Here is a 72,089-nt window from a genome sequence, read left to right as displayed (position 1 = left end):
GTATGCAGTCCAATGAGTGCTGAGGCATGAAGTGGATATCGTTATGTTCTTACTTCACAGATGATTTTAGTAGATGCTGAGTGTATTTACTTGATAAAACACAAGTCTGAATTATTGAAAGGTTCAAGTAATTTCAGAGTGAAGTTGAAGATCGTCGTGACAAGAGGATAAAATGTCTGTGATATGATCATAGAGATGAGTATCTGAGTTACGAGTTTGGCACACAATTAAGACATTGTGGAAAGTGTTTCACAATTAATACCGCCTGGAACACCACAGAGTGATGGTGTGTCCGAACATCATAATTGCACCCTATTGGATATGGTGCATACCATGATGTCTCTTATCGAATTACCACTATCATTTATGGGTTAGGCATTAGAGACAACCGCATTCACTTTAAAAGGGGCACCACGCAATTCCGTTGAGACGACACCGTTTAGAGAAACCTAAGTTGTCGTTTCTTAAAAGTTTGGGGCTGCGATGCTTATGTGAAAAAGTTTCAGGCTGATAAGCTCGAACCCAAAGCGGATAAATGCGTCTTCATAGAAAACCCAAAACAGTTGGGTATACCTCCTATTTCAGATCTGGAAGCAAAAGTAATTGTTTCTAGAAACGAGTCCTTTCTCGAGGAAAAGTTTCTCTCGAAAGAATTGAGTGGGAGGATGGTGGAGACTTGATAAGTTTATTGAACCGTCACTTCAACTAGTGTGTAGCAGGGCACAGGAAGTTGTTCCTGTGGCACCTACACCAATTGAAGTGGAAGCTTATGATAGTGATCATGAAACTTCGGATCAAGTCACTACCAAACCTCGTAGGACGACGAGGATGCGTGCTACTTCATAGTGGTACGTGATCCTGTCTGAGATATCATGTTGTTGGACAATACTGAACCTACGAGCTATGGAGAAGCGATGGTGGGCCCATATTCCGACAAATGGTTAGAAGCCATGAAATCCGAGATAAATGGATCTTTGAGAAGAAGACGGACGTGGACGGTAATGTTACCGTCTATGAAGCTCGACTTGTGGCAAAGAGTATTTCCACAAGTTCAAGGAGTTGACTACGATGAGATTTTCTCATCCGTAGCGATGCTTAAATCCGTCGGAATCATGTTAGCATTAGCTGCATTTGTGAAATCTGGCAGATGGATGTCAAAACAAGTTTCCTTACCAGTTTTCGTAAGGAAAGGTTGTATGTGATACAATCAGAAAGGTTTTGTCGATCCTAAGGATGCTAAAAGGTATGCTAGCTCCAGCGATCCTTCCATGGACTAGAGCAAGCATCTCGGAGTCAGAATATACGCTTTGATGGAGTGATCAAAGTTTTTGGGTTTATACAAAGTTTGTTAGAAACTTGTATTTACAATAAAGTGAGTAGGAGCGCTACAACATTTCTGATAAGTATATGTGAATGACATATTGTTGATCCGAAATGATGTAATATTTCTGGAAAGCATAAAGGGTTGTTTGAAAGGAGTTTTTCAAAGGAAAACCTGGATAAAAGCTGCTTACATATTGGGCATCAAGATCTATAGAGATAGATCAAGACGCCCGATGATACTTTCAAAGAACGCACACCTTGACATGATTTTGAAAGAGTTCAAAATAGATCAGCAAAGAAGGAGTTCTTGGCTATGTTACAAGGTGTGAGTATTGAGTAAGACTCAAGACCTGACCACAGCAGAAGAGAGAGAAAGGACGAAGGTCGTCCCCTGTGCTTTAGACGTAGGCTCTACAGTATGCTATGCTGTGTACCGCACATGAAGTATGCCTTGCCATGAGTTGGTCAAGGGGTACAATAGTGATCCGGGAATGGATCACATGACAGCGGTCGAACTTATCCTTAGTACCAAGTGGACTAAGGAATTTTATCGATTATGGAGGTGAAAGGGAGTTCGTCGTAAAGGGTTACGTCGATGCGAACTTTGGCACTAATCCAGATGACTCTGAGTAGTAAACCGGATTCCTATAGTAGAGCAATTATTTGAAATGGCTCCAAATAGCGCGTGGTAGCATCCACAAGATGACATAGATATTCGTAAAGCACACACGGATCTGAAAGGTTCAGACCCGTTGACTAATAACCTCTCTCACAAGCATAACATGATCAAACCAGAACTCATTGAGTGTTAATCACATAGTGATGTGAACTAGATTGTTGACTCTAGTAAACTCTTTGGATGTTGGTCACATGGTGATGTGACCTGTCAGTGTTAATCACATGGTGATGTGAACTAGATTATTGACTCTAGTGCAAGTGGGAGACTGTTGGAAATATGCCCTAGAGGCAATAATAAATAAGTTATTATTATATTTCCTTGTTCATGATAATCGTTTATTATCCATGCTAGAATTGTATTGATAGGAAACTCAGATACATGTGTCGATACATAGACAACACCATGTCCCTAGTAAGCCTCTAGTTGACTAGCTCGTTGATCAATAGATGGTTACGGTTTCCTGACCATGGACATTGGATGTCGTTGATAACGGGATCACATCATTAGGAGAATGATGTGATGGACAAGACCCAATCCTAAGCCTAGCATAAGATCGTGTAGTTCGTTTGCTCAGAGCTTTTCTAATGTCAAGTATCATTTCCTTAGACCATGAGATTGTGCAACTCCCGGATACCGTAGGAATGCTTTGGGTGTACCAAACGTCACAACGTAACTGGGTGACTATAAAGGTGCACTACAGGTATCTCCGAAAGTGTCTGTTGGGTTGGCACGAATCGAGACTGGGATTTGTCACTCCGTGTAAACGGAGAGGTATCTCTGGGCCCACTCGATAGGACATCATCATAATGTGCACAATGTGACCAAGGAGTTGATCACGGGATGATGTGAGTTACGAAACGAGTAAAGAGACTTGCCGGTAACGAGATTGAACAAGGTATAGGGATACCGACGATCGAATCTCGGGCAAGTAACATACCGATAGACAAAGGGAATTGCATACGGGATTGATTGACTCCCCGACATCGTGGTTCATCCGATGAGATCATCGTGGAACATGTGGGAGCCAACATGGGTATCCAGATCCCGTTGTTGGTTATTGACCGGAGAACGTCTCGGTCATGTCTACATGGTTCCTGAACCCGTAGGGTCTACACACTTAAGGTTCGATGACGCTAGGGTTATAGGGAATAGATATACGTGGTTATCGAATGTTGTTCAGAGTCCCGGATGAGATCCCGGACGTCACGAGGAGTTCCGGAATGGTCCGGAGGTAAAGATTTATATATGGGAAGTCCTGTTTTGGTTACCGGAAAAGTTTCGGGTGATATCGGTAATGTACCGGGACCACCGGGAGGGTCCTGGGGGTCCACCAAGTGGGGCCACCAGCCCCAGAAGGCTGCGTGGGCCAAGTGTGGGAGGGGACCAGCCCCAGGTGGGCTGGTGCGCCCCCCCACCAAGGCCCAAGGCGCATGGGAGAGTGGGAGGGGCAAACCCTAGGTCCAGATGGGCCTTAAGGCCCACCCTAGTGGCGCCCCCCCTCTTCTCCCCTTGGCCACCCCCTTAGATGGGATCTAGGGCTGGCCGCCACCCCTTGGGGTGGGAACCCTAGAGGGGGCGCAGCCCCCTCCCCCCCTATATATAGTTGAGGTTTGGGGCTGCCCATAGACACGAGAACGTCTCTCTTTCGGCGCAGCCCTACCCCTCTCCCTCCTCCTCCTCTCCCGCGGTGCTTGGCGAAGCCCTGCGGGATTGCCACGCTCCTCCATCACCACCACGCCGTTGTGCTGCTGCTGGATGGAGTCTTCCCCAACCTCACCCTCTCTCCTTGCTGGATCAAGGCGTGGGAGACGTCACCGGGCTGCACGTGTGTTGAACGCGGAGGCACCGTTCTTCGGTGCTTAGATCGGAATCAACCGCGATCTGAATCGCTACGAGTATGACTCCTTCATCCGCGTTCTTGCAACGCTTCCGCATCGCGATCTACAAGGGTATGTAGATGCACTCCCCTTCCCCTCGTTGCTAGATTACTCCATAGACTTATCTTGGTGATGCGTAGAAAATTTTGAATTTTTGCTACGTTCCCCAACACTAACCTTTCAGAACATGAAGAATAAAGATTATTGAAGTTATAAAGAAGCACCAAGCTACTATTGGATATACTCTTGATGATCTTAAGGGCATTAGTCCCACTCTCTGTCAGCACAAAATTAATATGGAACCCGATGCTAAACCCGTTGTTGATCATCAACGATGTTTGAATCTTAAGATGAAAGAAGTGGTAAGAACTGAAATACTAAAGCCTCTAGAAGCTGGTATAATCTATCTCATAGCTGATAGTATATGGGTGAGTCCCGTTCATTGTATCCCTAAGAAAGGAGCTATTACCGTTGTTCCCAATGATAAAAATGAACTTATTCCACAAAGAATTGTTACTGGCTATAGAATGGTAATTGATTTTAGAAAATTAAGTACAGCTACTAGAAAAGATAATTACCCTTTGCCTTTTATTGATCAGATGCTAGAAATATTATCAAAGCACACACACTTTTGTTTTCTTGATGGATATTCTGGTCTCAAATACCTGTTTCACAACCTGATCAAGAGAAAACCACTTTTACTTGCCCTTTTGGAACTTATGCTTATAGACGTATGCCTTTTGGTTTAGCAATGCACCTGCTACCTTTCAAAGATGTATGACTGGTATATTCTCTGATTTTTGTGAAAAGATTGTTGAGGTTTTCATGGATGATTTTTCTGTATATGGATCTTCTTTTGATGATTGCTTAAGCAACCTTGATCGAGTTTTGCAGAGATGTAAGCAAACTAATATTGTCTTGAATTGGGAGAAGTGCCACTTTATGGTTAACTAGTAGACTGCCCATGCGTTGCCATGGGCTTTTTAAAATTATATCGCTTGCATGTTAGAGAAATAAGGATAGAGAGTCGTTAAGTTCATCATAGTGTTCATTTGGTTATACTGGAGAAATAAGATAACATCCCCTCAGGCAAATTTATTTTTATTGATAAATGAATTCCCTCCTGCCTATGTGGTTGACTTGGAAGGCAAAGGAGAATTTCATAGCACTAGTAATTATGTACGTGCAATGCACGTATTAGGTAGGATATTAGTGGCACGTTATATTAGGTAAGGTGTATTTGTGGCACATTGATATTTGGTAAGATATTAATTGCTTTCTTCGTGGGAATGGTAAGATATTAATTACATGGAAGATTTCGAGATAGCGTTGAGTCTAAACATGTTTATAACCAATGGCAGTGGTGGGTAATTAGAGCGTTAAACGTGTTTGGTGCTCAACATTGAAGCAATTTGAACCGCTAGATCACATGATTTGACGGTTGAGATGATTTGGATCTGCCCCTTTGGGTCTTTTTATATTGGTATAGATGTATATGGTACCTTGCTAGAACAAAAAAAATAACTAATATATTTGCCTCAAAATCAGAATGGATGATAGAATTACATGACCAGTTTGTCCATGTCGAAGATACAACTTTTGTAAGGAACTGTGTCAATGAATTCCCACAGAAAATATAGCGTGCGATTACGAGGATTGGAATAGCACACCAAATCATATTTATGAATGTGTAGGACTGCAGAAGTGTTATTTCTTTGGAAAAAATGGACAGACCAAATGAGCACGGACCAACGCAGGTTTGACCGCTTCTATTGTACACGTGCTTTTATACAAAATCTGTTGGAAACAAAAAGGAACAAAATATGTTTGAGTAGGCAATAGTGTGTTTTAGAAGATGATGACTTCCTAATATTGAAGCACATAACTGAACTCTACTGAACAGTGGCAGATGAATCATAGGTATAGGAGAAGAGTGAAAAAAATAGGTATTATTTCAGTTACTCACAGTCTACATGTAGAACATTGAGAAGCTCCTCTTGAATCAAGCTTACAATAGTGAGCATTGAACAATCATTCTCTCTTGTTGCTAGCCGGTGTTGAGAACACCTGTGCAACAATTAGTATTGCAATGTTCTCCTTGATATGTTCATGAAGATTGCCAGCAATGAGAATCTCATCCAGTATTTACGCCTGAAAATCTCACCATAGGTACTCATGGGAATTAATCTGTACTAAAAAGAATGATATAGCTCTCGCAAGAAATTTCATATAACTTTAGTGCTGGTTCTTCAAAGTCAAAATTCAGCATTGGTCCTCCGAAGTCAAAATTTCAGCATATATATGAACATTAAATTGGCCTCGCATCCTAAAGAAGTTAGAAAAAACTGTACAGCTACAATGCAGTTTGCGCGCCTACTGATAACCCACAAGTATAGGGGATCGCAACAGTTTTTGAGGGTAGAGTATTCAACCCAAATTTATTGATTCGACACAAGGGGAGCCAAAGAATATTTTCAAGTATTAGCAGCTGAGTTGTCAATTCAACCACACCTGAAAGACTTAATATCTGCAGTGAAATATTTAGTAGCAAAGTAGTATGGAAGTAGCGGTAACGATGGCAAGAGTAACAATAGCAGTTTTTAAGATCATCAAGAGTATATCCAATAGCAGCTCGGTGCTTCCTTAGAACTTTCAATAATCTTTCTTCTTCATGTTCCGAAAGTTAGCACCAATAATAACAGGATATATCTTATTATCATCAAGATAAGCATATTTCAAAGTGATTGGCAATTGTTTTAATTAAAAGACTGGATCACTTTTAGGTGGAGGAAGACCTCCTAGAGTTTCAAGGGGCAAATTGTGTTTAAGCAAAGGACGTTGTTCAGATAAAATCTTATCTATTTCATTTATTTCATGCATATGCAAATCACTTTCATGGTCTAGCAAATATTGTTCTAATGGATCAGTAGGAGGTACAGCAATAGAAGCGAGAATAATAATTTCATCCTTATTAGGCAATTCTTTTTTATGAGGTTTTCTACTAAACTTGAAAAAATTAAACTCATGAGACTCATCACCAAAGCTGACACCAACAATTTGTTTCTCACAATCTATTTTAGCATTAACGGTGTTCAGGAAAGGTCTACCAAAGATAATGGGACAAAAGTCATCTTGTGGGGAACCAAGAACAAGAAAATCAGTAGGGTGTTTTATTTTCCCACACAAGACTTCAACATCTCTAACAATCCCAAGTGGTGTGATGGTGTCTCTATTAGCAAGTTCAATAGTAACATCTATGTCTTCTATTTCAGCAGGTGCTATGGCATTCAAAATTTCTTGATATAAGGTAAAAGGAATAGCACTCACGCTAGCACCTATGTCACATAAACCTTGATAACAGTGATCTCCTATTTTAACTGAGACAATAGGCATGCCAACAACGGGTCTATGTTTGTCCTTTTTATCGGGTTTGGTAATTCTAGTAGCTTCATCACATAAGTAAATAACATGCCCTTCTATATTTTCTTCTATGAGATCCTTAACCATAGAAACACTAGGTTCTACCTTGATTTGTTCAGCTGGATTAGGTGTTCTAATATAACTTTTGTTGACCACAGTTGAAACTTTAGCATGTTCCTTCATCCTAACAGGGAAAGGTGGTTTCTCAATAGAAGCAATAGGAACAACTGGATCAACATTATAAATAATAGTTTCATCTTTAGCTATTACCGGTTCTTTAATTTATTCTTTGATTGGTGGGTGATATTTAAACCACTTCTCCTTAGGGAGATCAACATGAGTAGCAAAAGATCACAAAACGAGGCTACTATCTCAGAGTGAAGTCCATATTTAGTGCTAAACTTTTGAAAAGCATCGGTATTCATAAAAGATTTAACACAATCATACTTAAGCTTGATACCTGACTCTTTACCTTTTCGAGTTCCCAGTCTTCAGAGTTGCGTTTAATTCTTCCTAAAAGATCCCATCGGAATTCAATAGTCTTCTTCATAAAGGAACCAACACAAGAAGTATCGAGCATGGATCGATCATTATGATAAAGCCGAGCATAAAATTCTGAATAATAATTTCTCTTGAGAGCTCATAATTGGGGCATGAATATAACATTGACTTAAGCCTCCCCCAAGCTAGAGTGATACTTTCTCCTTCATGAGGCCAAAAATTATGTATATAATTCCGATCACGATGAACTAGATGCATAGGATAATTTTTTGGGTGAAAATCCAATTTCAATCGATTCCAGTTCCAAGATCCAATATCATCGCATAGACTATACCATGCCAATGCTTTCCCTTCAAAGATAAAGGGAAAACCTTCTTCTTAACTTCATCTCCGGGTAAACCTGCAAGCTAAAATAATCCACAAATTTCTTCCACATATATCAAGTGCATATCAGGATGTTCGGTTCCATCTCCTACATAAGGATTAGCTAGCAGTTGTTCTATCATACCCGAAGGAATTTCATATTCAATATTCAGTAGGTGCAGTAGGTTGAGGGGTAACTAATTGTGGTCCCGGTCGAGGCGAAGATACCCCGTACAAACCCCTCAAAGGATTGTTCTCCATAGTAACAAGTGACAATAAATTTCACCACGTAGTAATAATTTTTCCTTACCAATTTCCACTTACCAAGAGCACTTCACTCCCCGGAAATGGCCCCAGAAAAGAGCCTTGATGACCCACAAGTATATGGGATCAATTGTAGCCTTTTCGATAAGTAAGAGTGTCAAACCCAACGAGGAGTAGAAGGAAATGACTAGTGGTTTTCAGCAAGGTGATGTCTGCAAGTTCAGAAATTGTAAGTAACAGAGTAGTTTGATAGCAAGATAATTTGTAACGAACAAGTAACGGTAATAGTAACAAAAGTGCAGAAGGTAGCCCAATCCTTTTGAGGCAAAGGACAGGCCAAAACGGTCTCTTATAATAAGCAAAGCGTTCTTGAGGGCACACGGGAATTTCATCTAGTCGCTTTCATCATGCTGGTTTGATTCATGTCCGCTACTTTGATAATTTGATATGTGGGTGGATCGGTGCTTAGGTGTTGTTCTTACTTGAACAAACCTCCTACTTATGATTAACCCCCTCGCAAGCATCCGCAACTACGAGAAAAGTATTAAGAATAAATTCTAACTATAGCATTAAACTTTTGGATCCAATTGGTCCCTTACGAAATAGTGCATAAACTAGGGTCTAAGCTTCTATCTCTCTCGCAACCCATCATCTAATTACTAGCCCACAATGCATTCCCTTAGGCCCAAATATGGTGAAGTGTCATGTAGTCGACGTTCACATGACACCACTAAGGGAATCACAACATACATACTATCAAAACATCGAACACATATCAAGTTCACATGATTACTTGCAACAAGATTTCTCCCGTGACCTCAAGAACAAAAGTAACTTCTCACAAATGATAATCATGCTCAAGATCAAAGGGGTATTAAATAGAATATTGGATCTGAACATATAATCTTCCACCTAATAAACCATATAGTAATCAACTACAAGATGTAATCAACACTACTAGTCACCCACAAGCACCAATCTATAGTTCTGGTACAAAGATTGAACACAAGAGATGAACTAAGGTTTGAGATGAGATGGTGTTGTTGAAGATGTTGATGGATATTGCCCTCCCCAAGATGGGTGAGTTGTTGGTGATGATGATGACGACCATTTCCCCCCTCTGGGAGGGAAGTTCCCCCGGAGGAATCACTCCTCCGGAGGTCAAAAGTGCTCCTGCCCAAGTTCCGCCTCGAGACGGCGGTGCTCCATCCCGAAAGTCCTCCCCTTATTATTTCTAGGTCAAAATGACTTATATACCAGAAGATGGGCATCAGAGGTGGGTTGGGCCAAGCTCAACCAACCAGGGCGCGCCTGGGGGGCCAGGCATGCCATGGTGTCTTGTGCTCACCAGGTGGCCCCCCTCCGGTAGTTATTTGCTCCAGTATTTCTTATTTATTCCATAAAAATTCCTCGTGAAGTTTCAGCTCATTTGAAGTTTTCTAGAATAGGTAGCCTGACGTAGCTTTTTCAGGTCTAGATTTCCAGCTGCCGGAATTCTCCCTCTTTGTGTGAACCTTGCATATTATGAGAGAAAAGGCATTAGAATTACTCCAAAAAGGCATTATTATGTATAAAAACTTTATAAATAACAGTAGGTAAACATGATGCAAAATGGACGTATTAGGAATCACCGCGTGAAACTGATCGGAATTACCGAAATGTGGTTCAGCCTATGCCATTGCACTTTGGTCTCACCGAGATGATCTAGTCGGTCCGCCGAGATCCCCAACATTCATATCTTTTGCATAGGTCGGTCTCACCGAGAATTCCAGTCAGTGCCACCGAGTTTGATCAAAAGTGTGTAACGGTTGGATTTCATGTTTAGGCTATTTGTACCCTCTCCAGCCCCTCTTACCCAGTAAGAGACCCATCAGAATAAACCACAACTTTCACCATTCATTTTCTGAGAGAGAACCACCTGCTCATGTGTTGAGATCAAGAGATTTCATTCCTACCATTTGAACCTTGATTTCTATCCTCTTCAAGTTGCTTTCCACTCCAATCCTTCTCCTACCCCAAGCCAAATCTGTGACAGAGAGGGAGAGGGAGAGAGAGAGAGTATTGAGGAGACTATCATTTGAAGCACAAGAGCAAGGATTTCATCACCAACACAACATCTATTACCTTTTGAAGAGTGATGTCTCCTAGATTGGTCAGGTGTCACTTGGGAACCTCCAAGATCATGTGGAGTTGAACCAAGGAGTTTGTAAGGGCAATGAGATCGTCTACTTCGTGAAGATCTACCCGAGTGAGGCTAGTCCTTCATGGACATAAGCCCTGGTGGAATAGAAAAGGTTGCTTCTTCGTGGACCCTTCTTGTGTGGAGCCCTCTGTGGACTCGTGCAACCGTTACTCTTCATGAGTTGAAGTCTCCATCAACGTGGACATACGATAGCACCACCTATCGAAAACACGCCAAAAATCCCCGCGTCTCCATTGCGTTTGCTCATTCCAATTTCTATCTCTTTTACATTCTTGCACTTGCATGCTTTACTCTTTCCGCTGCCTATACTCTTGCTATGCTTGTGTAAAATGTATTGTGTGCCCTTTAATATGTGCTAAACTCAACCTTAACTTGAAGAATCTTAAAATCTACTACATTTACTTATTAAGGGTCTAATCACCCCCTCTAGAACCCTCGTCTCGATCCTATAATTTGCTAATCTGTCAATAGCCAAATTGAGAAACTAAACACACGAAGTAGAGTCCAATAAAAGGGAATAGCATAACCGTGTCGATAGCAGATATGAAGATGCACAAATTAAATGGGATTTACCTTGCCCATGTACATCTTGAGGTACTGGCCAAAGCGGCCGTCGGGCGACCCGATGGTGGGGTGTCGTTGGGCTCGGACGCGCCCTTATCCCCCCTCCTCGCTGTCGGGGTGGTCGTTGGTGACGTGCCTGACCCAGGCGTGGAACTCCTCCTCCAGTCCTCGCTGAGGTGCGGCAATAAACATGAGCACATCAAATGAGCAGAGTGCTAGGCTGGTCAAACGGAGGGAGGCAGACAGAGTAGTCTAGACAAAAACCCCAAGGATGGAGCACGAACGCCGACAAATCTCTCCGGCGCAGGTACAGGAGCGGAGGAGTCGGTGTAGTCCAGCATGGGACAACCAACGACGACGACAAATAGGCGCACAGAGAAGCTGCACTAATGGGAGCGCTCATACGGACCGCCCGCTCAACAGCAAGCGCAGCAGCAGCAACAGTCCTAGGTCCAGCAACGACATGGATCGATCATTATGATAAAGCCGAGCATAACAATTCTGAATAATAATTTCTCTTGAGAGCTCATGGTTGGGGCATGAATATAATATTGACTTAAGCCTCCCCCAAGCTAGAGTGATAATTTCTCCTTCATGAGGCCAAAAATTATATATATATAATTCCGATCACGATGAACTAGATGCATATGATAACTTTTCTGGTGAAAATCCAATTTCAATCGATTCCAGTTCCCAGATCCAATATCATCGCATAGCCTATACCATGCCAATGCTTTTCCCTTCAAAGATAAAGGGAAAACCTTCTTCTTAACTTCATCTCTGGGTAAACCTGCAAGCTTAAATAATCCACAAATTTCTTCCACATATATCAAGTGCATATCAGGATGTTCGGTTCCATCTCCGACATAAGGATTAGCTCGCAGTTGTTCTATCATACCCGAAGGAATTTCATATTCAATATTTTCAGTAGGTGCAGTAGGTTGAGGGGTAACTAATTGTGGTTCCGGTCGAGGTGAAGATACCCCGTACAAACCCATCAAAGGATTGTTCTCCATAGTAACAAGTGACAATAAATTTTAGCACGTAGTAATAATTTTTCCTTACCATGAGCGCTTCACTCCGCAGCAACAGCCCCAGAAAAGAGCCTTGATGACCCACAAGTATATGGGATCAATTGTAGCCTTTTTGGTAAGTGAGAGTGTCGAACCCAACGAGGAGCAGAAGGAAATGACTAGTGGTTTTCAGCAAGGTGATGTCTGCAAGTTCAGAAATTGTAAGTAACAGAGTAGTTTGATAGCAAGATAATTTGTAACAAACAAGTAACGGTAATAGTAACAAAAGTGCAGAAAGGTGGCCCAATCCTTTTGAGGCAAAGGACAGGCCAAAACGGTCTCTTATAATAAGCAAAGCTTTCTTGAGGGCACACGGGAATTTCATCTAGTCGCTTTCATCATGTTGGTTTGATTCGTGTTCGCTACTTTGATAATTTGATATGTGGGTGGATCGGTGCTTAGGTGTTGTTCTTACTTGAACAAACCTCCTACTTATGATTAACCCCCTCGCAAGCATCCGCAACTACGAGAAAAGTATTAAGAATAAATTCTAACTATAGCATTAAACTTTTGGATCCAATTGGTCCCTTACGAAATAGTGCATAAACTAGGGTCTAAGCTTCTATCACTCTCGCAACCCATCATCTAATTACTACCCCACAATGCATTCCCTTAGGCCCAAATATGGTGAAGTGTCATGTACTCGACGTTCACATGAAACCACTAAGGGAATCACAACATACATACTATCAAAACATCGAACACATATCAAGTTCACATGATTACTTGCAACAAGATTTCTCCCGTGACCTCAAGAACAAAAGTAACTTCTCACAAATGATAATCATGCTCAAGATCATAGGGGTATTAAATAGAATATTGGATCTGAACATATAATCTTCCACCTAATAAACCATATAGTAATCAACTACAAGATGTAATCAACACTACTAGTCACCCACAAGCACCAATCTATAGTTCTGGTACAAAGATTGAACACAAGAGATGAACTAGGGTTTGAGATGAGATGGTGTTGTTGAAGATGTTGATGGAGATTGCCCTCCCCAAGATGGGTGAGTTGTTGGTGATGATGATGACGACCATTTCCCCCCTCTGGGAGGGAAGTTCCCCCGGCGGAATCACTCCTCCGGAGGTCAAAAGTGCTCCTGCCCAAGTTCCGCCTCGAGACGGCGGTGCTCCATCCCGAAAGTCCTCCCCTTATTCTTTCTAGGTCAAAATGACTTATATACCAGAAGATGGGCATCAGAGGTTGGCTGGGCCAAGCTCAACCCACCAGGGCGCGCCTGGGGGGGCCAGGCACGCCATGGTGTCTTGTGCTCACCAGGTGGCCCCCCTCCGGTAGTTATTTGCTCCAGTATTTCTTATTTATTCCATAAAAATTCCTCGTGAAGTTTCAGCTCATTTGATGTTTTGCAGAATAGGTGGCCGGACGTAGCTTTTTCAGGTCCAGATTTCCAGCTGGCGGAATTCTCCCTCTTTGTGTGAACCTTGCATATTATGAGAGAAAAGGCATTAGAATTACTCCAAAAGGCATTATTATGTATGAAAACTTTCTAAATAACAGTAGGTAAACATGATGCAAAATGGACATATTAGGAATCACCGTGTGAAACTTATCGGAATTACCGAAACGTGGTTCAGCCTTTGCCATTGCACTTTGGTCTCACCGAGATGATCTAGTCGGTCCCGCCAAGATCCCCAACATTCATATCTTTTGCATAGGTCGGTCTCACCGAGAATTCCAGTCAGTGCCACCGAGTTTGATCAAAAGTGTGTAACGGTTGGATTTCATATTTAGGCTATTTGTACCCTCTCCAGCCCCTCTTACCCAGTAAGAGACCCATCAGAATAAACCACAACTTTCACCATTCATTTTCTGAGAGAGAACCACCTGCTCATGTATTGAGATCAAGACATTTCAATCCTACCATTTGAACCTTGATTTCTATCCTCTTCAAGTTGCTTTCCACTCCAATCCTTCTCCTACCCCAAGCCAAATCTGTGAGAGAGATGGAGAGGGAGAGAGAGAGAGTATTGAGGAGACTATCATTTGAAGCACAGGAGCAAGGATTTCATCACCAACACAACATCTATTACCTTTTGAAGAGTGATGTCTCCTAGATTGGTCAGGTGTCGCTTGGGAACCTCCAAGATCATGTGGAGTTGAACCAAGGAGTTTGTAAGGGCAATGAGATCGCCTACTTCGTGAAGATCTACCTTAGTGAGGCTAGTCCTTCATGGATGTAAGCCCTGGTGGAATAGAAAAGGTTGCTTCTTCGTGGACCCTTCGTGTGTGGAGCCCTCCGTGGACTCGTGCAACCGTTACTCTTCATGAGTTGAAGTCTCCATCAACGTGGACATATGATAGCACCACCTATCGAAAACACGCCAAAAATCCCCACGTCTCCATTGCGTTTGCTCATTCCAATTTCCATCTCTTTTACATTCTTGCACTTGCATGCTTTACTCTTTCCGCTGCCTATACTCTTGCTATGCTTGTGTAAAATGTATTGTGTGCCCTTTAATATGTGCTAAACTCAACCTTAACTTGAAGAATCTTAAAATCTACTACGTTTACTTATTAAGGGTCTAATCACCCCCTCTAGAACCCTCGTCTCGATCCTATAATTTGCTAATCTGTCAATAGCCAAATTGAGAAACTAAACACACGAAGTAGAGTCCAATAAAAGGGAATAGCATAACCGTGTCGATAGCAGATCTGAAGATGCACAAATTAAATGGGATTTACCTTGCCCATGTACATCTTGAGGTACTGGCCAAAGCGGCCGTTGGCCGACCCGATGGTGGGGTGCCGTTGGGCTCGGACGCGCCCTTATCCCCCCTCCTCGCTGCCGGGGTGGTCGTCGGTGACGTGCCTGACCCAGGCGTGGAACTCCTCCTCCAGTCCTCGCCGAGGTTGTGCGGCAGTAAACATGAGCACATCGAATGAGCAGAGTGCTAGGCTGGTCAAACAGAGGGAGGAAGACAGAGTAGTCTGGACAAAAACATGATAAATCTCATACATCACAAATAGTGACATGAGCACATCGAATGGGCAGAGTGCTAGGCTACCGTCGTTCTAAGCAAATAAGATGTAAAACATGATAAACATCACATGCAATCAAATAGTGACATGATATGGCCAATATCATTTTGCTCCTTTTGATCTCCTTCTTCGGGGCGCCATGATCATCTTCGTCACCGGCATGACACCATGATCTCCATCATCGTGTCTTCATGAAGTTGTCACACCAACGATTACTTCTACTTCCATGGCTAACGTGTTTAGGAATAAAGTAAAGTAATTTACATGGCGTTATTCAATGACTCGGAGGTCATACAAAAAATAAAGACAACTCCTATGGCTCCTGTCGGTTGTCATACTCATCGACATGCAAGTCGTGATTCCTATTACAAGAACATGATCAATCTCATACATCACATATATCTCATTCATCACATCCTTTTGGCCATATCACATCACAAGGCATATGCTGCAAAAACAAGTTAGACGTCCTCTAATTGTTGTTGCATGTTTTTACGTGGCTCCTATAGGTTTCTAGCAAGAACGTTTCTTACCTACGTAAAACCACAACGTGATATGCCAATTTCTATTTACCCTTCATAAGGACCCTTTTCATCGAATCCGATCCGACTAAAGTGGGAGAGACAGACACCCGCTAGCCACCTTATGCAACTAGTGCATGTCAATCGGTGGAACCTGTCTCACGTAAGCGTACGTGTAAGGTCGGTCCGGGCCGCTTCATCCCACGATGCCGCCGAATCAAGATAAGACTAGTAGTGGTAAGAAAATTGACAACATCTACGCCCACAACAAGTTTGTGTTCTACTCGTGCATAGAAACTACGCATAGACCTAGCTCATGATGCCACTGTTGGAGATCGTTGCAGAAATTAAAAAATTTCTACGCATCACCAAGAACAATCTATGTAGTCTTCTAGCAACGAGAGGGAAAAGAGTGCATCTACATACCCTTGTAGATCGCGAGCTGAAGCGTTCAAGTGAACGGGGTTGATGGAGTCGTACTCATCGTGATCCAAATCACCGATGACCGAGCGCCGAACGGACGTCACCTCCGCGTTCAACACACGTACGATTGGGGAAGACGTCTCCTCCTTCTTGATCCAGCAAGGGAGAGGGAGAGGTTGATGGAGATCCAGCAGCACAACGGCGTGGTGGTGGAAGCAGCGGGGATCTCGGCAGGGCTTCGCCAAGCTCAGCGAGAGGGAGAGGTGTCACGGGAGGGAGAGGGAGGCGCCAGGGGCTTGGGGTGCTGCTCCCATGCTCCTCCCCACTATATATAGGGGTGGAGGGGGATGGTTTCTTGCCCTCCAAGTCCATTGGGGCGTTGGCAAAGGTGGGGGAAAGAAATCCCATCATTTCCCTTCCCCACCGATTGTTATCCCCCTTTTTAGGGATCTTCATCTTATCCCTTCGGGATATGATCTTATTCCTTCTAAGGTGGGATCTTGGTGCGCCTTGACCAGGGGTGTGGGGCCTTGCCCCCACTACCCACGTTCATGTGGGTCCCCCCATGCAGGTCGGCCCCACTTCGGAACCTTCTAGAACCTTCCCGGTACAATACCGAAAAATCCCGAACATTTTCCGGTGGCCAAAATAGGACTTCCCATATATAAATCTTTACCTCCGGACCATTCCGGAACTCCTCGTGACGTCCGAGATCTCATCTGGGACTCCGAACAACTTTCGGTTAACCGCATACTAATATCTCTACAACTCTAGCGTCACCGAACCTTAAGTGTGTAGACCCTACGGGTTCGGGAGACATGCAGACATGACCGAGACGACTCTCCGGTCAATAACCAACAGCGGGATCTGGATACCCATGTTGGCTCCCACATGTTCCACGATGATCTCATCGGATGAACCACGATGTCGAGGATTCAATCAATCTCGTATACAATTCCCTTTGTCAATCGGTACGTTACTTGCCCGAGATTCGATCGCCGGTATCCCAATACCTTGTTCAATCTCGTTACCGGCAAGTCACTTTACTCGTACCGTAATGCATGATCCCGTGACCAAACACTTGGTCACATTGAGCTCATTATGATGATGCATTACCGAGTGGGCCCAGAGATACCCCTCTCCGTCATACGGAGTGACAAATCCCAGTCTCGATTCGTGCCAACCCAACAGACACTTTCGGAGATACCCGTAGTGCACCTTTATAGCCACCCAGTTACGTTGTGACGTTTGGCACACCCAAAGCACTCCTATGGTATCTGGGAGTTGCACAATCTCATGGTCTAAGGAAATGATACTTGACATTTGGAAAAGCTCTAGCAAACGAACTACACGATCTTTGTGCTATGCTTAGGATTGGGTCTTGTCCATCACATCATTCTCCTAATGATGTGATCCCGTTATCAATGACATCCAATGTCCATAGTCAGGAAACCATGACTATCTGTTGATCAACGAGCTAGTCAACTAGAGGCTCACTAGGGACATGTTGTGGTCTATGTATTCACACATGTATTACGATTTCCGGATAACACAATTATAGCATGAACAATAGACAATTATCATGAACAAGGAAATATAATAATAACCATTTTATTATTGCCTCTAGGGCATATTTCCAATAGTCTCCCACTTGCACAAGAGTCAATAATCTAGTTACATTGTGATGAATCGAACACCCATAGAGTTCTGGTGTTGATCATGTTTTGCTCTAGGGAGAGGTTTAGTCAACGGATCTGCTACATTCAGGTCCGTATGTACTTTACAAATATCTATGTCTCCATTTTGAACAATTTCACGAATGGAGTTGAAGCGACGCATGATATGCCTGGTCTTCCTGTGAAACCTGGGCTCCTTGGCAAGGGCAATAGCTCCAGTGTTGTCACAGAAGAGAGTCATCGGGCCCGACGCATTGGGAATAACTCCTAGGTCGGTAATGAACTCCTTCACCCAGATTGCTTCTTGTGCTGCCTCTGAGGCCGCCATGTATTCCGCTTCACATGTAGATCCCGCCACAACGCTTTGCTTGCAACTGCACCAGCTTACTGCCCCACCATTCAAAATATACACGTATCCGGTTTGTGACTTAGAGTCATCCAGATCTGTGTCGAAGCTAGCATCGACGTAACCCTTTACGACGAGCTCTTCGTCACCTCCATAAACGAGAAACATATCCTTAGTCCTCTTCAGGTACTTCAGGATATTCTTGACCGTTGTCCAGTGTTCCATGCCGGGATTACTTTGGTACCTTCCTACCAAACTTACGGCAAGGTTTACATCAGGTATGGTACACAGCATGGCATACATAATAGACCCTATGGCCGAGGCATAGGGGATGACACTCATCTTTTCTCTATCTTCTGCCGTGGTCGGGCATTGAGCCGTGCTCAATTGCACACCTTGCAATACAGGCAAGAACCCCTTCTTGGACTGATCCATATTGAACTTCTTCAATATCTTGTGAAAGACCAATGAGGCGTCTTGATCTATCTCTATAGATCTTGATGCCTAATATATAAGCAGCTTCTCCAAGGTCCTTCATTGAAAAACACTTGTTGAAGTAGGCCTTTATGCTTCCCAAGAATTCTATATCATTTCCCATCAACAGTATGTCATCCACATATAATATGAGAAATGCTACAGAGCTCCCACTCACTTTCTTGTAAACACAGGCTTCTCCATAAGTCTGTGTAAACCCAAACGCTTTGATCATCTCATCAAATCGAATGTTCCAACTCCGAGATGCTTGCATCAGCCCATAGATGGAGCGCTGGAGCTTGCATACCTTGTTAGCATTCTTAGGATCGACAAAACTTTCCGGCTGCATCATATACAATTCTTCCTTAAGAAAGCCGTTAAGGAATGCCGTTTTGACGTCCATTTGCCATATCTCATAATCATAGTATGCGGCAATTGCTAACTTGATTCGGACGGACTTCAGCTTCGCTACGGGTGAGAAAGTCTCATCGTAGTCAACCCCTTGAACTTGTCGATAACCCTTAGCGACAAGTCGAGCTTTATAGATGGTAACATTACCATCCGCGTCTGTCTTCTTCTTAAAGATCCATTTGTTTTCTATCGCTCGCCGATCATCGGGCAAGTCTGTCAAAGTCCACACTTTGTTTTCATACATGGATCCTATCTCGGATTGCATGGCTTAAAGCCATTTGTCGGAATATGGGCCCGCCATTGCTTCTTCATAGTTCGAAGGTTCACCGTTGTCTAACAACATGATTTCCAGGACAGGGTTGCCATACCACTCTGGTGTGGAACGTGTCCTCGTGGACCTACGAAGTTCAGTAGTAACTTGATCCGAAGTACCTTGATCATCATCATTACCTTCCTCTCTAGTCAGTGCAGGCACCACAGGAACATCTTCCTGAGCTGCGCTACTTTCCGGTTCAAGAGGTAGTACTTCATCAAGTTCCACTTTCCTCCCACTTACTTCTTTCGAGAGAAACTCTTTCTCCAGAAAGGACCCGTTCTTGGCAACAAAGATCTTGCCTTCGGATCTTAGGTAGAAGGTATACCCAATGGTTTCCTTAGGGTATCCTATGAAGATGCATTTTTCCGACTTGGGTTCGAGCATCGCATCCCCAAACTTTTAGAAACGACAGCTTAGGTTTCTTCCCAAACCATAATTCATACGGTGTCATCTCAACGGATTTCAACGGAGCCCTATTTAAAGTGAATGCGGCAGTCTCAAAAGCATAGCCCCAAAATGAGAGCGGTAGATCGGTAAGAGACATCATAGATCGCACCATATCCAATAGAGTGCGATTACGACGTTCGGACACACCATTTCGCTGAGGTGTTCCAGGCGGCGTGAGTTGTGAAACTATTCCACATTTCCTTAAGTGTGTGCCAAATTCGTGACTCAAATATTCCCCTCCACGATCTGATCGTAAGAACTTTATTTTCCTGTCACGTTGATTCTCAACCTCACTCTGAAATTCCTTCAACTTTTCAAAGGTCTCAGACTTGTGTTTCATTAGGTAGACATACCCATATCTACTCAAGTCATCAGTGAGAGTGAGAACATAACGATAGCCACCGCGAGCCTCAACACTCATTGGACCGCACACATCAGTATGTATGATTTCCAATAAGTTGGTTGCTCGCTCCATTGTTCCGGAGAACGGAGTCTTGGTCATCTTACCCATGAGGCATGGTTCGCACGTGTCAAATGATTCGTAATCAAGAGACTCTAAAAGTCCATCAGCATGGAGCTTCTTCATGCGCTTGACACCAATGTGACCAAGACGGCAGTGCCACAAGTATGTGGGACTATCATTATCAACCTTACATCTTTTGGTATTCACACTATGAATATGTGTAACACTACGTTCGAGATTCATTAAGAATAAACCATTAACCAGCGGGGCATGACCATAAAACATATCTCTCATATAAATAGAACAACCATTATTCTCGGATTTAAATGAGTAGCCATCTCGAATTAAACGAGATCCTGATACAATGTTCATGCTCAAAGCTGGCACTAAATAACAATTATTGAGGTTTAAAACTAATCCCGTAGGTAAATGTAGAGGTAGCGTGCCGACGGCGATCACATCGACCTTGGAACCATTCCCGACGCGCATCGTCACCTCGTCCTTTGCCAGTCTCCGTTTATTCCGCAGCTCCTGCTTTGAGTTACAAATATGAGCAACCGCACCGGTATCAAATACCCAGGAGCTACTACGAGTGCTGGTAAGGTACACATCAATAACATGTATATCACATATACCTTTGGTGTTGCCGGCCTTCTTGTCCGCTAAGTACTTGGGGCAGTTCCGCTTCCAGTGACCACTTCCCTTGCAATAAAAGCACTCAGTCTCAGGCTTGGGTCCATTCTTTGGCTTCTTCCCGGCAACTGGCTTACCGGGCGCGGCAACTCCCTTGCCGTCCTTCTTGAAGTTCTTCTTACCCTTGCCTTTCTTGAACTTAGTGGTTTTATTCACCATCAACACTTGATGTTCCTTTTTGATCTCCACCTCCGCTGATTTCAGCATTGAATATACCTCAGGAATGGTCTTTTCCATCCCCTGCATATTGAAGTTCATCACAAAGCTCTTGTAGCTCGGTGGAAGCGACTGAAGGATTCTGTCAATGACCGCGTCATCCGGGAGATTAACTCCCAGCTGAGTCAAGCGGTTGTGTAACCCAGACATTTTGAGTATGTGCTCACTGACAGAACTATTTTCCTCCATCTTACAACTGAAGAACTTGTCGGAGACTTCATATCTCTCGACCCGGGCATGAGCTTGGAAAACCATTTTCAGCTCTTCGAACATCTCATATGCTCCGTGTTGCTCAAAACGCTTTTGGAGCCCCGGTTCTAAGCTGTAAAGCATGCCGCACTGAACGAGGGAGTAATCATCAGCACGCTGCTGCCAAGCGTTCATAACGTCTTGGTTCTCTGGGATGGGTGCGTCACCTAGCGGTGCTTCTAGGACATAATCTTTCTTGGCAGCTATGAGGATGATCCTCAGGTTCCGGACCCAGTCCGTATAGTTGCTGCCATCATCTTTCAGCTTGGTTTTCTCTAGGAACGCGTTGAAGTTGAGGGCAACATGGGGCCATTTGATCTACAAGACATATTGTAAAGATTTTAGACTAAGTTCATGATAATTAAGTTCATCTAATCAAATTATTCAATGAACTCCCACTCAGATAGACATCCCTCTAGTCATCTAAGTGAAACATGATCCGAGTTAACTAGGCCATGTCCGATCATCACGTGAGACGGACTAGTCAACATCGGTGAACATCTTCATGTTGATCGTATCTTCTATACAACTCATGCTCGACCTTTCGGTCTTCCGTGTTCCGAGGCCATGTCTGTACATGCTAGGCTCGTCAAGTCAACCTAAGTGTATTGCGTGTGTAAATCTGGCTTACACCCGTTGTATTCGAACGTTAGAATCTTTCACACCCGATCATCACGTGGTGCTTCGAAACAACGAACTTTCGCAACGGTGCACAGTTAGGGGGAACACTTTCTTGAAATTATTGCGAGGGATCATCTTATTTAAGCTACCGTCGTTCTAAGCAAATAAGATGTAAAACATGATAAACATCACATGCAATCAAATAGTGACATGATATGGCCAATATCATTTTGCTCCTTTTGATCTCCATCTTCGGGGCGCCATGATCATCTTCGTCACCGGCATGACACCATGATCTCCATCATCATGATCTCCATCATCGTGTCTTCATGAAGTTGTCACGCCAACGATTACTTCTACTTCTATGGCTAACGTGTTTAGCAATAAAGTAAAGTAATTTACTTGGCGTTATTCAATGACTCGGAGGTCATACAAAAAATAAAGACAACTCCTATGGCTCCTGCCGGTTGTCATACTCATCGACATGCAAGTCGTGATTCCTATTACAACAACATGATCAATCTCATACATCACATATATCTCATTTATCACATCCTTTTGGCCATATCACATCACAAGGCATATGCTGCAAAAACAAGTTAGACGTCCTCTAATTGTTGTTGCATGTTTTTACGTGGCTACTATAGGTTTCTAGCAAGAACGTTTCTTACCTACGTAAAACCACAACGTGATATGCCAATTTCTATTTACCCTTCATAAGGACCCTTTTCATCGAATCCGATCCGACTAAACTGGGAGAGACAGACACCCGCTAGCCACCTTCTGCAACTAGTGCATGTCAGTCGGTGGAACCTGTCTCACGTAAGCGTACGTGTAAGGTCGGTCCGGGCCGCTTCATCCCACGATGCCGCCGAATCAAGATAAGACTAGTAGTGGCAAGAAAATTGACAACATCTACGCCCACAACAAGTTTGTGTTCTACCCGTGCATAGAAACTACGCATAGACCTAGCTCATGATGCCACTGTTGGAGATCGTTGCAGAAATTAAAAAATTTCTACGCATCACCAAGAACAATCTATGGAGTCTTCTAGCAACGAGAGGGAAAAGAGTGCATCTACATACCCTTGTAGATCGCGAGCGGAAGCGTTCAAGTGAACGGGGTTGATGGAGTCGTACTCGTCGTGATCCAAATCACCGATGACCGAGCGCCGAACGGACGGCACCTCCGCGTTCAACACACGTACGGTTGGGGAAGACGTCTCCTCCTTCTTGATCCGGAGAGGGAGAGGTTGATGGAGATCCAGCAGCACGACGGCGTGGTGGTGGAAGCAGCGGGGATCTCGGCAGGGCTTCGCCAAGCTCAGCGAGAGGGAGAGGTGTCACGGGAGGGAGAGGGAGGCGCCAGGGGCTTGGGGTGCTGCTCCCATGTGCCTCCCCACTATATATAGGGGTGGAGGGGGCTGGTAACTTGCCCTCCAAGTCCATTGGGGCGTTGGCAAAGGTGGGGGAATGAAATCCCATCATTTCCCTTCCCCACCGATTGTTATCCCCCTTTTTTAGGGATCTTGATCTTATCCCTTCGGGATATGATCTTATTCCTTCTAAGGTGGGATCTTGGTGCACCTTGACCAGGGGTATGGGGCCTTGCCCCCACTACCCATGTTCATGTGGGTCCCCCCATGCAGGTGGGCCCCACTTCGGAACCTTTTAGAACCTTCCCGGTACAATACCGAAAAATCCCGAACATTTTCCGGTGGCCAAAATAGGACTTCCCATATATAAATCTTTACCTCCGGACCATTCCGGAACTCCTCGTGACGTCCGGGATCTCATCCGGGACTCCGAACAACTTTCAATTAACCGCATACTAATATCTCTACAACTCTAGCGTCACCGAACCTTAAGTGTGTAGACCCTACGGGTTCGGGAGACATGCAGACATGACCGAGACGACTCTCCGGTCAATAACCAACAGCGGGATCTGGATACCCATGTTGGCTCCCACATGTTCCACGATGATCTCATCAGATGAACCACGATGTCGAGGATTCAATCAATCCCGTATACAATTCCCTTTGTCAATCGGTACGTTACTTGCCCGAGATTCGATCGTCGGTATCCCAATACCTTGTTCAATCTCGTTACCGGCAAGTCACTTTACTCGTACCGTAATGCATGATCCCATGACCAAACACTTGGTCACATTGAGCTCATTATGATGATGCATTACCGAGTGGGCCCAGAGATACCTCTCCGTCATACGGAGTGACAAATCCCAGTCTCGATTCGTGCCAACCCAACAGACACTTTCGGAGATACCCGTAGTGCACCTTTATAGCCACCCAGTTACGTTGTGATGTTTGGCACACCCAAAGCACTCCTATGGTATCCGGGAGTTGCACAATCTCATGGTCTAAGGAAATGATACTTGACATTTGGAAAAGCTCTAGCAAACGAACTACACGATCTTTGTGCTATGCTTAGGATTGGGTCTTGTCATCACATCATTCTCCTAATGATGTGATCCCGTTATCAATGACATCCAATGTCCATAGTCAGGAAACCATGACTATCTGTTGATCAACGAGCTAGTCAACTAGAGGCTCACTAGGGACATGTTGTGGTCTATGTATTCACACATGTATTACGATTTCCGAATAACACAATTATAGCATGAACAATAGACAATTATCATGAACAAGGAAATATAATAATAACCATTTTATTATTGCCTCTAGGGCATATTTCCCACAAACTCCTCCTCCAGTCCTCGCTGAGGTGCGGCAGCAAACATGAGCACATCAAATGAGCAGAGTGCTAGGTTGGTCAAACGGAGGGAGGAAGACAGAGTAGTCTAGACAAAAATCCCAAGGATGGAGCACGAACGCCGACAAATCTCTCCGGCGCAGGTACAGGAGTGGAGGAGTCGGTGTAGTACAGCATGGGACAACCAATGATGACGACAAATAGGCGCACAGATAAGCTCCACTAATGGGAGCGCTCACACGGACCGCCCCCTCAACAGCAAGCGCAGCAGCAGCAACAGTCCTAGGTCCAGCAACGGCATGGATCAATCATTATGATAAAGTCGAGCATAAAAATTCTGAATGATAATTTCTCTTGAGAGCTCATGATTGGGGCATGAATATAATATTGACTTAAGCCTCCCCCAAGCTAGAGTGATACTTTCTCCTTCATGAGGCCAAAAATTATATATATATATATATATATATAATTCCAATCACGATGAACTAGATGCATAGGATAATTTTTTTGGTGAAAAATCCAATTTCAATCGATTCCAGTTCCAAGATCCAATATCATCGCATAGCCTATACCATGCCAATGCTTTTCCTTTCAAAGATAAAGGGAAAACCTTCTTCTTAACTTCATCTCCTGGTAAACCTGCAAGCTTAAATAATCCACAAATTTCTTCCACATATATCAAGTGCATATCAGGATGTTCGGTTCCATCTCCTACATAAGGATTAGCTAGCAGTTGTTCTATCATACCCGAAGGAATTTCATATTCAATATTTTTAGTAGGTGCATTAGGTTGAGGGGTAACTAATTGTGGTTCCGGTCGAGGTGAAGATACCCCATACAAACCCCTCAAATGATTGTTCTCCATAGTAACAAGTGACAATAAATTTCAGCATGTAGTAATAATTTTTCCTTACCAAGAGCGCTTCACTCCCCGGCAACAGCCCCAGAAAAGAGCCTTGATTGTAGGAAATATGCCCTAGAGGCAATAATAAAAGGGTTATTATTATATTTCCTTGTTCATGATAATTGTCTATTGTTCATGCTTTAATTGTGTTATCCGGAAATCGTAATACATGTGTGAATACATAGACCATAACATGTCCCTAGTGAGCCTCTAGTTGACTAGCTCGTTGATCAATAGATGGTTACGGTTTCCTGACCATGGACATTGGATGTCATTGATAACGGGATCACATCATTAGGAGAATGATGTGATGGACAAGACCCAATCCTAAGCATAGCACAAGATCGTGTAGTTCGTTTGCTAGAGCTTTTCCAAATGTCAAGTATCATTTCCTTAGACCATGAGATCGTGCAACTCCCGGATACCGTAGGAATGCTTTGGGTGTACCAAACGTCACAACGTAACTGGGTGGCTATAAAGGTGCACTACGGGTATCTCCGAAAGTGTCTGTTGGGTTGGCTCGGATCGAGACTGGGATTTGTCACTCCGTATGACGGAGAGGTATCTCTGGGCCCACTCGGTATTGCATCATCATAATGAGCTCAATGTGACTAAGTAGTTAGTCACGGGATCATGCATTACGGAACGAGTAAAGTGACTTGCCGGTAACGAGATTGAACGAGGTATTGGGATACCGACGATCGAATCTCGGGCAAGTAAAGTACCGATTGACAAAGGGAATTGTATACGGGATTGCTTGAATCCTCGACATCGTGGTTCATCCGATGAGATCATCGTGGAACATGTGGGAGCCAACATGGGTATCCAGATCCCGCTGTTGGTTATTGGCTAGAGAGGTGTCTCGGTCATGTCTGCATGATTCCCGAACCCGTAGGGTCTACACACTTAAGGTTCGATGACGCTAGGGTTATAAGGAAGGTTTGTATGTGATTACCGAATGTTGTTCGGAGTCCCGGATGAGATCCCGGACGTCACGAGGAGTTCCGGAATGGTCCGGAGGTAAAGATTTATATATGGGAAGTCACCATACGGTCACCGGAAATATTCGGGGGTATACCGGTATTGTACCGGGACCACCGGGGGGTTCCGGGGTCCACCGGGAGGGTCCACCTGCCCCGGAGGGCCTTATGGGCTGTAGGTGGAAGGGAACCAGCCCTTAGTGGGCTGGGCGCCAACCCCCCTAGGGCCCATGCGCCTAGGGTTTGGGGGGAACCCTAAAGGGGGGCGCCCCCCTTGCTTGGGGGGCAAGCTCCCTCCCCCCTTGGCCGCCGCCCCCCCTCTAGATCTCGTCTAGAGGGGCCGGCCCCCTTCCCCCTTCTCCCTATAAATAGAGGGGTGAGGGGAGGGCTGCAGCACGACATCCAAGGCGCAGCCCCTCCCCTCCCCAACACCTCTCCTCCTCCGCGTGTGCTTGGCGAAGCCCTGCCGGAGAACTGTCACTCCACCACCACCACGCCGTCGTGCTGCTATTGGAGCCTTCTTCCTCAACCTCTCCCTCCTCCTTGCTGGATCAAGGCGTGGGAGACGTCACCGCTCCGTACGTGTGTTGAACGCGGAGGTGCCGTCCGTTCGGCGCTTGGATCATCGGTGATTTGGATCACGACGAGTACGACTCCATCAACCCCGTTCTCTTGAACGCTTCCGCTCGCGATCTACAAGGGTATGTAGATGCACTCCTCCCCTCTCGTTGCTAGTAAACTCCATAGATTGATCTTGGTGATACGTAGAAAATTTTAATTTCTGCTACGATCCCCAACAGTGGTATCAAAGCTAGGTCTTTGCGTAGTTTCTATGCACGAGTAGAACACAAGTTGTTGTGGGCGTCGATTTTGTCAATTTACTTGTCGTTACTAGTCTTATCTTGATTCGGCGGCATCGTGGGATGAAGCGGCCCGGACCGACTTTACACGTACGCTTACGTGAGACAGGTTCCACCGACTGGCATGCACTAGTTGCATAAGGTGGCTAGCGGGTGTCTGTCTCTCCCACTTTAGTCGGATCGGATTCGATGAAAAGGGTCCTTATGAAGGGTAAATAGAAATTGGCATATCGCGTTGTGGTTTTGGCATAGGTAAGAATCGTTCTTGCTAGAAACCTATAGCAGCCACGTAAAAGTTTGCAACAACAATTAGAGGGCGTCTAACTTGTTTTGCAGCAAGTGTCATGTGATGTGATATGGACAGAAGGATGTGATGAATGATATATGTGATGTATGAGATTGATCATGTTCTTGTAATAGGAATCACGACTTGCATGTCGATGAGTATGACAACCGGCAGGAGCCATAGGAGTTGTCTTAATTTATTTATGACCTGCGTGTCAACTGGAACGTCATGTAATTACTTTACTTTATTACTAACCGTTAGCCATAGTAGTAGAAGTAATAGTTGGCGAGACAACTTCATGAAGACACGATGATGGAGATCATGGTGTCATGCCGGTGACGATGATGAACATGGCGCCCTGAAGATGGAGATCAAAAGGAGCAAAATGATATTGGCCATATCATGTCACTATTTGATTGCATGTGATGTTTATCATGTTTTACATCTTATTTGCTTAGAACGACGGTAGCTTAAATAAGATGATCCCTCGCAATAATTTCAAGAAAGTGTTCCCCCTAACTGTGCACCGTTGCGAAAGTTCGTTGTTTCGAAGCACCACGTGATGATCGGGTGTGAAAGATTCTAATGTTCGAATACAACGGGTGTAAGCCAGATTTACACACGCAATACACTTAGGTTGACTTGACGAGCCTAGCATGTACAGACATGGCCTCGGAACACGGAAGACCGAAAGGTCGAGCATGAGTTGTATAGAAGATACGATCAACATGAAGATGTTCACCGATGTTGACTAGTCCGTCTCACGTGATGATCGGACACGGCGTAGTTAACTCGGATCATGTTTCACTTAGATGACTAGAGGGATGTCTGTCTGAGTGGGAGTTCGTTAATAATTTGATTAGATGAACTTAATTATCATGAAGTTAGTCTAAAAAACCTTTACAATATGTCTTGTAGATCAAATGGCCCACGCTAATGTTGCCCTCAACTTCAATGCGTTCCTAGAGGAAACCAAGCTGAAAGACGATGGTAGCAACTACACGGACTGGGTCTGTAACCTGAGGATTATCCTCATAGCTGCCAAGAAAGCATATGTCCTTGAAGCACCGCTAGGTGATGCACCTGTTTTCCCAGCAACTCAAGACGTTCTGAACACTTGGCAGTCACGTAGTGATGATTACTCCCTGGTTCAGTGCGGCATGCTTTACAGCTTAGAACCGGGGCTCCAAAAGCGTTTTGAGCAGCACGGAGCATATGAGATGTTCCAAGAGCTGAAAATGGTTTTACAAGCTCATGCCCGGGTCGAGAGATACGAAGTCTCCGACAAGTTCTACAGTTGTAAGATGGAGGAGAATAGTTCCGTCAGCGAACACATACTCAAAATGTCTGGGTTGCACAACCGCTTGTCTCAGCTCGGAGTTAATCTCCCGGATGACGCGGTCGTTGACAGAATCCTTCAGTCGCTCCCACCTAGCTACAAGAGCTTTGTGATGAACTTCAATATGCAGGGGATGGAAAAGACCATTCCTGAGGTATATTCAATGCTGAAATCAGCGGAGGTGTAGATCAAAAAGGAACATCAAGTGTTGATGGTGAATAAAACCACTAAGTTCAAGAAAGGCAAGGGTAAGAAGAACTTCAAGAAGGACGGCAAGGGAGTTGCCGCGCCAGGTAAGCCAGTTGCCGGGAAGAAGCCAAAGAATGGACCCAAGCGTGAGACTGAGTGCTTTTATTGCAAGGGAAGTGGTCACTGGAAGCGGAACTGCCCCAAGTACTTAGCGGATAAGAAGGCCGGCAATACCAAAGGTATATGTGATATACATGTTATAGATGAGTACCTAACCAGCGCTCGTAGTAGCTCCTGGGTATTTGATACCGGTGCGGTTGCTCATATTTGTAACTCAAAGCAGGAGCTGCGGAATAAGCGGAGACTGGCGAAGGACGAGGTGACGATGCGCGTCGGGAATGGTTCCAAGGTCGATGTGATCGTCGTCGGCACGCTACCTCTACATTTACCTACGGGACTAGTTTTAAACCTCAATAATTGTTATTTAGTGCCAGCTTTGAGCATGAACATTGTATCTGGATCTCGTTTAATGCGAGATGGCTACTCATTTAAATCCGAGAATAATGGTTGTTCTATTTATATGAGAGATATGTTTTATGGTCATGCCCCGCTGGTCAATGGTTTATTCTTAATGAATCTCGAACGTGATGTTACACATATTCATAGTGTGAATGCCAAGAAATGTAAGGTTGATAATGATAGTCCCACATACTTGTGGCACTGCCGCCTTGGTCACATTGGTGTCAAATGCATGAAGAAACTCCATGCAGATGGACTTTTGGAGTCTCTTGATTATGAATCATTTGACACGTGCGAACCATGCCTCATGGGCAAAATGACCAAGACTCCGTTCTCCGGAACAGTGGAGCGAGCAACCAACTTATTGGAAATCATACATACTGATGTGTGTGGTCCAATGAGCGTTGAGGCTCGCGGTGGCTATCGTTATGTTCTCACCCTCACTGATGACTTGAGTAGATATGGGTATGTCTACTTAATGAAACACAAGTCTGAGACCTTTGAAAAGTTCAAGGAATTTCAGAGTGAGGTTGAGAATCAACGTGACAGGAAAATAAAGTTCTTACGATCAGATCGTGGAGGGGAATATTTGAGTCACGAATTTGGCACACACTTAAGAAAATGTGGAATTGTTTCACAACTCACGCCGCCTGGAACACCTCAGCGTAATGGTGTGTTCGAATGTCGTAATCACACTCTATTGGATATGGTGCGATCTATGATGTCTCTTACCGATCTACCGCTATCATTCTGGGGTTATGCTTTAGAGACTGCCGCATTCACTTTAAATAGGGCTCCGTCGAAATCCGTTGAGACGACACCGTATGAATTATGGTTTGGGAAGAAACCTAAGCTGTCGTTTCTAAAAGTTTGGGGATGCGATGCTTATGTCAAGAAACTTCAACCTGAAAAGCTCGAACCCAAGTCGGAAAAATGCGTCTTCATAGGATACCCTAAGGAAACCATTGGGTATACCTTCTGCCTCAGATCCGAAGGCAAGATCTTCGTTACCAAGAACGGGTCCTTTCTGGAGAAAGAGTTTCTCTCGAAAGAAGTACGTGGGAGGAAAGTGGAACTTGATGAGATGACCCCTCTCAAACCAGAAAGTAGTGCAGCACAAGAAAATGTTTCTGTGGTGCCTGCACCGACTAGAGAGGAAGTTAATGATGACGATCATGATCAAGTTACCACTGAACTTCGTAGGTCCACAAGGACACGTTCCGCACCAGAGTGGTATGGCAACCCTGTCCTGGAAGTCATGTTGTTGGACAACGGTGAACCTTCGAACTATGAAGAAGCAATGGCGGGTCCAGATTCCAACAAATGGCTTGAAGCCATGCAATCCGAGATAGGATCCATGTATGAAAACAAAGTATGGACTTTGACAGACTTGCCCGATGATCGGCGAGCGATAGAAAATAAATGGATCTTTAAGAAGAAGACGGACGCGGATGGAAATGTTACCATCTATAAAGCTCGACTAGTCGCTAAGGGTTATCGACAAGTTCAAGGAGTTGACTACGATGAGACCTTCTCACCCGTAGCGAAGCTGAAGTCCGTCCGAATCATGTTAGCAATTGACGCATTCTACGATTATGAAATATGGCAAATGGACGTCAAAACGGCATTCCTTAACGGCTTCCTTAAGGAAGAATTGTATATGATGCAGCCAGAAGGTTTTGTCGATCCTAAGAATGCTGACGAAGTATGCAAGCTCCAGCGCTCAATCTATGGGCTGGTGCAAGCATCTCGGAGTTGGAACATTCGCTTTGATGAGATGATCAAAGTGTTTGGGTTTACGCAGACTATGGAGAAGCCTGTGTTTACAAGAAAGTGAGTGGGAGCTCTGTAGCATTTCTCTTATTATATGTGTATGACATACTATTGATGGGAAATGATATAGAATTCTTGGAAAGTATAAAGGCCTACTTGAATAAGTATTTTTCAATGAAGGACCTTGGAGAAGCTACTTACATATTAGGCATCAAGATCTATAGAGATAGATCGAGACGCCTCATAGGTCTTTCACAAAGCACATACCTTGACAAGATATTGAAGAAGTTCAATATGGATCAGTCCAAGAAGGGGTTCTTGCCTGTATTGCAAGGTGTGAGATTGAGCACGGCTTAATGCCCGACCACGGCAGAAGATAGAGAAAAGATGAGTGCCGTCCCCTATGCCTCGGCCATAGGGTCTATCATGTATGCCATGCTGTGTACCAGACCTGATGTAAACCTTGCCGTAAGTTTGGTAGGAAGGTACCAAAGTAATCCCGGCATGGAACACTGGACAGCGGTCAAGAACATCCTGAAGTACCTGAAAAGGACTAAGGATATGTTTCTCGTTTATGGAGGTGACGAAGAGCTCGTCGTAAAGGGTTACGTCGATGCTAGCTTTGACACAGATCTGGATGACTCTAAGTCACAAACCGGATACGTGTATATTTGAATGGTGGGGCAGTCAGCTGGTGCAGTTGCAAGCAAAGCGTCGTGGCGGGATCTAGATGTGAAGCGGAGTACATGGCAGCCTCGGAGGCAGCACATGAAGCTATCTGGACGAAGGAGTTCATTGCCGACCTAGGAGTTATTCCCAATGCATCGGGGCCGATGACTCTCTTCTGTGACAACACTGGAGCTATTGCCCTTGCCAAGGAGCCCAGGTTTCACAAGAAGACCAGGCACATCAAGCGTCGCTTCAACTCCATTCGTGAAAATGTTCAAAATGGAGACATAGATATTTGTAAAGTGCATACGGATTTGAATGTCGCAGATCCGTTGACTAAACCTCTTCCACGAGCGAAACATGATCAACACCAGAACTCTATGGGTGTACGATTCATCACAATGTAACTAGATTATTGACTCCAGTGCAAGTGGGAGACTGTTGAAAATATGCCCTAGAGGCAATAATAAAATGGTTATTATTATATTTCCTTGTTCATGATAATTGTCTATTGTTCATGCTTTAATTGTGTTATCCGGAAATCGTAATACATGTGTGAGTACATAGACCATAACATGTCCCTAGTGAGCCTCTAGTTCAGTAGCTCGTTGATCAATAGATGGTTACGGTTTCCTGACCATGGACATTGGATGTCATTGATAACGGGATCACATCATTAGGAGAATGATGTGATGGACATGACCCAATCCTAAGCATAGCACTAGGTCGTGTAGTTCGTTTGCTAAAGCTTTTCTAATGTCAAGTATCATTTCCTTAGACCATGAGATCGTGCAACTCCCGGATACCGTAGGAATGCTTTGGGTCTACCAAACGTCACAACGTAACTGGGTGGCTATAAAGGTGCACTGCAGGTATCTCCAAAAGTGTCTGTTGGGTTGGCTCGGATCGAGACTGGGATTTGTCACTCCGTATGACGGAGAGGTATCTCTAGGCCCACTCGGTATTGCATCATCATAATGAGCTTAATGTGACAAAGTAGTTAGTCACGGGATCATGCATTACGGAACGAGTAAAGTGACTTGTCGGAAACGAGATTGAACGAGGTATTGGGATACCGACGATTGAATCTCGGGCAAGTAAAGTATCGATTGACAAAGGGAATTGTATACGGGATTGCTTGAATCCTCGACATCGTGGTTCATCCGATCAGATCATCGTGGAACATGTGGGAGCCAACATGGGTATCCAGATCCCGCTGTTGGTTATTGGCTAGAGAGGTGTCTCGGTCATGTCTGCATGATTCCCGAACCCATAGGGTCTACACACTTAAGGTTCGATGACGCTAGGGTTATAAGGAAGGTTTGTATGTGATTACCGAATGTTGTTCGGAGTCCCGGATGATATCCCGGACGTCACGAGGAGTTCCGGAATGGTCCGGAGGTAAAGATTTATATATGGGAAGTCACCATACGGTCACCGGAAATATTCGGGGGTATACCGGTATTGTACCAGGACCACCGGGGGGTTCCGGGGGTCCACCGGGAGGGTCCACCTGCCCCGGAGGGCCTTATGGGCTGTAGGTGGAAGGGAACCAGCCCTTAGTGGGCTGGGCGCCAACCCCCCTAGGGCCCATGCGCCTAGGGTTTGGGGGGAACCTTTAGGGGGGCGCCCCCCTTTCTTGGGGGGCAAGCTCCCTCCCCCCTTGGCCGCCGCCCCCCTCTAGATCTCATCTAGAGGGGCCGGCCCCCTTCCCCCTTCTCCCTATAAATAGAGGGGTGAGGGGAGGGCTGCAGCACGACATCCAAGGCGCAGCCCCTCCCCTCCCCAACACCTCTCCTCCTCCGCGTGTGCTTGGCGAAGCCCTGCCGGAGAACTGTCACTCCACCACCACCACGCCGTCGTGCTGCGATTGGAGCCTTCTTCCTCAAACTCTCCCTCCTCCTTGCTGGATCAAGGCGTGGGAGATGTCACCGCTCCGTACGTGTGTTGAACGCGGAGGTGCCGTCCGTTCAGCGCTTGGATCATCAGTGATTTGGATCACGACGAGTACGACTCCATCAACCCCGTTCTCTTGAACGCTTCCGCTCGCGATCTACAAGGGTATGTAGATGCACTCCTCCCCTCTCGTTGCTAGTAAACTCCATAGATTGATCTTGCTGATGCGTAGAAAATTTTAATTTCTGCTACGATCCCCAACATTGATGACCCACAAGTATATGGGATCAATTGTAGCCTTTTCGGTAAGTAAGACTGTCGAACCCAATGAGGAGCAGAAGGAAATGACTAGTGGTTTTTAGCAAGGTGATGTCTGCAAGTGCTGAAATTGTAAGTAACAGAGTAGTTTGATAGCAAGATAATTTGTAACGAACAAGTAACGGTAATAGTAACAAAAGTGCAGAAAGGTGGCCCAATCCTTTTGAGGCAAAGGACAGGCCAAAACGGTCTCTTATAATAAGCAAAGCGTTCTTGAGGGCACACGGGAATTTCATCTAGTCACTTTCATCATGTTGGTTTGATTCGTGTTCGCTACTTTGATAATTTGATATGTGGGTGGATCGGTGCTTAGGTGTTGTTCTTACTTGAACAAACCTCCTACTTATGATTAACCCCCTCGCAAGCATCCGCAACTACGAGAAAAGTATTAAGAATAAATTCTAACTATAGCATTAAACTTTTGGATCCAATTGGTCCCTTACGAAATAGTGCATAAACTAGGGTCTAAGCTTCTATCACTCTCGCAACCCATCATCTAATAAATACCCCACAATGCATTCCCTTAGGCCCAAATATGGTGAAGTGCCATGTAGTCGACGTTCACATGACACCATTAAGGGAATCACAACATACATACTATCAAAACATCGAACACATATCAAGTTCACATGATTACTTGCAACAAGATTTCTCCCGTGACCTCAAGAACAAAAGTAACTACTCACAAACGATAATCATGCTCAAGATCAGATGGGTATTAAATAGCATATTGGATCTGAACATATAATCTTCCACCTAATAAACCATATAGTAATCAACTACAAGATGTTATCAACACTACTAGTCACCCACAAGCACCAATCTATAGTTCTGGTACAAAGATTGAACACAAGAGATGAAGTAGGGTTTGAGATTAGATGGTGATGTTGAAGATGTTGATGGAGATTGCCCTCCCCAAGATGGGTGAGTTGTTGGTGATGATGATGACGATGATTTCCCCCTCCGGGAGGGAAGTTCCCCCGGCGGAATCGCTCCGCCGGAGGTCAAAAGTGCTCCTGCCCAAGTTTCGCCTCGAGACGGCGGTGCTCCGTCCCGAAAGTCCTCCCCTTATTATTTCTAGGTCAAAATGGCTTATATACCAGAAGATGGGCATCAGAGGTGGGTTGGGCCGAGCTCAACCCACAGGGCGCGCCTGGGGGGCCAGGCGCGCCACGGTGTCTTGGGCTCACCAGGTGGCCCCCCTCCGGTAGTTATTTGCTCCAGTATTTCTTATTTATTCCATAAAAATTCCTCGTGAAGTTTCAGCTCATTTGGCGTTTTGTAGAATAGGTGGCCTGACGTAGCTTTTTCAGGTCCAGATTTTCAGCTGCCGGAATTCTCCCTCTTTGTGTGAACCTTGCATATTATGAGAGAAAAGGCATTAGAATTACTCCAAAAAGCATTATTATGTATAAAAACTTTATAAATAACAGTAGGTAAACATGATGCAAAATGGACGTATCAGGAATCACCGGGTGAAACTGATCGGAATTACCGAAACGTGGTTCAGCCTTTGCCATTGCACTTTGGTCTCACCGAGATGATCTAGTCGGTCCCGCCGAGATCCCCAATGTTCCTATCTTTTGCATAGGTCGGTCTAACCGAGAATTCTAGTCGGTGCCACCAAGTTTGATCAAAAGTGTGTAACGATTGGATTTCATGTTTACGCTATTTGTACCCTCTCCAGCCCCTCTTACTCAGTAATAGACCCATCAAAATGAACCACAACTTTCACCATTCATTTTCTGAGAGAGAACCACCTGCTCATGTGTTGAGATCAAGAGATTTCATTCCTACCATCTGAACCTTGATTTCTAGCCTCTTCAAGTTGCTTTCCACTCCAATCCTTCTCCTACCCCAAGCCAAATCTGTGTGTGTGTGTGAGAGAGAGAGTATTGAGGAGACGATCATTTGAAGCACAAGAGCAAGGAGTTCATCACCAACACAACATCTATTACTTTTTGAAGAGTGATGTCCCTAGATTGGTCAGGTGTCACTTGGGAACCTCCAAGATCATGTGGAGTTGAACCAAGGAGTTTGTAAGGGCAGTGAGATCGCCTACTTCGTGAAGATCTACCCGAGTGAGGCTAGTCCTTCATGGACGTAAGCCCTGGTGGAATAAAAAAGGTTGCTTGTTCGTGGACCCTTCGTGTGTGGAGCCCTCCATGGACTCGTGCAACCGTTACTCTTCATGAGTTGAAGTCTCCATCAACGTGGACATATGAGAGCACCACCTATCGAAACCACGCCAAAAATCTCCGCGTCTCCATTGCGTTTGCTCATTCCAATTTCCATCTCTTTTACATTCTTGCACTTGCATGCTTTACTTTTTCCGCTGCCTATACTCTTGCTATGCTTATGTAAAATGTATTGTGTGCCCTCTAATATGTGATAAACTCAACCTTAACTTGAAGAATCTTAAAATCTACTGCGTTTACTTATTAAGGGTCTAATCACCCCCTCTAGAACCCTCTTCTCGATCCTATAATTTGCTAATCTATTAACAGCCAAATTGTGAAACTAAACACACGAAGTAGAGTCCAATAAAAGGGAATAGCATAACCGTGTCGATAGCAGATCTGCAGATGCACAAATTAAATGGGGGTTTACCTTGCCCATGTACATCTTGAGGTACTGGCCAAAGCGGCCGTCGGCCGACCCGATGGTGGGGTGCCGTTGGGCTCGGACGCGCCCTTATCCCCCCTCCTCGCTGCCGGGGTGGTCGTCGGTGACGTGCGTGACCCAGGCATGGAACTCCTCCTCCAGTCCTCGCCGAGGTTGTGCGGCAGTAAACATGAGCACATCGAATGAGCAGAGTGCTAGGCTGGTCAAACGGAGGGAGGAAGACAGAGTAGTCTAGACAAAAACCCCAAGGATGGAGCACGAACGCCGACAAATCTCTCCGGCGCAGGTACATGAGCGGAGGAGTCGGTGTAGTCCAGCATGGGACAACCAACGACGACAACAAATAGGCGCACGGAGAAGCTCCACTAATGGGAGCGCTCACACGGACCGCCCCCTCAACAGCAAGCGCAGCAGCAGCAACAGTCCTAGGTCCAGCAACGGCAGCCGAAAGCCCACCCCAGCCAGCGCAGCAGCAGCAGCAGACTCAGCAACATCAACGGCGACCGAAAACTGAGGGGAGGCAGCCGAGCAACACGTATCCCACGGGGCTGCGCTTCCCAGTCGGCACGATGCCTGGCTTGACCAGAAAAGCCCAGACCCACACACCCACACGCCGACCAAAGGGGTTGGCCCAGAGCGGCTGACCGGGTCAAAAATCGAGGGCATCGAGCGAAATCGATCACCTCTACCCTAGGAGCTTAGTGATATACGAGATTTATTTCCCTGGAATTTTTGCATTTCATATCTATCAATAGTTTTCCAAAGCATAAAATTGGTTTAAAAGTTGAAAAGTTGGTATACCTGTGACGTTTTTGAGAAATGTGAATCAATCTCTTGGTTTATGCAATGGAAAACAACTGATGGTGAGAAATCTTGATGAAAGAGTATTCGAGGGAGAGGTCATTGCTGGAACTAATAATGGACAACAGCGTTTGTATGCCCAGAATTGGCAAGGTGAGAGCAGAACTGAAGATTGCTGTTCTGATTGTCATACCTATCAGTGCACTGTAGCATAGGAATTCGTGTCCGGAGACATGTACATCTATCGATCTCACCTCATGCTTTTCTTCTCTGGCTATTCATAATTACTTTTTCTTTGCTGACCATAGGCACAATTTGACTTCAGGACTTTGTTTGTTGCATCATCTATCAGCGTGGATAGAAGAGTTTCTCCAGATGTTGGTCTTTTGCTTGGTCTGATTCAGAGGGTCCCTAAAGCTTCAGTTATCAGTCTTTACGTTGGCTGAATTCAATAAATAGGATTTCATGTTTTTTGCAGTCTGATCACACTTTTCTACTAAACATTCTTCTCTAGCTCTTCGTAATTACTTTTTCTCCGCTGAGCAGAGGCACAATTTAACTTACAGGACTTTGTTCGTTGCAGCATCTATCAGCATTGATGGAAGTGTAGTACGACAGTGTTTCTTCAGATGTAGATCTTTTGGTTAGTCTGATTCAGTGAACACCTAAAGTTTCAGCTATTAGTCTTTCGGCTGGCTGAATTCAATAGAGATGTACCCTGTGTTACTGTAACAACTAGGATTTTATGCTTTTTGCGATGTGATCTCACTTTTGTACTGAACAGACTTCTCAGGCATGAGTGTTGCATCTATCTATTTTTCAATGTACTCAACCGTCGGTATGTTAAATGGTAGAATGTGCCTTTCTTTTTTCCCTGTCAGTTCGAACAGATAATATACTTTCTGTAGTGCGAGACACCATTGAGTTCTTCAACTTTAAAATAAAATAAAATCTACGTATGTAGTTCTCTTCGTGGTTAGACAGACATAATTAACTTAACTAACATTGAATGTTTGGTTCGATCAACCGACAATTTGACTAAAAAAATCCCCATCGAACTCTTGCAACCCATTCCCTCCCAATGTCACCTAATAATTTAATTTCATACATGGATGCGAAATGTATCTTTCACTTAGGTAGCTATTTCACCCTGTATTCCATTCTTTTATTCACTTTTTTGCCACACTCTTTCCATGATCCATATTCATATGATAAAAAAAATGGTTCCAGAAAAAGCGGTCCTTCTGACACACAAACATGAAATAAATATTTGCCTGGTCCACAAGCAGAAATATAAAAGGACTTGTATGAATCAAAAAGTTTGCAAAACAAAAAACAGAGCCAAGAAATAAGCAGATTTAGCTATATTCGGATAAAAATAAAAGGACTTGCATGAATCGAAAAAAAGGGAACAAAGACACTAGGGCAACCAACCCATCGCCAAACCCACTAAATCCATTTCTCCTATTAAAAAAACACCATACAAAGACGAAAAAAATTAGGAGGAGCGCGGTTGTACATACATTTCATTATCGATGCTTGGTAGCTTTATTATGCATGGTCTAAGGAGATAGATAATGTTCTACAGATTGTTGTTGCGTTACCTGATCGCCATATCAAGTGATTGCTGAAAATATGAGAAATTTGGCATGACAGCTTTAGTTGAGATTAGTGAATTGTTTATGAAAGGGGCGATTTGGTTCCCGGGTTGAGATGAGCCCGGGCATGAACAGTACCAGCGTTAAAAATGTTATGATGCAACTTGTATTATCAGGACGCCAGAGCCAACATATATACACATACATGAGGATGCCAAAAGGCTACAGGACAATGCCAGGAGACTAGAATGCAAAAGGCCAAAAGACATCACTAATATAACTCTAACACCCCCCCTCAAACTCATGGTGGATCCACAGCACCGAGTTTGGAAAGGTGAAATCCATGTTGCGCTCTAGTCTGGGCCTTCGTGAAGAAGTCTGCTAGCTGTAACTCAGAAGGCACATACTGAAGAGCAACAACATGATCCTGCACTGCAGCACGCACATAAGAAGTATCAACACCAATATGCTTGGTAAGCTCATGCTTCACGGGATCCCGCGCAATACTGATAGCACCTGTGCTGTCTGACAAGAGGGTGGTAGGCGTAGTAATAAAAACACCAAAATCCTCCAATAACCATCGTAACCAAGTCACCTCTGCCGTCAGAAGAGACATAGCTCGCAACTCGGCCTCTGCACTCGAACGGGAAACTGCAGTCTGTTTCTTCGTCTTCCAGGCAATGAGAGAACCACCAAGAAAAACACAGTAAGCAGAAAGTGAACGGCGATCCGTAGGATCACTAGCCCACGTAGCATCCGAATAGGCCTGGAGCTGTAACGAGCTGGAGCGCGGAAAGAAGAGACGGTGAGAGATCATGCCACGAAGATATCGTAGTACACGAAGAAGGTGACTATAGTGTACCGAAGTGGGAGAAGAAACAAACTGACTCAAGATATGGACAGGATAGGAGATATCTCGACGAGTGACAGCGAGATAGACAAGACTCCAAACAAGATGACGATAACGTGTGGGATCAGAAAGGGGCTCACCATCAGAAGCGCGAAGGTGAACATTGAGCTCCATAGGAGTCTCAACAATGCGCTCATCACTAAGAGCCGCACGAGTAAGAAGATCCTGGATATACTTTTCTTGAGAAATAAAAAAGGCATCAGAGGTGGAGGAAACCTCAATCCCAAGTGATACGTCTCCGTCGTATCTATAATTTTTTATTGTTCCATGCCAATATTATACAACTTTCATATACTTTTGGCAACTTTTTATATTATTTTTGGGACTAACATATTGATCCAGTGCCCAGTGCCAGTTCCTGTATGTTGCATGTTTTATGTTTCGCAGAAACCCCATATCAAACAGAATCCAAACGGGATAAAAACGGACAGAGAATATTTGAAGAATATGGGAAGAATAATCAACGCGAGACGGTGCCCGAGGTGGCCACGAGGCAGGGGGCGCGCCCAGGCGCGCCCCTGACCCTCGTGGGCCACCGGTAAGGCGGTTGCTGCTCTTCTTCGGCCGCAAGAAAGCTAATTTTCAGAAGAAAAAAATCTCGGCGAAGGTTTCAATCCAATCGGAGTTACGGATCTCCATATATATACGAAACGGTGAAAGGGCAGAATACCAGAACGTAGAAACAGAGAGAGACAGATCCAATCTCGGAGGGGCTCTCGCCCCTCCCACGCCATGGAGACCATGGACCAGAGGGGAAACCCCTCTCCCATCTAGGGAGGAGGTGAAGGAAGAAGAATAAGAAGGGGGCCCCTCTCCCCCTCTCTTTCGGTGGCGCCGGAACGCTGCCGTGGCCACCATCATCATCACCGCGATCTTCACCAACACCTCCGCCATCTTCACCAACATCTCCATCACCTTCCCCCCTCTATCTACAGCGGTCCACTCTCCCGCAACCCGCTGTACCCTCTACTTGAACATGGTGCTTTATGCTTCATATTATTATCCAATGATGTGTTGCCATCCTACGATGTCTGAGTAGATTTTCGTTGTCCTATCGGTGGTTGATGAATTGCTATGATTGATTTAATTTGCTTGTGGTTATGTTGCTGTCCTTTGGTGCCCATCATATAATCGCGCGCGTGGATCACACCATAGGGTTAGTTGTATGTTGATAAGACTATGTATTGGAGGGCAAGAGTGACAGAAGCTTCAACCTAGCATAGAAATTGATGCATACGGGATTGAAGGGGGACCAATATATCTTAATGCTATGGTTGGGTTTTACCTTAATGAACATTAGTAGTTGCAGACGCTTGCTAATAGTTCCAATCATAAGTGCATGGAATTCCAAGTCAGGGATGACATGCTAGCAGTGGCCTCTCCCACATAAAACTTGCTATCGGTCTAGTAAAGTAGTCAATTGCTTAGGGACAATTTCGCAACTCCTACCACCACTTTTCCACACTCGCTATATTTACTTTATTGTCTCCTTCATCTAAACAGCCCCTACTTTTTATTTACGTGCTCTTTATATTCTTACAAACCTATCCAACAACACCTACAAAGTACTTCTAGTTTCATACTTGTTCTAGGTAAAGCGAACGTCAAGCGTGCGTAGAGTTGTATCGGTGGTCGATAGAACTTGAGGGAATATTTGTTCTGCCTTTAGCTCCTCGTTGGGTTCGACACTCTTACTTATCGAAAGAGGCTACAATTGATCCCCTATACTTGTGGGTTATCAAGACCTTTTTCTGGCGCCGTTGCCGGGGAGCAATAGCGTGGGGTGAATATTCTCATGTGTGCTTGTTTGCTTTATCACTAAGTAATTTTTTGCTGTTCTAAGTTGTTCTCTATCTTTAGTTATGGATATGGAACACAAAATACCAAAAAAATTAGGTATACTTGCTACTCATGGAGATGGGGAACCTCCTAAAACCCTCGATGATCATTATGTGAAAAATATTATGTACCATTTTGATAATCCTGAGAAAACCTCATTCAATTATGTAATGGGAGACACGTTGGACCAACGTGAATACTTTAGGGATTATCGCTTGACTCAAAAAGGGAAACTATTATGGGATCAAATTTATATGTTGAAGTGGTATGCTCGGCAAGTATGCTTGAGATATGATTATACTTGTTGCTCTAGGATGAAGGCTCCACACCTTCCCTTCTCATGCAAATTTAATTATAATGAAACATTGGCTTCTTATGCTAGAGGAATATATGATTACTATGATGTGGAACAAATAGAAGAATTTGTTGCTTTTATGGGTGCTTATGAAATTGAATCTATGTTCAAAGAGTTTGAAAATCTTTATGATGCTGTTTATAGACCTGAAAATTTAGCTATCCTTAAATATTGCTATGAGAATTATGAATTCAATTCTGATATTGATGCATTTATTGAGAAAGTCTCCGCTGTCCAAGAAGTGACTAATATTATGCAGGAATCTATGGAAGAAGAAATTGATGAAACTGTGAGCTCATTGGATGAAAAAGATGAGAAGGAGAGTGAAGAACAAAAGGAGGAAGAGAGGATTAGCTACCCGTGCCCACCTTCTAATGAGAGTAACTCTTCAACTCATACATTGTTTAATTTCCCTTCGTGCTTACCGAAGGATGATTGCTATCAGATTGTTATGATCTCGTTGATTCTCTTGAAATATCCCTTTTTGATGATGCTTGCTATGCTTGTGGTCAAGATGCCAATATGAATTATGCTTATGGAGATGAACTTTCTATAGTTCCTTATGTTAAACATGAAATTGTTGCTATTGCACCCACGCATGATAGTCCTATTATCTTTTTGAATTCTCCCGACTACACTATATCGGAGAAGTTTGCCTTTATTAAGGATTATGTTGATGGGTTGCCTTCTACCGTTGCACATGATGATTTTGATAGATATAATATGCATGTGCTTGCTGCTTCTACTTGCAATTATTATGAGAGAGGAACTACATCTCCACCTCTCTATGTTTCCAATACGATAAAATTGTAAGAAACTGTTTATACTATGCATTGGCCTTTACTATGTGTGCATGAATTGTTCTTTTATGACATGCCGATGCATAGGAAGAGAGTTAGACTTCGTCATTGTATGATATATGTTGCTTTGTGCTCACTACTAAATGCCAAATCATTGTTAATTAAAATTGGCTTTGATATATCTTGGGATCCGGGTGGATTCACTACTTGAACACTATATGCCTAGCTTAATGGCTTTAAAGAAAGCGTTACCAGGGAGACAACCCGGAAGTTTTAGAGAGTCATTTATTTCTGTTGTGTGCTTTTATATAGTTTAAAAACAAAAAAATAAAGAGGGGAACCCAAATCTTTTCAAAAAGAAAAGTGAAAGTGAGATGGACGAGCATTGTGAAAGTGGGGGACGTCCTTGAACTCTGTTCATGCTCAGGGAAACTTTGTGAATCTTGATTACAGAAACTTTTTCAACAAAAATAATTATCCCCTTGTACAATTCCATTGTATTATAATAATAATAATGTGCCAAGGTTTGCCTTTAGGATGTTTACAATGCTTGTTGGTTTGTGCGGTGCAGGACAGAAACTTTGGCTGTAGTGCGCGATTTTTAATTTTTTGCTGGAACGTCAAACGGTTATGATTCTTTTTTCACTGTCTTTCTATACAAAGTTTTTATTTTTACTAATTTTGGCAGAATTTTTCAAGTATCATAAGTATGGTGAATGTTCAGATTATTACAGACTGTTCTGTTTTAGACAGATTCTGTTTTTGATGCATAGTTTGCTTGTTTGATGAAACTATCAATTTATATCAGTGGATTAAGCCATGAAAAAGTTATATTACAGTAGCTACAATGCCAAAACAAAATATGAATTGGTTTGCAACAGTACTTAGAGTAGTGATTTTCTTTATTATACTAACGGATCTTACCGAGTTTTCTGTTGAAGTTTTGTGTGGATGAAGTGTTCGAGGATCGAGGAGGTCTCGGTGTGAGAAGGAAGAGAGGCAAGAGCTCAAGCTTGGGGATGCCCAAGGCACCCCAAGTAAATATTCAAGGACACTCAAGCGTCTAAGCTTGGGGATGCCCCGGAAGGCATCCCCTCTTTCTTCAACAAGTATCGGTATGTTTTCGGATTCGTTTCGTTCATGCGATATGTGCAAATCTTGGAGCGTCTTTTGCATTTAGTTTTCACTTTTCTTTTATGCACCATGCTGATATGAGATAGTCCTTGGTTTATTTATAGAATGCTATATGCACTTCACTTATATCTTTTGAGTATGGCTTTATAAAATGCTTCATGTGCTTCACTTATATCATTTGAAGTTTGGATTGCATGTTTCTCTTTACATAGAAAACCGCCATTTGTAGAATGCTCTTTTGCTTCACTTATATTTGTTAGAGCGTGGGCACATCTTTTGTAGAAAGAAATTAACTCTCTTGCTTCACTTATATCTATTTAGAGAAATGACAGGAATTGGTCATTCACATGGTTAGTCATAAAATCCTACATAAAACTTGTAGATCACTGAATATGATATGTTTGATTCCTTGCAATAGTTTTGCGATATAAAGATGGTAATATTAGAGTCATGCTAGTGGGTAATTGTGGATTAGTAGAAATACTTGTGTTGAGGTTTGTGATTCCCGTAGCATGCACATATGGTGAACCGTTATGTAACGAAGTCGGAGCATGAAGTATTTATTGATTGTCTTCCTTATGAGTGGCGGTCGGGGACGAGCGATGGTCTTTTTCTACCAATCTATCCCCCTAGGGGCATGCGTAGTAGTACTTTGCTTCGAGGGCTAATAAACTTTTGCAATAAGTATATGAGTTATTTATAACTAATGTGAGTCCATGGATTATACGCACTCTCACCCTTCCATCATTGCTAGCCTCTTCGGTACCGTGCATTGCCCTTTCTCACCTCGAGAGTGGGTGCAAACTTCGCCGGTGCATCCAAACCCCGTGATACGATATGCTCTATCACATATAAGCCTCATTATATCTTCCTCAAAACAGCCACCATACCTACCTATCATGGCATTTCCATAGCCATTCCGAGATATATTGCGATGCAACTTCCATCATCATCATATACATGACTTGAGCATTTATTTTCATATTGCTTTGCATGATCGTAAGATGGCTAGCATGATGTTTTCATGGCTTGTCCGTTTTTTGATGTCATTGCTATGCTAGATCATTGCACATCCTGGTACACTGCCAGAGGCATTCATATAGAGTCATATCTTTGTTCTAGTATCGAGTTGTAATATCAAGTTGTAAGTAAATAAAAGTGTGATGATCATCATTATTAGAGCATTGCCCCAAGAAAAAAAAAGAGGCCAAAGAAGCCTAAATAAAAAAGGGGGCCAAAGAAGCCCATTCAAAAAAAAGGCAATGTTACTATCCTTTTATCACAGTTGTGCTTCAAAGTAGCACCATGTTCTTCATGATAGAGAGTCTCTTGAGTTATAACTTTCATATACTAGTGGGAATTTTCATTATAGAACTTGGCTTGTATATTCCAACGATGGGCTTCCTCAAATGCCCTAGGTCTTCATGAGCAAGCAAGTTGGATGCACACCCACTTAGTTTCAGTTTGAGCTTTCATATACTTATAGCTCTAGTGCATCCGTTGCATGGCAATCCCTACTCCTCACATTGACATCAATTGATGGGCATCTCCATAGCCCGTTGATTAGCCGCGTCAATGTGAGACTTTCTTTTTTTGTCTTCTCCACATAACACCCACCATCATATTCTATTCCACCCATAGTGCTATATCCATGGCTTGCGCTCATGTATTGCGTGAGGGTTGAAAAGGCTGAAGCGCGTTAAAAAAGTATGAAAAAATTGCTCGGCTTGTCATCAGGGTTGTGCATGATTTGAATATTTTGTGTGGTGAAGATGGAGCATAGCCAGACTATATGATTTTGTAGGGATAACTTTCTTTGGCCTTGTTATTTTGAAAAGACATGATTGCTTTATTAGTAGGCTCGAAGTATTATTGTTTTTATGTCAAATGATAGACTATTGCTTTGAATCACTCGTGTCTTAATATTCATGCCATGATTAGATTATGTGATCAAGATTATGCTAGGTAGCATTCCACATCAAAAATTATCTTTTTAATCATTTACCTACTCGAGGACGAGTAGGAATTAAGCTTGGGGATGCTGATACGTCTCCGTCGTATCTATAATTTTTGATTGTTCCATGCCAATATTATACAACTTTCATATACTTTTGGCAACTTTTTATATTATTTTTGGGACTAACATATTGATCCAGTGCCCAGTGCCAGTTCATGTTTATTGCATGCTTTATGTTTTGCAGAAACCCCATATCAAACAGAATCCAAACGGGATAAAAACGGACGGAGAATATTTTTGGAATATTTGGAGAATATGGGAAGAAGAATCAATGCGAGACGGTGCCCGAGGTGGCCACGAGGCAGGGGGCGCGCCCCTGACCCTCGTGGGCCACCCGTAAGGCGGTTGCTGCTCTTCTTTGGCCGAAAGAAAGCTAATTTTCAGGAAAAAAAATCTCGGTGAAGGTTTCAATCCAATCGGAGTTACGGATCTCCATATATATACGAAACGGTGAAAGGGCAGAATATCAGAACGCAGAAACAGAGAGAGACAGAGAGACAGATCCAATCTTGGAGGGGCTCTCGCCCCTCCCACGCCATGAAGACCATGGACTAGAGGGGAAACCCCTCTCCCATCTAGGGAGGAGGTGAAGGAAGAAGAATAAGAAGGGGGCCCTTCTCCCCCTCTCTTCCGGTGGCGCCGGAACGCTGCCGTGGCCACCATCATCATCACCGCGATCTTCACCAACACCTCTGCCATCTTCACCAACATCTCCATCACCTTCCCCCCTCTATCTACAGCGGTCCACTCTCCCGCAACCCGCTGTACCCTTTACTTTAACATGGTGCTTTATGCTTCATATTATTATCCAATGATGTGTTGTCATCCTATGATGTCTGAGTAGATTTTCGTTGTCCTATCGGTGGTTGATGAATTGCTATGATTGATTTAATTTGCTTGTGGTTATGTTGCTATCCTTTGGTGCCATCATATGATCGCGCGCGTGGATCACACCATAGGGTTAGTTGTATGTTGATAAGACTATGTATTGGAGGGCAAGAGTGACAGAAGCTTCAACCTAGCATAGAAATTGATGCATACGGGATTGAAGGGGGACCAATATATCTTAATGCTATGGTTGGGTTTTACCTTAATGAACATTAGTAGTTGCGGACGCTTGCTAATAGTTCCAATCATAAGTGCATGGAATTCCAAGTCAGGGATGACATGCTAGCAGTGGCCTCTCCCACATAAAACTTGCTATCGGTCTAGTAAAGTAGTCAATTGCTTAGGGACAATTTCGCAACTCCTACCACCACTTTTCCACACTCGCTATATTTACTTTATTTCTCCTTCATCTAAATAGCTCCTACTTTTTATTTACGTGCTCTTTATATTCTTGCAAACCTATCCAACAACGCCTACAAAGTACTTCTAGTTTCATACTTGTTCTAGGTAAAGCGAACGTCAAGCGTGCGTAGAGTTGTATCGGTGGTCGATAGAACTTGAGGGAATATTTGTTCTGCCTTTAGCTCCTCGTTGGGTTCGACACTCTTACTTATCGAAAGAGGCTACAATTGATCCCCTATACTTGTGGGTTATCACCAAGAAAGTAACGAAGAGGACCAAGATCGGACATAAGAAACTGCTCACTGAGACGGGCCTTGACAAAGGCAATGTACTCAGGGTCGTCGCCAGTGATGATCATGTCATCAACATATAGAAGAAGAAGAGTCCGACCACGAGCTAAAAGGTGAACAAACAGTGCCGGATCATGAGCACTCGCTGAAAAACCAGCAGCGGTCACCACAAAGGCAAAACGCTCAAACCAGGCGCGAGGGGCTTGCTTAAGGCCATAAAGAGAGCAACGAAGATGGCATACCATGCCATCAGGAACAGAATACCCGGGTGGTGGCTGCATATAAACCTCCTCATGCAACTCACCATTAAGAAAAGCATTTTTAACATCAAGCTGAGAAACTGACCAATGGCGAATAGAGGCCACAGCGAGAAGTGTGCGAATAGTAGTCATATGGGCCACAGGAGCAAATGGCTCATCGTAATCACGACCATGCTCCTGCTGAAAGCCACTAGCCACAAGACGAGCTTTATAACGCTCAAGAGAACCATCGGAGCGAGTCTTAGCCTTGTAGACCCACTTACAAGTGATGGGACGAACACCGGGAGGAAGAGAAACAAGATCCCACGTGCCGGTGCGCTCGAGAGCAGCAAGCTCCTCTGCCATCGCAAACTGCCATTCAGGATGAAACAACAGCATCACGATAAGAGGTAGGCTCAAGTACAACCGAAAGACCATATCGACTAGGAGAATAGCGATAAGTGGGAGGGCGAGGCCGAGCCCGAAGACCATAAGTCGGCTGGGATGAGGAGGACGATGCACCAGAAGTAGATGGCACGTCAGTGGATTTATCCACAACACGTGGACGGCGAGTATAATGGAAAGGAAAGGAGGGAAGAGGTGGAATCACTGGAGGTGGAGACGAGGAATGTATCGGCGATGAAGGTGGAGAAGGGGAAGGTATCGATGATGAAGGTAGAGAAGGGGAAGATATCGGTGATGAAGATGGAGAGTCATGCGATGAGGGAGAAGAATCCGTATGAGAGGACAGTGTCGGATCTGCAACAGCAGGACGAGGAATAGGAATACTAGGCACAGAGGAAGGTGTATCCGGAAACATAAGAAATGAGATGTCCTCCGCTGAAAAAGCCGAGGAGGATGGACGCGGGTAGAAGGGACGAGACTCATCAAACGTCACATCTGAGAAATACGCATCCGGCGACCGACAGGATCCCAACACCGATAGCCCTTATGCTCATCACTGTATCCAAGAAAGACACACTCAACAGACTGAGCGGTCAGTTTGGTGCGTTCACGAGGGGCAAGCAAAACATAGCAAACGCAACCAAACAGACGAAGCGCCGAATAATCAGGAGGATGACCAGAAAGACGCTCAAGAGGAATACCACCCTGTAGAGCAGTAGAAGGCTGAATGTTGATGAGCTAGGTGGAAGTGGTAACAGCCTCAGCCCAAAAGTGAGGCGGAAGAGAGGCGGCGATCATCATCGCACGCGCCGTCTCAAGAAGGTGACGATGCTTGCGCTCAGCCGCACCATTCTGAGCATGAGCACCAGGGAAAGAGAACTGAGTAAGAGTACCCTGCTCAGCAAGAAATCCTCGCAGCGCATGAGAGATATACTCACCGGCTGAATCTGCGCGAAAAACACGAATAGAAGTGGAAAACTGGGTATGAACCATGGCAGCACATTTTTTGTATATAGATAAAACCTCACTACAAGAAGACATGAAATAGATCCAAGTGTACCGAGAAAAATCGTCTATAAAGATAATATAGTAGCGATGACCCCCTTTCGAAGTGAAGGGAGCCGGACCCCAAACATCAGAGTGAACGAGATCAAAAGGACGCTCAGACACTGATTCACTGTGAGGGTAGGGCAGCTGAATCTGCTTACCAAGTCCACAACCCAGACAATCCAACGAAGCGTTACTGGAGACAGACCCCAGAACACTGCGATGAACCAAAGACGAGAGGCGAGAACCACATAAATGGCCAAGACGATGATGCCACTGTTGAAAAGAGCTGGTAGATGCAGCAACAGGGGCTGTGAGACTGGCGACAGTGGCAGCGGAGGGAAGACGAAGCCAGTCAAGCTCCCAGAGACCATCAGAGCGTCGAGGGCCAGCACCAAGCAGAGCACCCGTGCGACGATCCTGAACAGAACACGAATCAAAGTCGAGAATGACCCTACAACTAGAGTCAATAATCTGACCACCAGATATGAGCTGCATGATAAGTCGAGGAACATGAGCTACAGAGGGAACATGAAATGAAGAAGTGCTAAGAGTGCCTCGACTAGCTACAGAGAGGGGAGTGCCATCAGCTGTAAGAACATGAATGGGAGACTCGACGGGTCAAATGGAGGTCAAAGTAGAAGAATCATAAGTCATATGGAAAGATGCTCCAGTATCAAGAATCCATGGGGATGTACCTGAATGGGTAGAAGGTGGTTTCTCAGTGCCAGAAGAGTCAGTCACGGAACATGCAGAACCTCTCGGTGAAGAATCCCAAGAAGCAAGCAGACATCGCAGCTGCGCAATCTCATGCGCAGACAGGGACATGACAGAAGAGGCCGACGATGAGCAGTCGCCACTTTCCGTGGAAGCCGTGTGTAGAGTCGACCGAGAGTAGCGAGTCGACACAGAGCAGTCATCGTCGTGCGCGAAAACCGCAAAAGGAGTCGACGTAGAGCGGTCACCGTCGCGCGCGGAGGCCGCGAAAGAGGAGTCGACATAGAGCGGTCACCGCCGCGCGCGGAAGCCGCGATAGAAGTCGGCGTAGAGCGGTCACTGCCGCGCGCGGAAGCCGCAAGAGGAGTTGACGTAGAGCGGCCACCGCCGTGCGCGGAAACCACACTCAATGCACTGAGCGACGGAGAGTGGCATGTGAAAGTCACCGACGAAGTCGACGAAGAGTAACCACCACCACATACGGCCGCCGCCGTGAGAGACGATGTAAAGCGCCCATCATCATGTGCGGAAGTCATCAAACGAGTTGACGAAGAGTGACCATAGCCGCAGTCGGAAGCCACGAGAGGAGTTGTGGAAGAGCGACCACCACATCCCCGTGTGGAGGACGGAGGGGGCAACGTCACATGTGGACGAGCATCCTAGAGACGGCAAGTTTGCAAGACAGGATCAATATAGGGAACATCGGACGATAGCGGCATTTTTTTTATGAGTAGGTAATTGGACAAAGCAGCTCAGCCAAAACGAACGAACTGACAAAAGGCAGCCTACGCGAACTTAGCCCAGCCTCAGAGCAAAGAGCCCAGCCGAACAGACAAAACTATCCTTGGAAAACAGATTTGGTGGGTGGCTCGATCGAATCGGCAGGGAGAACAGCACGCACTGGCTCGAAATCGAGCGCACGCGCACGCGTAAGAAGCAGCGGCCGGTGGAGCAGCTGGACGGGAGTAGGCAGCGCCCAGGATCTGGTGGGCCGGGGCCGGGCGGCGCGGATGGCCGATGGCGACCCGGGCGGCGCGGACGACCGGAGAGCGGACGACCAGAGACATTGGAGAGAAGCTGATCCGGCGAGTAGCACGTCCTGAAGCGCGACGGCCAGGGACCGGTCCGGCGACCAGCAACGTCGTGGAGACTGCTGCGGAAGACCAGCAGGCGGAGAAAGGCTGGTGGAGTCCAGATGAGCAGCGGCAGCAACGAGAGAAGATGAGCAGACCGGAAAAAAATCCGATCGGAATGATAGACGAGTTGCGGCGTCACGGGATGATCTAAAACCTAGGCAATGATACCATGTTATCAAGCAACTTGTAATATCAGAAAGCCAAAGCCAACATATATACACATACATGAAGATGTCAAAAGGCTAGAGGAGAATGCCAGGAGACTAGAATACAAAAGGCCAAAAAACATCAATAATATAACTCTAACAAAAAATAGAAAAAAATCCAAAAAAATTCACACGCCCGATTTTATCTTTTTTGCCGCGCGCTCCTCGAATGTCCAAACTTAATCAAATTTTGCACGGACACCACGCACATGCGCATCTTGCTTGCAGTTCTTTTTCAGATTTTTCTATTTTTATGGTGTTACTGTTCACCGGGCTCAGAGGTGGATTATCGATTGTTTTTGCATTATCTTGTGTATATTCAAAGTCCTTCGGCTCTTCTTTCTTACTACACTGACTAATTCTATTTGCTTCTGTGAAATAAATCAAATGTGTCTAAAGTATGCTAAACATGATGGAATTCACATGTTCATTATGTTGTTGAGATAGCATTTGGTTTATTGGCATCTATGATATTTTTTGGCGCATCATGAGTGAAGTGGATAAGCGGAAGGGAGCAAATCACTGGAGGATAATGTGCGCTGACAACTATCAAGCTAAATTAATATACTAAAACTAGATGCTAAGAAAATCAACTGCAAAATCTGGTTATTTTCATTTTACTATCAATGTTCGCTTTATTGTACTCATCCATTCATTTTTTTATGTATGCCATCAGATTTGTAATCGACCCAACAATTTGTACTCTTTTCGGCAGTTCGTAACCTTTATCACTACTTATTAAAACTTAAACAAAAAATAAACACGCTCAACCAACAAATTAAGCCGCAGTTTAGCCAACGACAGGCTCGTACGCCGCGCCTTCCGCTTGCTAGTGTAGTAATAAGCAATCTACAATCTGTTAGAAAAAGAAAGGGTCCATTTGATCCAGCTCCATACCCAACGGACGTTCACCAAGCGAAAAGTGACTAATGTCCCGTTCATGCGCATCCTCTACTTGTCTCCCATCAATAATTCCATCGCCCTCTACATGGAAAAAAGATGATCTCACTAGGCACCACACCCACGTGTACTGTCCTGTACATATCATATCACTAGCAGCGCACGCCACAGTGCCGGGCGGGACACGAAAACAACAACGCGAGGACAATGCAATGCACTTGCGTTCTATCCCCAGAGAGAGAGAGGGGGGAACTTTGAAAGATGACAGGCTTGTAGAAGAAGCTTGTCCCGGGCTCGTCCGTTTTCACCTGTCTTCTTTCTCCCTCTTCTCTCTCTAGCTTTTTATCGTCGTATAGCTTTGAACGTGTGTTTTTCGTGGCTTTGCTTTGCGCTTTTGTGGTTGCCATCGCTTTCTCTTTCCTTTAATTTCGAGGATCACGTGAGGCTGCGAAGAAGAGAGAGATAGAGGAACAAGTGGGCAAGCCAAGCACATCGAGTGAGGCGGAAAAAACTGGTGGTATATGGAGATCGATCGGGCAGTCAACCAACGGTAACATAGCACTTGGACAACAAAGCCTTTCTTTTGGGATTTGATCCATCGTTTTGTTGGTACAAGAGGCACCAGCCGCTCGACCTTCCCAGTGTCGCTTGGACAAAACAGATCCCCCCACACCCCCACACACACAGAGACACACACACACACCACACACACACACACGAGCCGCTCCCGCGACCGCCCTTGGGGAAACCCTAGCCGCCGCCCCCAGCTCCTCGCATCCGGCCCCTTCCTCCCCCGTCGCCGCCGGCCAGGCTACCCTTCCCCTCCTCGCGGATCCCCGACCGGTGCGGGACGGCTGCCGCAGGTGGCACCGACCTATGGTGGGGCCTTGTGGCGCCGGTACGGTGCTCCTGCCGGCGGCCGGTCGTCGTCCCGGTGGGGCCTCGGGGTGGCGCGGTGGCTGCCATGGAGGTGTGTGCGTGGGCGTGTTTCGGCGTCGGGCGGGCGGCGGATCTGGATCCAGGCGAAGCGGGCCGCGAGCGGTGTGGGTGGCAGCTGGGGTCCGGCTTCGGGCTCCCGGCGGCTACGATTGGGTCTTCCCGTCGCGGGCGCGCGGCGGTTCTCCTTAGGCAACGGCGGTTCCGGTGATGGCGTGGTCCCTCGGGCGGCGCAGATCCGGATGGTGAGGAGGTGGTGGCGCGGTGACTTGACGGCGGGCTAGCGCGCCGCCGGGCCCAGATCTGGGCCCTTTTGGGCCCCATCTTGGTCTGGGCAGTCCTGGCTCGGCTCTGGCGGACGGAGGTGCGGCTCGTGCGGGGGAGGGGGTGCAGAGACGACGACGCGCCCATTGCAACGCACCGACGGGAGCTTCATGAGCCATTTCGAGCTCAGCCGGACCCATGTGCCTAGTTTGCTCCTCTTGCCGCGTCCAGTCGGTGACCGCCGATGGTGGTGGAGGTTGTCCCCTCCCGTGTGGCTGTTGGCGCTGCCGCTCCTCATTCCCGGCTGCTCCCTCTCGGAACCATCGGTCCCGCTTCGGACTCCATGGTGAGAAGGCGGCGGTGACTCCAAGACTGTGGTGGCACATGTTGGTGGGCGGCAAGTGTGGTGAAGCGCGACAGATCAGTCGGGGTGGTGGGTGTGTGGCGGACGGGAGAAATCCCTGTCGGTTTGGCTGGCATCGACGCGGTGACGCCCATGGGCTCCATCGTTCCTTCCTGAAGGGCGTCGAGTATCCGCCTCACCCATGCCCCTCCATGTACCGGGGGAAACCCTAGGACCAGTGCGGGCAGCATCGTCGTTATCGTCGCGTTCCTTCCTGAAGGTGTTGCTTGGTATGCGGTGTCCAAAGTGCTAGGAGTGCGGTGAAAATCTCCGTAAGGCGCAGTGGCTACGGATCATTATTGTTTTCGTATGTCCGACTCTGTTGTAACTAGTTTCTTTTTCTTTCTCTTTAATTTCTTTTGGGTGTGTTTATGCTGTCTATCCTAGTAGTGAATTCTCAGATGTATTGGGTGGTTGCTATATCTATATAGCGGGAGAAAATCTATTTTGAGAGAGATGTTAGAAGATGGCATTCCATGCGGTCAGGTAGCTTTTTTACTCAATCAAGAGACTCCCAAATCATTTTGGCCAACGACTTATGTGCACACGCATGCACAATTGCGCATCACACGCGAGTGCACGCGCCTTTAACCATGCATCACGCGTCTATAATTTGCCGGGAATATATGTCGTGGAATTTTATATCGGAAAAGAAGTATGGACCAGAATCTGAACATCGCGAACAATTTGTTACCCCACAATCCACCGAAAACGATAAGATTGCATTTGGTAGCCTGCACCGTTCTGTACCCTTTGGCCCTTCACGTTTTTTTTCTTAACAAGGCAAAAAATTTGCCATTTCATTGATTAAGAAGAAAGTTTTGTTAGACATTCCGCATCAACAGTACAACACGAATGAACTACTTTCACATCATTACATTACTTAATTGCTTGGCACCTGTCAAGACCCAAAGCGATGCTTTCTCCTTAATAGCTCAAATCATCACCGCCATTGGCGCTGCTTTATTTTTGAAGACATGCATTTCTTTCTTTCCAAATCTCCCAAACAACAAGATAAATCAGGGAGGAAAAAGCCTTCTTTTCATTTGCATTCCCTGACCGTTGGAAAGTCATGTCAGGCCCCATGATGGTGTTGAGATCCAGCCAAGCGAACATCTCGTTCCAAACTCACGTGAACCGACACTTGAAGATGAGACAAGTCGCCGTTTTCTGCACTTGGTTGCAGAAGGGCATCGATCATAGTTAGGCCACCCTCGGCCTTGGAGTCTATCAACCGTTCAAATTCTGTTTTGAGTGACAAGCCAGACAAAGAATTTGCACTTTGAGGTGACCATACCTTCCAAACCAAGTCATGTAAGCTAGAGTGCACAAGACCAGTGAATTGGGTTTTGTAAGCCAACGATGCACTACACTAGTGGTTGGGGCGCACCCCTGGTGCGCTGCCCGAGAGGAAGTTCGGTGGTGCCAGGTGGGAGGCGCCTCTTTCACTTTTTTATTTGTACTATATGTAATGTTAGCCTATGCTATGTGCGGTTATGTCTGAGCGATGTCAGGGTAGGACACGCTATTATGGTAGTCGTTTCATCAGCTTCATGACATGTGCGATAGGGTAGCTTACAAACTGAACTCATTAGTACAATACATTTGTATGAATAGAATATGAATGGCTAGGTTATAAAAAACACATTAAGTGTAAGATCTGATTAAAGAACTACATGCAATCCAGATCACACTTCATTCAAAAAGTCATTCGACAAAGAGCAGGCAAACCTTTATATTTTGTACAACATTGATTGCTACAAAAAGTCTACATAGCCAATAGGGACAACACTATACACTTCAAAGAGGAGTCTTCACGTTTAGCTAGCAGAGCTTCTAGCTGAGTGGTACCACTCCCCCACCACCCAGGGTATCAAGTGTGGAATCAACCACAAGTTCCCTCTCATGAACTTCTACCTGAAGTATATCACATAACTTGGAAATCTTGTGAAGTTGCTCCAGAGATATAGGAATCAACCAAGTACCTCTGTTCTTCCAGAGATATAGGCTCATTCTGTATATATCTTGACATCCTAAACCTGCCAGAATAGGGGGGGGGGGGGAGTTACATGCATCTCTTAATCCAGAAGTTGACCAAATAATGAAAACTTGATGAAACAAGACTACCTACATACAAGACGAGGTAACTTCCACACATATACTTCTAAAAAATGCATACTTTATGGACGCGGAGGAATTGATCCCGAGCTCATATGCTCCCGCATGAACAGTAAAATCGAAAAAATATTGAAAATTTTTAAAAAATTCCAATTTTTTTTTGGAGAAACATTGACAAAAGTTCTAAGTGCGTGCAAAAATTCGTCGTGAAATCACATTCCTAGAAGGCATGGCAAAAAAAACAAAAACAGTACTATGAAAAAGCTACTTTCAAAAGCATTTTGAAGCACCGAATTTGTTTTTTTTTGCCACGCCTTACATGAATGTGATTTCATGATGAATTTTTGCAGGCACTTAGAACTTTTGTCAATGTTTCTCTAAAAAAAATTGGAATTTTTTGAATTTTTTTATATATTTTTTCGATTTTACTGTTCATGCGGGAGCATATGAGCTCGGGATCAAAAGATGACTTTCGATACTTTATACACAACCTAAGTGTTAGACTATTGTAAGCAAATAATCTTGTATTGTAAGTGAGTGCAACAAAATTATGTATAATTCTCTTGTTGATCTCTGTAACATCAATATAGATGACGTTCAAGGAGAAGCTGAATGGAAAGAAGCGGTCACGTGCCACACCATCAATCTTCTGGACTATTGTGAGCATTTAAGTATTAATGTATTATGTAGAAACCACTAGATGTTGAACATTTAAATCTCTAAAATCTAGAAGAACAAAGATAACAAGTTGAATCCTTTAAAATAAAAGAAACGAACCAACTTAACTGAAGAAACCTCTCCCATCCCTTCCCGTACTCGGGTGCAGTCTGCTACTTGTGAGTTGCATTGGGATTTCCCCGAAGAGAAGAGGATGAAGCAGTATAGTAGAGATAAGTATTTCCCTCAGTTAAGAATCAAGGTTATCAATCCAGTAGGAGAACCACACATAATCTCGTGAACAACACCTGCACGCACAAAAGAAAATACTTGCACCCAATGGAAACAAGGGAGTTTTCAATCCCCTGGTCGGTTACTTGCAAGGATTAAATCTTGTAGTGGTAGATAATAAAGTAAATTGCAAAACAAAATAAAAGAAATAAAATTGCAGCAAGGTATTTTTGTGTTTTAATATATGATAAAAGTAGACCCGGGGGCCATAGTTTTCACTAGAGGTTTCTCTCTCGAGCACATAGCATACGGTGGGTGAACAAATTACTGTTGGACAATTGATAGAAAAGCGCATAGTTAAGACGATATTCAAGGCAATGATCATGTATATATGCATCACATCCGAGACAAGTAGACCGACTCCTGTATGCATATACGACTACTACTCCACCAATCGATCACTATCCAGCATGCATCTATGGTATTAAGTATAAAACAGAGTAATGCCTTAAGCAAGATGACAAGATGTAGACAAAGTAAACTGTGGGAGTCCTGGACTAAGGGGTCCTCGAGTGTCTGGCCTGTTAGCCATGGGCCGGATTGATGGGCTGTGAAGATACGAAGACCGAAGACTGCACCCGTGTCCGGATGGGACTCTCCTTGGCGTGGAAGGCAAGCTTGGCGACCGAATACGTAGATTCATTTCCTTTGTAACCGACCTTGTGTAACCCTAGATCCTCCCGGTGTCTATATAAACCGGAGGACTTAGCCCGGAGAGGACATACTCATTACCGTAGTCATACAGGCTAGGCCTTTAGGGTTTAGCCATTACGATCTCGTGGTAGATCAACTCTTGTAATACTCATATTCATCAGGATCAATCAAGCAGGAAGTAGGGTATTACCTCCATAGAGAGGGCCCGAACCTGGGTAAACATCGTGTCCCTTGTCTCCTGTTACCATCGACCTTAGACGCACAGTTCGGGACCCCCTACCCGAGATCCGCCGGTTTTGACACCGACATTGGTGCTTTCATTGAGAGTTCCACTGTGCCGTCCCCAAAAGGTTCGATGGCCCCTTCAATCGTCAACAATGACGCTGTCCAAGGAGAAAACTTCCTCCCCGGACAGATCTTCGTGTTCGGCGGCTTCGCGCCGCGGGCCAACTCGTTTGGCCACCTGGAGCAGATCGATAGCTACGCCCCTGGCCATCAGGTCAGATTTGGGAGCTTGAATTATGTTGCGGACATCCGTGGAGATTTGATCTTCACCGGATTCGAGACCGCGGCGACCGCTCCTGGTCACCTTGACGAACATGACCTAAATCTGCCGTCAGACCGCATCCAAGAGATAGCTCATGTGACCACTCTGGCCTTAGATCCAAAGCACACTGCGGCATCCAAGGATTGGAGGCTCAACCCCACCATGGAGGCCACAGATTCCCCGGCGTTGGAGCCGCACATGGACTTAACCTCACGCAATACTCGTGTTACCGGAACTCCGGACTCTTCTCCGGGTATAAGTTCCGAACCATGTGAGTCCGCGGATACCAAACTTGGTCGCTTATCGATCTTCGAGTTCAGCGCCGCAAACATCTTCCAGCACTCACCCTTGGGCGATGTGCTGAACTCATTAAAGAACTTGTCCTTGGCGGGGGACTCACAGCCGAACTATGTACGGTTCAAACTAGAGGCTGATGATGGGGAATTTTGCTTCCCACCCACCACCCACTTCATAGCCACTGTCGATGACTTAACCGACATGCTTGACTACGGCTCCGAAGACATCACCAGTACGAACAACGATGCCGACAAGGAGCAAGGCCAAAACCCGCCATTCACTGGACGACGTACGACCACTTCTTCCTACGACGTATACATGGTGGACACACTTGAAAAAACTAACAACGATGACAAAGAGGATCCAGTTGAGGATAAACCTCCTGAGAGACAGCCCAAGCGCCAGCTTCCTCGACACCGCTACAAGTCACGTTGTTCCAAAGACTACGATACGGGCACCGGAAAAAATAATACTCCGGACGATGCCGAAAATAATGAAGACCCCGTCAAGGTAACCTCCGAACAGGAGGAACGGGAAAATGGGCAAGTTAGCCCTGATGAACAGGCCATACACGGAGACTCGGAGGACAGTAATTATCTTCCGCTCTCTGAGGAAGAGGAGAGCCTCGGCAACGAGGATTTCATCGTGCCTGAGGAACCTCTCGAGCAGGAGCGCTTCAAACGCCGGCTAATAGCCACTGCAAGGAGCCTGAAAAAGAAGCAGCTGCAGCTTCAAGCGAACCAAGATCTGCTTAATGATAGATGGATCGAAGTCCTGGCCGCCGAAGAATACGGCCTTAGTGGCCCAGCCAAAAGCTACCCGAAGCATAGATTGCTACCTCAGTTCGGTGACGAGGCGCTGGAGCCCGTACCATCATCGCACAATGCGGCAGGCCGACCACAACTTGGTCCGGATAAAGCGGCAACTCAAGCCGAACACCAGTCCGCCCCACCTCGCTGTAAAGGCAAGAATAAAACAGCTCGGGGTTGTACATACGACCTTCGACAGGACTTGGACAGTAGAGCAGGACACGCAAGATCGATCTACGGATCGCGAGGACGTGCCTCGACACGCGACGACGGCTACCTATTCGGACGTGACAAACCTAGCCACGCCCGGGCCGAAAACCGCAAATGGACTCCATCGGAGGTACGTCGCAGTGTGGCCCAACATAGAGGCGCCGCACACCCTCTTTGCTTCACAGACGAAGTAATGGAGCATGAATTCCTAGATGGGTTCAAACCCATGAATATCGAATCATACGACGGAACAACGGATCCCGCGGTATGGATCGAGGACTTCCTCCTCCATATCCACATGGCCCGCGGAGATGACCTTCATGCCATCAAATACCTACCACTAAAACTCAAAGGACCAGCTCGGTACTGGTTAAACAGTCTGCTGGAAAATTCTATTGGCAGCTGGGAAGATTTGGAAGACGCCTTTCGCGACAACTTCCAAGGAACATATGTCCGGCCACCGGACGCCGATGACTTAAGTCACATTATCCAGCAGCCCGGAGAGTCAGCCAGGAAACTCCGGACTAGGTTCTTAGTTAAAAAGAACCAAATCGTCGATTGTCCGGACGCGGAAGCCCTTGCAGCCTTCAAACACAGCGTCCGGGATGAATGGCTTGCACGCCACCTCGGTCAAGAAGGACCTAAATCCATGACAACCCTTACCGCTCTAATGACCCGCTTTTGCGCGGGAGAAGACATCTGGCTCGCTCGTAGAAGCAACAACGCCAGCGACTCGGGCACTTCTGAAATCCGAGACGGCAATGGCAAGCCACGACGAAGCAAACACAACATTCGCAATGATAATGAAAGATCACGCGACACAACGGTCAACACCGGATTCAGCAATCCCAAACCCCGTCAACGGAAAAAGCCATTCAAGGTGAACCGAGACGGACCATCCAACCTAGACAGGATATTGGACCGACCCTGCCAGATTCACGGCCACCCCGATAAACCAGCTAATCATACCAACAGAAGCTGTTGGGTCTTCAAGCAGGCCGGCAAGCTCAACGCCGAACACAAGGGGAGGAGGCCGCCAGGCGACAGGGACGATGGAGAGGTTCACCAACCAAATACCGGGGGTCAGAAGCAATTTCCCCCCGAGGATCGACCAATCCCGGAGCGGAAATAGCAGTTCGGCTTCCGCCGCCCACCTCATACACCCGCAAAATTTGTACCACGCATACATCACTACGCACTTAAGATACCATGGCCATTGGCGGAAGCACAATACGGACAAGCCTGCAAGCATTCCCGTAACATTTTTATCTACTTTCCTTTTTCTTTCTTCATTATCTCTTACAAACAGGTGACGCAAAGGACAAACATCTAAACTGACTCTACCGGAGTTCGGATCCGTACACTCACCTAAGGGGCTACTTCCGTCAAGGATTCCCCTCGCCGAGGACAGGCGGTGTAGACGTGCGACAGGAGGTCCAAAATAACTTTTTGTAGACCGCACTCTTTATTTCGAGCCTGTAATATGCCTTTTTCCTCCGCCTTCGACCCCGGGCATGTCAAATAGCCGGGGTTGTGGTCTTTTTATATATAAAGTAATCGTTGGCATATCGCTCAGATCCCAGTAAACATTATCCGAATTAATCATTCGTGTCTTTTCACAAATGAATATGGCTCCTATGCTTGTTTCACAGATATACCTCGGCATAACCTGCCAGGGGCTCGGTATGGGAACAAATGAGTTGCCAACAAAGTCCGAACAGCTTTACAGCGTACTTCAGTGTCGCGAGTTTGGCCTTATATGCATCAGCTCCGAATCATGTCTTGGGTAAATGGTTGGGTTGCCCGGCTCCTGTGCTTGCTACCTTACGTTCCGCTCTATCGGCTAGGGTAGTAAAGGGAGAACTACTGCGATTGTGCTTCCGGTTCATCTGGTCAAGCACCTCAGTAGAGAAAGTCGAAAACCGATTGTCATGATGCTACGAGAGCTGGTCAACCACTCAATGACTTATCGGAATTTGTCGCGATTCCCTCCGTATCACACGAAGGACCTTTTTTCTTCAGGTCATATATGTAACGCACCATATTGGAATAAGCCGTACACATACCAGGGGCTATATCGTGGTCCCCCCTATAAAACTCCTATGGCTAAGTGAAAGTGTTAACGCCCTATAGTCTGATTGCCTAGTTTGCCGCATTATCACCCCCTTCATGGACCAAGACGTCGGGTCAAGAGTGATCAAATGCTTTTCCGAACACCCCCGTACTTCCTACGAGGGGGCTGAAGCCGATGACTGGAAAACTTTCAGATTATATTAAAACGGCCGCACAGGAGGAACACAAGCTTTTGAGCAAAACATAAAAATAGATTAACTATAAAATTGTCTTTTACAATTCCCATACACCTCACTCGAATATTATGTCTTTCGAGCATTGACCCTCTATTAAGCGGGCGGCCTCTAAGACGTCTTCAAAATAATGCTCCGGTGTGTAACGGTCCTTGCCCTTGGGTGGACTCTTCGCCGCAACATCGATGGCCTTCATCTTCCCCCAGAATGTCTTGACTCGGGCAAAGGCCATCCGTGCACCCTCAATGCACACCGACCGCTTCACGGCATCGAAACGTGGCACCACATCAACAAGCCGCTGCACCAAGCCGAAGTAGCTATTCGGAACAGGCTCAGTTGGCCACAACCAGATTATGACGTTCTTCATGGCAGCACCGGATATCCTATGAAGTTCGACCCATTAGGACATCTGTTCATTCAGCAACAGAGGGCGCTTTGACGCGCCAAATTGTGACCAGAAATGCTTCTCCATTGCATACCCCTCTCACGCTTGGTAAAACTGCGCCGCATCGAAAGAACTCTTCGGCAAGTCTAAAAACTTATCCGGAGAACTCCACACTTGGTTAAGCTGAGCATAGTTCGGATTGCCGAACTTAGTCTGTAGCAAAAAGGGCTTACTGGCCGCAATCTCCCCAGCTTGGCGGATCTCCTCACGGGCTGCTCTGGATTCAGACCGCGCTTCTCTCGCCTCTCGTAAGGCCTTGTCAAGTTCAGCCGTTTTGGTTTCATTCTCCTTCTCAAGAAGTTCACAGCGGCTAGCAGCATTTTTTAATTCGAGCGGCATCGTGGATATCTTCTCCTCATCTTGGCGCGGAACAGCTTGTTTGGCTTTTAACTCAGCTAATGCCTTTTCGGCAGCCGCATTACTAAACCGGGCCAGCTCCGCCCGAAGAATTTCAACGGCGGCAACACCATCTGCAGCCATGCATATTCCAGTATATAACCTTCAGGGTCATGCTTATATCACAAAAATGTATGTGAAGGGACTGCCCCGAATACATACCTTGCGACTCGTCAAGACGCATATTGATTAACGCAATGTCATCCCCTGCCACATCAAGCTTCCGCTGCAGCTCGGCAATATCCGTAGTCTGGGAAGTAGCCAGGGGGGAAGCAGCCTGTGTTCCAGTTAATCAGATTAGTCCTTGAGTATTTCTTCTTGATCCTCCGTTCGCCTCCCATGGGAAGCCAACCCGAGTCTCAGGGGCTACTACCTATACACAGGTGCATCTTTGCAAATAAAATATAGTTGAAAACATTACATTACAAACCTCGAAGCCTCTTAGCAGGCTCATGAAGGCTTCATTCAATCCGCTCTTCGCGGACAGAATCTTCTCAACCACCGTACCCATCAAGGTACGCTGTTCCCCCGAGACAGATGCTTTTCGCAGCATATCCCTCAAGATATCCAGCGCCGCCGGGTCTCTGGAAGCCGCTGTAGGAGCACAACCATCCTTTGAAGGAACCCGTTCACCCGTCTCCAGAATCATCGTTGGCTGAAAACCGGACAGTCCGGGGCCTTCATTATTGGCCCCCGAATCCTGAACGATCGGAGGTCCACCTTCGGGTACTGCCTCTTTCATCCCCTGCACCGCTTGTTGATCAAGAAAAACCCTCCGAGATGACACTTCGGAGTCGTCCGCCTTATTGGGCGAGGAGATCGGGGGAGGCGTCTCGCTTTCCATTATCTCGGGGAGGAGATCTCCCGAAGAAGAGGATTGCCCAGAAAAACTTTGGGCCGAACTGTAAAAATACACAGGCACGTGATGACCCACAAGTATAGGGGATCTATCATAGTCCTTTCAATAAGTAAGAGTGTCGAACCCAACGAGGAGCAGAAGGAAATGATAAGCGGTTTTCAGCAAGGTATTCTCTGCAAGTACTCAAATAAGTGGTAACAGATAGTTTTGTGATAGGATAATTTGTAACGAGCAACAAGTAATAAAAGTAAATAAAGTGCAGCAAGGTGGCCCAATCCTTTTTGTAGCAAAGGACAAGCCTGGACAAACTCTTATATAGAGAAAAGCGCTCCCAAGGACACATGGGAATTATCGTCAAGCTAGTTTTCATCACGTTCATATGATTCGCGTTCGGTACTTTGATAATTTGATATGTGGGTGGACCGGTGCTTGGGTGCTGTTCTTACTTGAACAAGCATCACACTTATGATTAACCTCTATTGCAAGCATCCGCAACTACAACAAAAGTATTAAGGTAAACCTAACCATAGCATGAAACATCTGGATCCAAATCTACCCCTTACGAAGCAACGCATAAACTAGGGTTTAAGCTTCTGTCACTCTAGCAACCCATCATCTACTTATTACTTCCCAATGCCTTCCTCTAGGCCCAAATAATGGTGAAGTGTTCATGTAGTCGACGTTCACATAACACCACTAGAGGATAGACAACATACATCTCATCAAAATATCAACGAATACCAAATTCACATGACTACTAATAGCAAGACTTCTCCCATGTCCTCAGGAACAAACGTAACTACTCACAAAGCATATTCATGTTCATAATCAGAGGGGTATTAATATGCATATAGGATCTGAACATATGATCTTCCACCAAATAAACCAACTAGCATCAACTACAAGGAGTAATCAACACTACTAGCAACCTACAGGTACCAATCCCGGACTTGAGACAAGAATTGGATACAAGAGATGAACTAGGGTTTGAGAGGAGATGGTGCTGGTGAAGATGTTGATGGAGATTGCCCTCTCCCGATGAGAGGAGCGTTGGTGATGACGATGGCGATGATTTCCCCCTCCCGGAGGGAAGTGTCCCCGGCAGAACAGCTCTGCCGGAGCCCTAGATTGGTTCCGCCAAGGTTCCGCCTCGTGGCGGCGGAGTCTCGTCCCGAAATCTTGCTTATGATTTTTTTCTTGGATGAAAGACTTCATATAGCAGAAGATGGCCACGAGAGGACCAACAGGGGGCCCACGAGGCAGGGGGCGCGCACTGGAGGGTAGGGCGCGCCCCCACCCTCGTGGACAGGTGGTGGCCCCCCTGACGTATTTCTTCCGCTCAGTATTTTTTATTATTTCCAAAAATAACTTTCGTGGAGTTTCAAGACTTTTGGAGTTGTGCAGAATAGGTCTATAATATCTGCTCCTTTTCCAGCCCAGAATTCCAGCTGCCGGCATTCTCCCTCCTTATGTAAACCTTGTAAAATAAGAGAGAATAGGCATAAGTATTGTGACATAATGTGTAATAACAGCCCATAATGCAATAAATATCGATATAAAAGCATGATGCAAAATGGACGTATCAACACCCCCAAGCTTAGACCTCGCTTGTCCTCAAGCGGAAGCAGATAACGATAAATATGTCCACATGTTTAGAGGTAGAGGTGTCGATAAAATAAAATACGGACATGAGGGCATCATGATTGTTCTCATAACAACATATATGGATATTGTCATATGATTTCTTATGCTCAAGTAATAATCTATTCACAATGCAAAGTATGAATCATAAACTTTATTGAGAACTAACAAACTATAATCTTAGTCATTGAAGCAATTGCAATTTATCATAACATCAGAAAGAGTCTATGTCAGAGCTTCTAGCAAGTCCACATACTCAACTATCATTTAGTCTTTCATAATTGCTAACACTCACGCAATACTTGTGGTTACGGAGTTTTAATCGGACACAGAGAAAGATAGGGGCTTATAGTTTCGCCTCCCAACCTTTTACCTCAAGGGTAATAGTTCATGCTAACCCACATCCAATTATATATATATATATATATATATATATATCAGGATCTTTCCAACGCCCTGTGCTTGCCAAAGGATCAATTATAAAAAGGAAAGGTGAAGATCACCATGACTCTTGCATAAGGTAGAAGATAATAATAAAATATAGGCCCTTCACAGAGGGAAGCACAGGTTGCCATGCGCTTTTATGGTTGGATGCACAAAATCTCAATGCGAAAGAATGTCAGTTTATATTGCCACTTGTGATATGAACCTTTATTATGCAGTCCGTCGCTTTTATTTCTTCCACATCACAAGATCGCATAAAGCTTATTTCCTCCACACCAATCAATCATACATATTTAGAGAGCAATTTTTATTGCTTGCACCGATGACAACTTACTTGAAAGATCTTCCCCAATCCATAGGTAGATGTGGTGGACTCTCATGGCAAAACTGGTTTAAGGGTTTTTGGAAGCACAAGTAGTATCTCTACTTGGTGCAAACAATTTGGCTAGCATGAGGGGGAAAGGCAAGCTCAACATGTTGGATGATCCATGACAATATACTTTATCTCAGATATAAGAAAACATAACCCATTACGTTGTCTTCCTTGTCCAACATCAACTCTTTAGCATGTCATATTTTAATGAGTGCTCCCAATCATAAAAGATGTCCATGATAGTATATTTATATGTGAAACCCCTCTTTCTTTATTACTTCCTATTAATTGCAACGATGACCAAAGCTATGTTTGCCAACTCTCAACAATTTTTAATCATCATACTCTTTCTATGTGAAGTCATTACTCTCAATAAGATCAATATGATCTCTTTGTTTCTTTTTATTCTTTTTCTATTCTTTTATTCACTCAAGATCATGGCAAAATAATCAAGCCCTTGACTCAACACTAATCTTTATTATATAGCTCACGGACTCGATTACATAGAGGGATCATAAAGCAAAACTCAAAACTAGATCATGCCATAAACTTTATTCTTACTAGATCAAGATACTACTAATAGGATCGAACTAAGAAAAAGGTAAAGATAGGAGTGTGATGGTGATACGATACCGGGGCACCTCCCCCAAGCTTGGCAGTTGCCAAGGGGAGTGCCCATACCCATGTGATTATGTCTTCTTTGCTGGTGAAGAAGGTTGAGGTGATGGTTTAGTTGATGGCGTAGGCTTCTCCCTTAATTTGCGCTTGAGAACAGAATTTTGACCCCTCAAGTCATCAATCTCCTGCTCCAGTATTAATATCTTTTTGCATAGTTCCTGCTTGTTTTCCTGCAAGAGACGAAAAGGGATAAACTCGATCTTAAGTTTCTTCGCCCTATCAGGGAGGCTTGACTTTTTGAACTCCACATGCATGTCCCCAGGTTGAGGTAACGGGACTTCATCTTCATCTGAGCTCGTCTCCTCCTTTCTCTTGGGTTCATAGTCCTCTTCTTCCTCCGTGGTCCAACCACAATGCTCCACATCTCCATAGACCTTAGGATCTGCAAGGTAATCATCCACATAGCTTTCTCCTTCCGAATCCTGGGACGACATGTTGCTCTAATGTGCAGCAGGACAGCTCGAAACAAGAACAGAGGATAATTGCGTGATACAGGAGTCAAAACCTTCGGGAGATTATATAATGAATTTGTACCAACCAAAATACGTAACGTGCAAGAAAATGGAGTCCGGAGAGCACACGAGGTGCCCACGAGGTAGGGGGCGCGCCCAGGGGGGGTAGGGCACGCCCTCCACCCTCGTGGAGGCCTCGTGTCCTTCCCGGACTGCTTCTTATTTTTCTATTTTTCTAAATATTCCAAAACAGAGAAATATTGCCATAAAAACTGTTTTGGAGTCGGTTTACTTACCGTACCACATACCTATTCCTTTTCGGAGTCTGAAACGTTCCGGAAAGTGTCCCTTATGTATTCCTCCGGGGTTACGGTTTCAATAACATTGGTTTCAACATTTATGGGATTACCTGAGATATAATGTTTGATTCTTTGACCGTTCACCACCTTCGGATTTGTGCCTTCGAAGTTGTTGATTTTTATGGCACCGGAACGATAGACCTCCTCGATAACGTAAGGGCCTTCCCATTTAGAGAGAAGTTTTCCTGCAAAAAATCTTAAACGAGAGTTGTATAGCAATACATAATCACCTACATTAAACTCACGCTTTTGTATCCTTTTGTCATGCCATCTTTTAACTTTTTCTTTAAACAATTTGGCATTTTCATAAGCTTGGGTTCTCCATTCATCAAGTGAGCTAATATCAAATAACCTCTTCTCACCGGCAAGTTTGAAATCATAATTGAGCTCTTTAATAGCCCAATAAGCCTTATGTTCTAGTTCGAGAGGTAAGTGACATGCTTTTCCATAAACCATTTTATACGGAGACATACCCATAGGATTTTTATATGCAGTTCTATAGGCCCATAATGCATCATCAAGTTTCTTGGACCAATTCTTTCTAGATCTATTGACAGTCTTTTGCAAAATTAATTTGAGCTCTCTATTACTCAATTCTACTTGACCACTAGACTGTGGGTGATAAGGAGATGCAATTCTATGATTAACATCATACTTAGCAAGCATTTTACGGAAAGCACCATGAATAAAATGTGAACCACCATCAGTCATTAAATATCTAGGGACTCCAAACCTCGGAAAAATAACTTCTTTAAGCATTTTAATAGAAGTGTTATGATCAGCACTACTAGTTGGAATAGCTTCTACCCACTTAGTAACGTAATCAACAGCAACTAAAATATGTGTGTATCCATTAGAGGCAGGAAAAGGTCCCATATAATCAAAGCCCCAAACATCAAATGGTTCAATAACAAGTGAATAATTCATAGGCATTTCTTGACGTCTACTAATATTACCAATTCTTTGACATTCATCACAAGATAAGACAAACTTACGGGCATCCTTGAAGAGAGTAGGCCAATAAAAACCGGATTGCAATACCTTATGTGCAGTTCTATCTCCAGCGTGGTGTCCTCCATAAGCTTCGGAGTGACACTTGCGTAGGATCTGTTCCTGTTCATGCTCAGGTACACAACGTCTAATAACACCATCTACTCCTTCTTTATAAAGATGTGGGTCATCCCAAAAGTAATGTCTCAAATCATAGAAAAACTTTTTCTTTTGCTGGTATGTGAAACTAGGTGGTATAAATTTAGCAACAATGTAATTAGCATAATCAGCATACCATGGAGCAGTACGAGAAGCATTTATGACATTTAATTGTTCATCAGGAAAGCTATCATCAATAGGTAGTGGGTCATCAAGAACATTTTCTAACCTAGACAAGTTGTCTGCAACGGGGTTCTCAGCTCCCTTTCTATCAACAATATGCAAATCAAATTCTTGTAGCAAGAGAACCCATCTAATAAGTCTAGGTTTAGCATCTTTCTTCCATAAGATATTTAATAGCAGCATGATCCGTGTGAATAGTTACTTTAGAATCAACAATATAAGGTCTGAACTTATCACAAGCAAATACGACTGCTAAGAATTCTTTTTCAGTAGTAGCATAATTTCTCTGAGCATTGTCTAGAGTTTTACTAGCATATTGAATAACATTTAATTTCTTATCAACTCTTTGCCCTAGAACAGCACCTACAGCATAATCACTAGCATCACACATAATTTCAAAGGGTAAATTCCAATCAGGTGGCTGAACAATAGGTGCAGAGATCAATGCTTTCTTAAGTATTTCAAATGCTTCTACACAATCATCATCAAAGACAAATGGTATATCTTTTTGTAATAAATTAGTCAGAGGCCGAGAAATTTTTGAGAAGTCCTTAATGAACCTCCTATAAAACCGGCGTGACCAAGGAAACTTCTTATACCTTTGATGTCCTTGGGACATGGCATCTTTTCAATAGCATCAACCTTGGCTTTATCAACCTCAATACCTCTTTCAGAAACTTTATGCCCCAAGACAATACCTTCATTAACCATAAAGTGGCACTTTTCCCAATTCAAGACAAGATTAGTTTCTTCACATCTCTGCAAAACTCGATCAAGGTTGCTCAAGCAATCATCAAAAGAGGATCCATAGACGGAAGAAGTCGTCCATGAAAACCTCACAAATCTTTTCACAAAAGTCAGAGAATATAGCCATCATGCATCTTTGAAAGGTAGCAGGTGCATTACATAAACCAAAAGGCATACGTCTATAAGCAAAAGTACCAAAAGGGCAAGTAAAAGTAGTCTTTGATTGATCATTGGCTGACACAGGTATTTGAGAGAAACCAGAATAACCATCTAGAAAGCAAAAATGTGTATGTTTGGATAATCTTTCTAGCATTTGATCGATAAAAGGTAAGGGGTAATGATCTTTTTAGTAGCCTTATTTAATTTGCGGAAATCAATTACCATCCTATAACCTGTAATAATTCTTTGCGGAATCAATTCATCTTTATCATTAGGAACGACGGTAATACCTCCCTTCTTAGGGACACAATGGACAGGACTTACCCACTGACTATCAGCAACGGGATAAATTATACCTGCCTCAAGGAGCTTTAGTATTTCTTTTCTTACCACTTCTTTCATCTTAGGATTCAGCCGTCGTTGATGATCACGAACTGGTTTGGCATCTTCTTCCAAATTTATTTTATGTTGACATAGAGTGGGACTAATGCCCTTAAGATCATCAAGAGTATATCCAATAGCAGCACGGTGCTTCTTCAGAGTTTTCAATAATCTTTCTTCTTCATGCTCTGAAAGGTTAGCACTAATAATAACAGGATATATCTTCTTTTCATCAAGATAAGCATATTTAAGAGTATGAGGCAACGGTTTAAGCTCAAACACGGGATCACCCTTGGGTGGAGGAGGATCCCCTAGGATTTCAACAGGTAAATTGTGTTTCAGGATGGGTTCCTATTTAAAGAATACTTCATCTATTTCCCTTCTTTCATTCATAAACATATCATTTTCATGGTCTAGCAAATATTGTTCTAAAGGATCACTAGGAGGTACGACAATAGAAGCAAGACCAATAATTTCATCCTTACTAGGCAATTCTTCTTCACGGTGTTGTCTACTAAATTTAGAGAAATTAAACTCATGAGACATATCACCTAGACCGATAGTAACAACATCCTTTTCGCAATCTATCTTAGCATTAACGGTGTTCAAGAAGGGTCTACCAAATATAATGGGACAAAAACTATCTTGTGGGGAACCAAGAACAAGAAAATCAGCAGGATATTTAGTTTTCCCACACAAGACTTCAACATCTCTAACAATTCCCATTGGTGAAATAGTATCTCTATTGGCAAGTTTAATTGTGACATCAATATCTTCTAACTCAGTAGGTGCAATATCATGCTTAATTTGTTTGTATAAATCAATAGGTATGGCACCAGCATTAGCACCCATATCACATAAGCCATGATAACAATGATCTCCTATTTTAACAAAAATAACAGGCATGCCTACAACAGGTCTATGTTTATCTTTAGCACAAGGTTTGGCAATTCTAGCAATTTCCTCACAGAAATAAATAACATGCCCATCGATATTATCAGACAAGAGATCTTTAACAATAGCAACATTAGGTTCAACTTTAATTTGCTCAGGAGGTGTATAAGTTCTAATATTGCTTTTACGGACCACAGTTGAAGCTTTAGCATGATCCTTTATCCTAACAGGGAAAGGTGGTTTCTCAACATAAGAAGTAGGAACAATAGGATCATTATAAGTGACAGTCTTTTCTTCAACTTTAATAGGTGCAGCTACTTTTACTTCTATGGGAGGATGATATTTAAACCACTTCTCCTTGGGGAGATCAACATAAGTAGCAAAAGATTCACAGAAAGAAGCTACTATCTCAGAGTCAAGTCCATATTTAGTGCTAAACTTACGGAAAACATCGGTATCCATAAAAGATTTAACACAATCAAACTTAGGTGTCATACCTGACTTCTTACCTTCGTCGAGACCCCAATCTTCAGAGT

Source organism: Triticum aestivum, chromosome 7D (genome assembly GCF_018294505.1).
Source record: "Triticum aestivum cultivar Chinese Spring chromosome 7D, IWGSC CS RefSeq v2.1, whole genome shotgun sequence".
Lineage (NCBI taxonomy): Eukaryota > Viridiplantae > Streptophyta > Magnoliopsida > Poales > Poaceae > Triticum > Triticum aestivum.
This window is presented reverse-complemented; position numbering follows the sequence as displayed.